At 31.5% G+C, this 72,089-nt stretch overlaps 2 protein-coding genes across 2 annotated transcripts; both read left to right on the top strand.

The window, feature by feature from the left end:
• The first annotated feature begins 11,678 nt into the window (after positions 1-11,678).
• On the top strand, positions 11,679-14,435 carry LOC139483445 (uncharacterized). Its single transcript, XM_071267470.1, has one exon. It carries the CDS (start codon positions 11,679-11,681, stop codon positions 14,433-14,435), a length of 2,757 nt encoding a protein of 918 aa, XP_071123571.1.
• Positions 14,436-65,649: 51,214 nt separating this feature from the next.
• LOC139483444 (uncharacterized) lies at positions 65,650-71,760 on the top strand. Its single transcript, XM_071267468.1, has 3 exons — positions 65,650-65,680; positions 67,361-68,610; positions 69,346-71,760. The coding sequence occupies exons 1-3, from the start codon at positions 65,650-65,652 to the stop codon at positions 71,758-71,760; spliced, it is 3,696 nt and encodes a 1,231-aa protein (XP_071123569.1).
• Positions 71,761-72,089: the final 329 nt, after the last annotated feature.

Raw genomic sequence — 72,089 nt, 5'->3', positions numbered from 1 at the left:
GTATTTATTTCAACATTTTTAAATAATACAAAAAATCACCAAGTTTTCTTTCCATAAATTAAAAGTCTAACCTATATATTGCCAATTGGTCTCCAAATTTCCAGATTTGGGCAAAGATCTAGACCAATTGTGTACTGCGATTGTACAATCTAAGATGACAGTACTAGTATACCACGAATCTACCTTAATCAATAGGAATGAAGACCTTCCCCATATATGAGAAATTCAAATTAATTATAACAAACTGTATGGGTAGAATCGATCTACTTATCAACGAGATGATCTAATGATCCTTTAACCACTATATTCTTGCTTCTTTCAATTACCATGATCTACTTGTCACAATAATTGTTAATTTTCTAATTTCTCAATTAATTATCAATCAATTAAGAAGAAGCCATTTGTTGTTTTGTAATATTATAAATTAAAACAGTATACAGCTACCACAGACATATAGGATATTGATATATTGTGACGTGGTGGTTTTTCTTCGAAAGGTAGACAAAATCAGAATGAATAAATACGAGGCGGCCATAATTAAAAAATAACAATGTCTTATCATGTAAATCATAGTTAATCTTGGAAAACAGGACTTATTTATTAGATGTAATTGGTTTTCAATGACCGCGAGTACTTATGCGGTACTTTGTGACTTTATTCTACATTTGCCTGTCTAAAGTCAGGATCTTGTGATCATGTGGTTATTGTTTGTTTCTTCCTGTCGTACTTGTTTTTCTTTTATTGTTTAGTCAAAAATCAAGACTTTGGTTTTCATTTTGAATTGTTTTTCCTTTTGTGAAGCCAGAAACATTTGTAGCTGATTATACGTCATTGGATTAACCTATCGATGCTTTCTACTACAGCATGTTGTCACTGGTGGATTGCTGTCTCATTTGCAGACATAAAATATACACATTATATGTATGTTGTCGGAAAATATTATATTTTTGTATGAGCTTTAGAAACAGGACGAAAAGCGAGTACAAATAAATTTTATATTTTCCGACAATGTACATATATTGTGTTTATTCTGAAATTACTCACAACACTTGGAAAATTAGTTATTAAAATCTATATTATTGTCTCTAATTTTTCAAAGAAATCGACATAGTTAAAACGTGAATCGCGAAGAGAACCCCAAAATGAACTGGTTCGGAAACAGACATATTAATATAACCGCTTGCTCAACATGGAAGTGGGATAACAGGAGACTTTATTTGTACAAGTACAAGTACAAATAAAGCAAACACTTATTTGTATACTTGTTATTTGTACAATAGTTGACTAATTGCAGGATAAATCTACTTATTTTTCATCAGCTGTTTTGTATAAGGCTGCCGCAATCAATAACTTCAAGGGACTTTGGTCATGTATCTTCCAAAGAATTCGAAATTCAATATTTATATATCCTCACCCGTCACATTCCTGTTTGAAATTAATAATCAAAAAGAAAAACGTCGTCGTGTGTTGTCCTTTGTGATGTCTTAATGTGTTTTATTACTTAAAACAAGTCTGGTTGAACTTTAAATTTTTTGTTTAGATTTTTTTTCAACTTTAGGATATTGGGACCTTGACATTTTGTTCAGACCCCTTTATATTGCTGACAATTGTATGCATGTTGCCTTCCATAGTTGTTGTAAATAATTGTGCTGTTTTAGTGGCTGTCCCCTTGACGGTACGAATCTTTGCATATTATTTTTGCATGTTTGAGATATAAGTGTAACCTTAACATTAAGTACATAGTGGTGATGGTAATAGTCGAAGATTTTGTGAATTTTATATTCATTTTGTAGCAAAAGAATCATTAAAATAAACAAAAAAAGACGATAGTATTTATAAACAAGCATACAATTTAAATCTTTAACATTTCGATTCTTATCATTAGTACAGGTACACGATAACGAACAATGTATAAATTAAACTTCTGTTATACGAAATAAAAGAGTTCACGTTATGCAAAAAACACAATGACGTTATATTTCAATTGCAGGATATTATAAAAGAAAACGAGGTGCTAAAGGACGGAATTGAATCACTTAAAGATTCAAATGCGGAAATGAAAAATAATATAGAAAGGTTGAGTGAATTACACAGAGGTAAAACATAATGTTATTTGTTCACTCAGTTGTTCAATTCAAAATTTGAAAGACAGTCATTTATTTCATATTCATATATTGAAAGAACGTGGTCGATATTTGTTTTGATGGCATGTATACGTAAGATTTATCTGAATTTTTCTTGCATTTATATAATACAAGGATGCATATATATTAAACACACATTTCTGGTATGCTATCGGATGAGAAGGCTATTCAATTCAAATACGACAGATACAGTATAAAAGTATGCAATCAAATGTGTGACATTAAATTGATGTTGGTCACATTTGAATCAATATATCATTATTTTTTACACATGCCATGACTGACAGAAGTCGTGTTGTCAAATGTTTATTCTTCTGTGTAGTTATTTTTTGACTGTTTTCCTTTTCTATTCATTGTGTTTTCTTTTAAGCTATGATATTATTTATATTTCTTTGACTAATTAGTAATTGGTTGCGCCTTTAATCTTCTGTTCATCTTTTCCTGGACTCTTATTTGTTTAGAACTAATTATTAATTTCCCTGAAAACAGGGGAAAATGCGTCCTCCTCGAAATTTGCTACACGAGTTCTATAAGGTGTCCAACCACCAATTAAATATCCCTATCTGTTCAACCAAATTTTGCAATTTTCACAGCTTTCTAAATATTTTACCTTAAGTGTAATTTCACAGAACCCAGGTATCTCCTGAATTGTACATGTATCTGCTTTCTGCATGCCAATTTTCAACATACCTTTAAAGTCTCCTGAGAAAAAACTGACATTCAAAGTGAGGTACTAAAAAAATAACCCCTGGTTTTCTGGAAATCTTAAATTAGTATACTATGGAGCGCATTAATCCTCAATTTTTAATGCAAACTCATAGACAAGTAAATGTTGGTTCAAAATTGTCTATTTGTGTAGGGCTTCTTTTACAAACGTTCTAAATTGGAGGGAGTAATTGGTGGTCTGACACAGAAAGAGACTAAAAAGTTGATCATAAATCTTTTGTTTTGCTTTATTCTTAATCCTTAGTCGATTTGTAGTTAAAAACAGTCTATCTGAGCATAATGCGACTTATATTACAATTTTCACAGCTCAATTTAAACTAACTGTAATGTATGACTTTGATAGAAAAAACTTGAAAATTTTATTTTGGACTACAGTAACATACACTTTCAATATCCAGATCAGTTTTTGTTGATGTTTCCTTGTTGGTTCTACTACTTTAAAGACTTTTCACTATTTTTACGATGAGTCTAGTAAAAAATTCAAGGTATTAAAGAGTCAGGGAAAATTAACCCCCTTTTTTCACCTGGTGTCAGTAATGGGACTGTTCAAAAGTATGGTCATGGTCATTTAACTGTTTTTATTTACTATCAGTCAATAAAATTTAAGATATAAAACTTTCATTTGAGAGTGTGAATGGGATATTTGTGAGTTAATGCAGTGCTTACATCAGGCTATTTTATCTGCCAAATACATGGTATGACGCAATGATATAAGGGAAAAATCAAATAATTTCAGTAAATCATCTTGACCACAATTTTTTCAGGGTAGTAAACAACCTATGTTTTGATGTTTAACACCACAGAAACAACTAACTGTCCATTCATAACAATTTAGGACATTTTTTTATATGAAAGCATATTGTCAGGGTGGGAAAAGCTAAAAATAGCTCAAATTCATGTTTAAGGCTCTAAATTTTCAAAATCTGACTTTTTTGCCAAAAAAAGATTGAAATGTGGTTACTTTCATTTAAATTGATCAGTTAGAACCAAAAAAAATCAATCATTTTCTGATTTTGGGGTTTCATCGCATTTCACTTTATATATAAAGGTGTCAGACCACCAGTTAAATATCCCTATCTGGTCAACCAAATTTTTGCAATTTTCACAGCTTTCTAAATATTTTACCTTAAGAATAACTTCGAAGAAACCAGGTATATCCTGAATTGTTCATGTATCAGCTTTCTGCATGCCAATTTTCAACATATCTTTAAAGCCATCTTAGAAAAAACTGACATTCAAAGAGAGGTACTCTAAAAATAACCCTGGTTTTCTGGAAATCTTAATTTAGTATACTATGGAGCGCATTAATCCTCAATTTTAAATGCAAACTCATAGACAAGTAAATTTTGGCTCCAAATGGTCTAAATATATTTTCTCTTTCAGCAAAAGTTTCATTTCTGCAAATTTGTTGGTTAGTTTAAGTAAACAAGGACATCAAAAGCACTATTTTGTGTCAGAGTAGTACTACTTTTACTTTCTAAATTGGAGGGAGTAATTGGTGGTCTGACACCTTTAAAGTGCACGAAATATCATACCCTGATAAGACGTGAGGTCTAATTAACCGATCCGACAGTAACCGGATATAACCCCATTTAATAAACAGACACATAAACTCGAAAGGTTTTTATCTATATAACTTAGTTTTATTGATAAAACGAAATTAACCACCCTTGAACCAGTATAGGACCGGATAACATATTTATGAATAAATCAGAGTACTTGGACATCACAATTAACAATTAAGAAAGAATTGATAATTGTTTAAAAAGGAGGCTGTTTGATTTTTTTTTCCATTAATTTCTATTAGAATGAATTGAGTTGGTGTTTTAAAAATGATATGGAGTACAAATCATGGCGACAACAATATACACATAAAATCAATAGTGTTACAATCTCTTTAAACAAAATAATCATATTGTGGCTTCGTCAGATATATATTTGCAACACAGCAAAATGCAAAATTAATCATATCATTGTTCTTTGGTCCTTGATGGATAGTTACTGCATTGGTGAGTTTACCACATCTTGTATTTCCATCGTATCAATGCTCTTGTTTTCTTTTTCAGAAGGGTCAAAGAGACAAAGACTCATCGGTATGTTTATCATATTCTTTCTTATAATTATTCCCCTTACAAACTATTTTGATCCTAAAATGTACATAATTTGTTTCTTTCTATCAAATAAATTTTGCAATTTTCACAGCTTTCTAAATATTTTACCTTAAGTGTAATTTCACAGAACCCAGGTATCTCCTGAATTGTACATGTATCTGCTTTCTGCATGCCAATTTTCAACATACCTTTAAAGTCTCCTGAGAAAAAACTGACATTCAAAGTGAGGTACTAAAAAAATAACCCCTGGTTTTCTGGAAATCTTAAATTAGTATACTATGGAGCGCATTAATCCTCAATTTTTAATGCAAACTCATAGACAAGTAAATGTTGGTTCAAAATTGTCTATTTGTGTAGGGCTTCTTTTACAAACGTTCTAAATTGGAGGGAGTAATTGGTGGTCTGACACAGAAAGAGACTAAAAAGTTGATCATAAATCTTTTGTTTTGCTTTATTCTTAATCCTTAGTCGATTTGTAGTTAAAAACAGTCTATCTGAGCATAATGCGACTTATATTACAATTTTCACAGCTCAATTTAAACTAACTGTAATGTATGACTTTGATAGAAAAAACTTGAAAATTTTATTTTGGACTACAGTAACATACACTTTCAATATCCAGATCAGTTTTTGTTGATGTTTCCTTGTTGGTTCTACTACTTTAAAGACTTTTCACTATTTTTACGATGAGTCTAGTAAAAAATTCAAGGTATTAAAGAGTCAGGGAAAATTAACCCCCTTTTTTCACCTGGTGTCAGTAATGGGACTGTTCAAAAGTATGGTCATGGTCATTTAACTGTTTTTATTTACTATCAGTCAATAAAATTTAAGATATAAAACTTTCATTTGAGAGTGTGAATGGGATATTTGTGAGTTAATGCAGTGCTTACATCAGGCTATTTTATCTGCCAAATACATGGTATGACGCAATGATATAAGGGAAAAATCAAATAATTTCAGTAAATCATCTTGACCACAATTTTTTCAGGGTAGTAAACAACCTATGTTTTGATGTTTAACACCACAGAAACAACTAACTGTCCATTCATAACAATTTAGGACATTTTTTTATATGAAAGCATATTGTCAGGGTGGGAAAAGCTAAAAATAGCTCAAATTCATGTTTAAGGCTCTAAATTTTCAAAATCTGACTTTTTTGCCAAAAAAAGATTGAAATGTGGTTACTTTCATTTAAATTGATCAGTTAGAACCAAAAAAAATCAATCATTTTCTGATTTTGGGGTTTCATCGCATTTCACTTTATATATAAAGGTGTCAGACCACCAGTTAAATATCCCTATCTGGTCAACCAAATTTTTGCAATTTTCACAGCTTTCTAAATATTTTACCTTAAGAATAACTTCGAAGAAACCAGGTATATCCTGAATTGTTCATGTATCAGCTTTCTGCATGCCAATTTTCAACATATCTTTAAAGCCATCTTAGAAAAAACTGACATTCAAAGAGAGGTACTCTAAAAATAACCCTGGTTTTCTGGAAATCTTAATTTAGTATACTATGGAGCGCATTAATCCTCAATTTTAAATGCAAACTCATAGACAAGTAAATTTTGGCTCCAAATGGTCTAAATATATTTTCTCTTTCAGCAAAAGTTTCATTTCTGCAAATTTGTTGGTTAGTTTAAGTAAACAAGGACATCAAAAGCACTATTTTGTGTCAGAGTAGTACTACTTTTACTTTCTAAATTGGAGGGAGTAATTGGTGGTCTGACACCTTTAAAGTGCACGAAATATCATACCCTGATAAGACGTGAGGTCTAATTAACCGATCCGACAGTAACCGGATATAACCCCATTTAATAAACAGACACATAAACTCGAAAGGTTTTTATCTATATAACTTAGTTTTATTGATAAAACGAAATTAACCACCCTTGAACCAGTATAGGACCGGATAACATATTTATGAATAAATCAGAGTACTTGGACATCACAATTAACAATTAAGAAAGAATTGATAATTGTTTAAAAAGGAGGCTGTTTGATTTTTTTTTCCATTAATTTCTATTAGAATGAATTGAGTTGGTGTTTTAAAAATGATATGGAGTACAAATCATGGCGACAACAATATACACATAAAATCAATAGTGTTACAATCTCTTTAAACAAAATAATCATATTGTGGCTTCGTCAGATATATATTTGCAACACAGCAAAATGCAAAATTAATCATATCATTGTTCTTTGGTCCTTGATGGATAGTTACTGCATTGGTGAGTTTACCACATCTTGTATTTCCATCGTATCAATGCTCTTGTTTTCTTTTTCAGAAGGGTCAAAGAGACAAAGACTCATCGGTATGTTTATCATATTCTTTCTTATAATTATTCCCCTTACAAACTATTTTGATCCTAAAATGTACATAATTTGTTTCTTTCTATCAAATATATTTTAGAGATACTATAGTTATTGCTCGTTTTTAATATTTAAAATATGTTTTAACATATTTCAAAGAAGTGATAGCGATCAAATTTTGCGAGAGCACTTTGAGTCAAATTAAAAAAAATTAATCATTAAAATTATTCATAATATAAATCAACAGTAACACAAATATCAGTTTTTGACTTCAAACTATATGATTTAATGCGTTTGACATTATAAAAGTTACATTGTTATTGATAAATAGGATGGCAGTTTATGACATGGTGTCAATATCATTATTTTTTTATCAGATTTATATCGAATATTTCATACGATTTTTAATTGTTTGAACGTGTAATGGACTAAGTAAATACAAAAGTAGAAAAAAAACACAACATATATTATTCTTTTTTTTTTTTGAATTTCCAATGGTGAGAGTGTTTTATTGTTCTTATCGAAAGCAAAAATTCAAACACCGGAGTGTGGATAAAAACAAAAAGCCCCAAAAGTAAATTACAAACCCGGACAAGGAATTAGAGCTATGCCTGATGGTGATGCATACCCATCTTTCAAGAAGTTAACTCACAACTATCCTACTACCTGTCGATACTTTTATTTTTGGCATTGCACACGTCATGTCTTCTTTGATTGTCAATAACGTTAAAATACTAAAACCCATGGATGTGTTTTAGTTGATTTTAGTCCTGATGCATGATCTTTTTATCAATAAATGTTTTTGGCTGTTAACTATCTTTCAGTATCTTCGAGTACTCTCAAATCGTACTTTTTTGTTTATTTGAACTGTTGGTACTATTTGTAATGATTTTTATTATTCAATGTTTACTTATTCAGCGTTATATCTGGTCTATATACCAGCTTTGATAAGTGTTTAGTAGTAATATAAATTTTCCCTTCTCCGTACTGTGAACATCAACATAATTTATTTCGTAAAAATATTTCCTTTCTCAATTTAAACTGTATACCTATCAGCAAAATTATTTTCATTTTCCACACTGAGTGTATATTATTGTAAATCGTGGTTGTCCAAGGTTATTGTAGTTTTTTCTGAAATTATTTAATATTTCACAGCGGTATCATACTGGTACTTTAATTATTTATCCCTTCTTTTATTGTTTTTGTAATTACATTGTATCATAGATCAAGCTTAATCGTGAAGGGTATTTTTACTTGTATTAATGTGGCTTTTGATCGAGTTAAACCATTTCAACTGATATTTCATAGTGTATCCTTCTATGTTGTGACATTACACTATTGTTTCAGATAAGGGTGAAGGATTGGTATCATTGAAATGTTTATAACCGATGCAATTTTTTGTACCTGTTCTAAGTAAGGAATCTAATGATCAGTAGTTGTCATTTGTAGATGTGGTTCAAAAGTGTTTCCCGTTTCTTGGTTTTTTTATATAGATGACACCGTAGGTTTTTCCGTTTGAAATGTTTTACACTAGTAATTTTGATGCTCGTTGAAGCTTGCTGATCGATGTGAGCCAAGGCTCCGTGTTGAAGATCTTTTTTATGGTTCACTTTTTATTAATTATTTTGACTTGGATGGAGAGTTGTCTCATTCGCATTCATACAACAGCTCCTTATACATGTTATATCTACTTAATTATTTTTTGCTGATACTTTTTTTATTGTTTCTTTTATTCAACTAGAACACACCCGCGAAATCGCGGGGAACTGTTGTAGGATGATTTTTTATAAAAGATATTATGTATGGAGAATTTCATAAAAGGTATCAAAAGCCCTCTCCCTTTTTCCAAAGTCCGATATTTGTTTCCTTTCTTTTAAATTCAATTATTTTCGTGTTTCTAGCCCCTCCTGTGCTACAATGCATCTTTTGGTGAAAATGAAATTAAATTAAAATTTGCACCGCTTCAAACATGACATAAATATAATCGTTATATATAGACCATTATTTGTCTAATAAAATATGCTTCCAGGACAAACAATCAGTGCTGTTTCTTTTGAGAGCCTTATTAACATACCAATGGTAGGATATGAATCTTGTATAAATGACTAAGACCGACTGAGGCTAATTTGAGGGGTGGTTGGAGGGGCCTTGATCCCGAAATTCTGGGCTTAAAAACATGAAATCCCGAGATGCAGAATTTAAAGAAATTCATATCCCGAAATCCCGAAATAAAAAAAATACTCCAATAATAACTGAATCTGAATAATCATAAGAATGGATGACAAATGCGACTATGCATGTTACCTATAGAACACAGAGGTATGATGATTAATTCATCGTGGAAGGAAGAGAAGCGACACACAAAATTAGGTCTTCTCGTTTAAAAGTATAGATATTCCAATATCCACAATATCCACACATACAATTTTATATGAATCAAAAGATTTCTTATCAGATTTGTCCCGTTTACAATCTTTTTTTACAATATGATGAAAGTGAGTCTATAATAACATGACGAGACATTTATTTTAAGGTGAAACACAAGCAGAAATTGATAACCATAGAAAAGACCAGACATATACAGAAATAAAGGCCGTTACAGCATGTGTTCAGATGCTTGATAACAGTAAAGTGTTGATATTAAGTGGTAGAGAGGGAAGTGGTAAAAGTAGAAATAGCTTAGAAATACTAAGACGAATGAAGGAAAAACATCCAGAAATTGACGTTATCAAACTCAAAAGATTGACTCAGTTCTCAGATATTATAAAAGAAGATGCACTGACAGTTGTTCTGTTTGAAGATGTTTTTGGAAGAATAACAAAACAGTTTTGTGAGAATACTGATGAACCAATACTTGATAGTTTATACTCTAACATTAATTTAGGCAACGTTAAGTTTATTTTTGTAATGCGTAACACTGTAAAACAAGAATGTCAAAAACTTTTGTCATCACATGAAATGTTCTGTAATAACATTTCTTACCTTGATCTTAATTCTAAAGAATTCGAACTATCATTAATGGAGAAAGAAAGACTTATTATTAAATACTGTACAAAAAATGAGATAAATATCATTAAAAAAAATGTCCCTCTTATTGTTATGCTTATGGCGTGACTATTGACACAATAAAGGTGTCTTTAATCGATAAGTCGGGTGTACCGTGTAGTCTTTCAGCAGATAATAAATTTAAAGTTTTCAACTCTTTGGCGGTAGAAGACATTATAACAAGCGATCCATATCAAGGATTTCCGAAGAGCTGTCGGCTTTTTACACAGAACAAAAAAATCACAATATTAGGTGCTTCTTTCTTTAAACTTCCTCCGAAAAGTCTTTTACAAGAAATTGAGAACATGAGAATGGAAGGAATGGACAATGATGTAAAGGGACTAAAATATGTCATTTTAGTTTATTTACTTTTAAATCAAGCTACAACATCCATCAATATTGATGTTGAGGCCCACAAAAAACTATTCAATGAATGTTATAATAAACATTTCGAGCTAAAGTTACATGATATTAGGTATTTGTATGATGAATTGACATGTAGATACCTGATCAGACGCGAACAGAAGATATGTTTTCAACATTTAGCATTACAAGAGAGTGTTCTCATTTCCTACTGTAAGATAAACACAAAAGCCATTATACCGCTGCTTAGTATTGACCACCTGGTAGATTTAGTTCGATTACAAAATCATGTGGAACAGGAGGACGAGATTGTTATAAAGATATTAAAACCATATTATCCTGAACTTGCCGCAAAGATCATTTCAATAATGAATTGTGAGCGGTATGAAAAGTGCGAACTAGATAAATTTGTCGAATCAAAAATATTTACAGATAGCGATTTAGACCTTATTTGTGAATTGATTGGATGTATAAGCAATATAATTGATTCTTCATCGCTGTTGTCTGCCTTGAGCTTAGAATCATACACCCGTCATTATTTTCCATTATATTTACTCAGAAACATAGAAAAAGGTTATGACAAGTGGTTAACCGTTATTCATACAACAGATCAAATGTTGATATCACTTACCATTAGAGACAAACATATTAGCCTCGGCGTAAACCCTGATATTTCTCTGGTTTATGCACTTGAATCAAAATGTAGAGACATCATTGAATGGTTGCTAAAAAATATTGACCTTTCATTGCTCGATTTTACAAATTGCTTCTCTCACGTAATGCCGAATACAATTTTGGAATATATAAAGTTGATATTACAGAATGTAAAGCATGACAAGATTGATATGACGCAGTTTTTCATTAATGTATGCATCAACTGTAACAATCAATACGAACTGTTAATAGATTGGATGGTTGATAACGTGGATACTTCTTTAATATGTTTTGATATATGTATAGATCAAATGCTCAAAATGAGTTCGAAAATTTTCATTGATTTGATATTGTATATACTAAAGAAAGTTAAATTGTTAGATATCAATAAGGTAGTTAACAAGTCTATTCGATATGGACCAAGTGACGTAATTCTAAAGGTGCTGCAGCAGGTTAATCCTGAATTATTTGAGAAAGAAGAAATAGTTATAACTATGATTCCTGATATGGATGATGATGAGTATTGTTGGGCTGAAATTATAGAACTGATTTTACCTTGGATGAAGTACAGCGACTTTAACAGATTTGTTGAAAAGGCAGATGATTACGGATGGTATAGTGTTTTAGAATTGTTAATCAAACATGTCAGCGACTTATCAATTAATATAGTGCAGTTGATAGAGAAGATTTTTAAGCGGTGGGATGATGATGATGATGATGATGATGAGGAGGAGGATGAGGAACGGGAAATTGAGTATGAACATATTGAACATGTTTTTCGACTTTTGCTGAAACACCATATCGACAGTATCGGCGTTGCAGAAATAATAATTGAGAAAGCATGTGACGTTGGATCCCATCGTGTAGTAGAGGAACTACTAATGGACAAGATTGACAATATATCGTATTATCTTAATAGAACATTAAATAAATGTTTGTCTCGACGGTGTGATGAACTATCTGTAAGTAATGACGGAGGCTACGGAAAACTACTTATGTTATTTTTACAAAGGGTAAACACCAAATTCATTGATTTACGTAGTTTAATGAATGATGTATGTAATATTGGTCATTCATCGGCTGTTTTGTGGTTACTTAGAAATTATTATTCGCTTTGTTTCGATATGAAAAATGTAATGAACAAAGCCTCCTATCATGGCGATCTTGAACTTGTCGAATATCTTCAACAAAAATACAAAGCAGGAGATTTTGATTATAAAACTGCAATGATAAAGGCTTGTCGAAATTCGCAGGAGAACACGTTAGATGTTTGTAAATGGTTATGGGCAAACATTGACTGCAGTGTGTTTGATATGAAGGCAGCACTGACTAATGCAAGTAGATGTGACAATAATGAAGTTGTGGAATGGATCCTTGACGATGTTGACATGGGATTATATGACATAGAAGCGGCGGTATATACTGCTTGTGAAAATGGTGAAGATGATACTGTAAAGCTGTTGTTGAATAAATCTAGTATAAACATGATTGATTTTGAACATGCCATTACTCTAGCGTGCAAGAATGAAAACAGTGGTTTACAAATTACAAAACTATTATACGAACGTGCTGATAAATCAAAAATTGATATAAATACTGTACTAGCAGACGCATGCAAATGCTTCAGAAGTGATATTTTTGAATGGATTATTCAAACGTGTGATCAAAATATAACTGTTACTGAAACAAAGGACGCAAAACAGAAATTCATTAAAAGCCTTGACAAAAATCTAGTCGACATGGACCAGGCAGTCACCTGTATACTTGGTATGGATACGCCTGAGCAGAAAAAAGACCAAGCAAATGAAATTAAAATACAGCTTTTAATGCTGATCCTCAACAAATCCGATCAAAATACAATTCATGTTTACAAACTTTTAACAGAAGCCTGTAAAAATGATTGGGTAGAAATTTTTCAAAGGATACTTGGAAGAGTAGACAATGCTTGTCTTAATATTGGTGAAATCATAAATGTCGCTTGTCAAAATGGATCTTTTCATATCACAAAGTGGTCATTAGAAAAAATTGATATGCAGCTTGTAGATGCTGATAATGTTTTGGTTCAATCGTCCGGGTTTGGGTGGCTTGAATGTTTGGTTTTAATTTGGAAACACTGTAACAAATACAAATTGCAAACAGCAATGACTGAAGCTTGTACTTACGGTCACCTTCATATAGCTAAGTGGCTTCTACAAAAAGTTCATTATAAACTTTTTAATATTCCAATGCTTTTACAGGAGTCAGGTCGGAATGGATGGATTAACATTTTTCGCTCGCTTCTTCAAAATGTTAAATTTGATAAATCTGACATACATAATGCAACAAGTCAAGCACTGGAAAATGGTCAACTGAAGATTGCTGACCTAGCATTATCCAAAGTTGGCAAAGCAGGTTTTGATTTTTCTTCGCTTTCGGAGAAAGCATATACCAGTGCAAATAAAGAAGGTGTAGTAAAATTTGTATTGTTCAATTGTGATCCCAGCATCATAGATATAGCCACAATAATGACAAACGCATGTTTATTTGGCTGGAAAGACATAGCTACTTTCATCATAGATAAGAATTTAACTAGTGTTTGTAAGCTATCACTTGCATTCAACACGGCTTGTGAAAATGGAGAACTAGAAATCGCGCAACTTTTGTTAGATAAAGTTGAACCTTATATTCTCACCTCTGTTGACAAAGCAATGTGTTCTGTTGCTGTTAAAGGGTGGGACGAAATAGCTGTATTGCTATTAGAAAAAGTCGAACACTCACGGTTAGATATTGGAAACGCCCTTATTGAAGCTTGTCGCCATGGAGAAATAGATGTTGTTCAAGCAATACTGCAGAAGGTAGACAATGCCATGCTAGACGTCGAAACCGCTCTAAATAAAGCATGTGAAAGCCATATGCATGAAAAACTTGTCTTGTTGATGTTAGAAAATATCGACCAAGTAGATTTGAAAACTGTAAAAAAACAGGCAGTTCGACATAAATGGTGGAAGGTTCAATTTGCATTGACTAAGGTAGACATTAAAGATCTGAATCAAGTCGTACAAGAGACTGAAACTGATAACATCATAATCTTGGAATAGTGTAGTAAAATGAATCAAATAAACTGAACTTGACATAATAGACGGCAGGAAGCTTGATCGACAATTTACCGAAGCAAAATTATAGCGAACAAACTTTCGACAGAGTATTCGCCGTTTATTTTTATCAGTAAAGGCCTTTCTCAAACGCCATGATGTATTTTTAAACTTCAAAATTTGTTCTTTTCGTTAACCATCTCTTAACATTCCATACATTATTTATTTTATTTTTGTATTTATATCTATATATTCAATTATTTAATTATTTATTTATCTATATATTTGTATTATATCACCAATGGTTTATAGATATTCACTGCTATCAAATATGAAAAAAATTAATTTAAATGTGCTTCACAGAATTTGTTTTCTTAGTTAATACATGTTATAGGTATACAGTATTTATTACAAGGTTATCCTAATGGTTAATGTAACTTATTTAGTGAAAGAAGATTGAGTTTAGTTATGACATGAGACATACATGTATCTTTTAACGTGCGGAATTAGTCAGCTTATCTTGTATATTATTATTAATGTCGACAGGTGTTGAAAACAAATAATTGATTCTAAGGACAAAATTAAAGTACAACAAATGCCACAAAAGCTTAGCATTAATGTGAAACCACAGAAACTTGTTTGTTAGGAGTCGCATTAAATCGTCTGTAAATGGGATGATTTTTCGAGGAATTTACCCAGAAAATTAGTATATTAAAACTATGTCTCAGCATGTCGTTTCATATACAAAGCAATGTTTAAAATCACATCAACAAATCTTGATATGCATGTAATATCTGTCACATGACATATATATCCTGCAACCTTTTGCTTAAGTACTTTAACAGACATGCACAAATTGATTTTAATCAAAACTACATTTTTGGAAAATATGAGACAAAATATTTTGTTGAAAAGTCCCAATTTCATGAATCGGGAAAAATAAAAGATTTTCATGTCCATAAAATATGAGTGAATAGCCGTGTGTTTGTTATTCATGCTCTCGTGATATGAAGTTGCACATGACGGCTGGGGATTCCAAGATTTCAAATTTTCTTAAAGACGGCACAGCCGGGGCGGGTACGGTCGCCCGTCGAACTGTAGGTCCCCGCTATCTCTTAACACTTCATACATACTTTGTTTTGTATTTATAAATATATAATTTTAATTTATTATTCATTTATCTATATATATTTTTTTATCTATTATCACTAGTTCTGTGACTGGTTTGGTTAAAGTCACTGCTATAGAATAGATGAAAAATAAAAGAAATGATATTTAAACTTGCTACACAGATTTGTTTTGTTTTTAGTAAATACATGTTATAGTTATACAGTATTTATAACATAGATTATCCTAATGGAAAATGTAACCTATTTAGTGAAAGCTGACAAAATATTGTGTTATATAATAACATTAGAAATACATGTACAAATACATTAAACGGTGATAAAAGCACCGTTTAATCAACGTGTGGAATCATTCAGTGTATTCTATATACTGTTAGTAGTGTCAACAGGAGTTGAAAACACACTTCTTCTTAGCACGTTAAATACTCCGTCTTAGCACATTTAAACACTTCGTCTTAGCACGTTTAAACACTCCGCCCAAGAACGTTTAAACACTCCATCTATCACGTTTTTTAAATCACTTCGTCTGAGCACGATTAAACACTCCGTCCAAGCACGTTAAAGCCCTCTGTCTCAGCTTGTCGTTTCATATACAAAGCAAGGTTTGAAATCACATAAACAAGTCGTAATACGTATGTAATATCTGTCACACCTTTTGAAAAAGTACTTAAAAAAAAATGCGCAAACTTATTTCAATACATGTACATTTTTAGCAAATAATTGGTTAAAGGGAAAATTCGCGATTTTTTACTTATGGTTTAAATATGTTCATTATGACATAATATATATATTCACAAAGTTTTATCGCTATATGTGCAGCAATAAAGGAGAAATATTAACAACTTCCTGTAGGTCGTGACGAGTTCTCCTGGTTTTTGCATGTCGGGATTTAAAATACACTCATTCAAAGTCTTGGTTTTAATGATATTTTAACGTAATCGTAAGCGCGCCGATGACTTATGCTTCATCTAATAACCAGCCGATAATAAGAAGATAAAACACACAGACGTGCAACTGTACATATTCATGAGATAAATTCTCTATGTTAAACGTATATATCCGAATTAATTTTTTAGACAACACAAAAAGTTATAAATTTATTTTTAATTAATGCATTTTCGGACTGATAAGGTGAACAAATTAAAATACAATAATCTGTAGTAAAGACAATATGTTGGTGTACTCTTATTGACCTTTAACTGTCTCTGCTATGACTAGGTTTATACGATGTGTGTATTCACGGTTTTGTGGCAATGCTTGTAGATGGCTTGTTGAAAGGTAAATTGTTATTTGCACTTCGGTATTTAACCACGCCTCTAGGGCACACCTTGCCAGGTGTGAATGTCTATTTGGATCAGTGGGTTATAAAACAAGGGAGCATTTAATACACATATTTAAAATACATATTCAAGTTGGTGACAAATGAAAATAGATCGCCGTGGAATTATTTAATTATATTTGGTGCTATTATTTATTTGAATTCAAATAAATTAATTTACTAAGAAATAAACAATTTTCGGTTAAACACGGGAAACTTAATTCATGTGTCAGAATGAAATGATATACACCTCTTGTCTTTGATTTATGTCTCATAAAAAAGGGGAACTTAGAAATTAAAAATAGCTTTACCAAAGCATTTTGGTTGTCTTTATCAGGCAAAAAAATGTACGAGAACACTTACATTTAGACTTTTGAAACCCATGTATTAATTAATATCTGAAACTATCCGAAGATAACTCTACCGAAGCGGAATATAATATGTACGAATAAAGAAAAAATACTTTTGTTTTAAATCTTTGCACATTAATGATTAATTATTGTTATCTATTGTTCATTTAATTACTTAGTTAGTACCTAAAATATGTCTATCGCTTGGCATTAAATCTCGGTGTGGTAGGAAACGATTATTACATATAGATTATATTATTTGGATGCGGATTTTAGCTAGCCTATAAAACACATTAATTAGTTAACATATATTCGAGACCAAAGGACATTAACTTTGATAATTCAATTAACTTATTCACATATTTTTCTCTTATGATTTGTGCGTGCTTGTTTCTATAGGACAGTGTACATGTATATATGGTCCAAAAAATATAATCATAACTAAAAATGTCTTGTTCGGAGAATGATAGTACCAATAGTGGTTTCAATCCGTCAAGAGAGGCAGCTTTTGACGAGTATGGTCAATTTGGGTACGCACTAGAGCCAGAGTATACTGAAGAAGAGCTCCATGAAATGGAAGCTGCAGAAAGTTCCCGAAATCAAGATATCCTTAGCAACCCTAGCCAGTTTAACACATATTGTTGTTCGTGTACTAAATGCATAGTTATGCCGTTATTGACGGAATGTCTTTGTTGCCACGAATTTACTCTCTTTGATTGTAATATTGAATTGGGTGAATGCATTATTGTAAAATTGTTAAACGATGATGACTGATGTAACCATATTTTGACTATTATATTTATTGTGTCTGTTTATTTAACGCATCAATGTAAAAATATCGGAAATTGATGAGACTGTCATTAAAGTGAGAGGGTTAGCGCTATAGAACCAGGTTTAATCCACCATTTTCTACATTTGAAAATGCCTGTACCAAGTCAGGAATATGACAGTTCTTGTCCATTCGTTTTTGATGCGTTTTTGTTATTTGATTTTGCCATGTGATTATGGACTTTCCCAATTGATCTTCCTCTAAGTTCAGTATTTTTGTGATTTTACTTTTTAGTGACAATTATATCGATTTCAGAACTGTTTGTCTGAACCCGGTTGTTCTTGAAACCAGCTATATTCAATTCAAAATATGTTATTGTTCAAGTATCAAATGTACATTTAAAAAAAGGGATTGGACAAAAGGCAGCTATATAAGTGTTTTGAGGTACAAGCGCCATAGAGGGAGAGCTCCAGACGTACTAACTCACAGCCAAAGCCGACTAATGGCTTATCGTCAGTTTGTTTGTTGGGTCAGAAAAGGGCAACCACTTGGCAAGAGAAACAGAGTGACTATTCCAGCTTGTGTTGTTAACATTATTAGGGAAGCATTTCCGTCACAAGATGGTGTTTATGAAGGCTTCAAAGAATGTGAAAGTGACACGTCAGACTCGGAATAGTTGTAAAATAGACATATGCTAGATTTGAGGCTCAAAATATTCTATTGGTTATGTATAGATAAAATATATATGTCTGCTTTAATTCTTTCATTTTCACATTTAGTTGAATTATACAATATACTTTTACTATTGTTCACTGTTGAAGGCCATACCGTGACTTATATAGCTGCTTAAGTCCTCTTCATTTGGGTACGTGTCTCCCAAGAAAACAAACCACAACTTCTCATTCAAGTTAATCAAATGACTCATCTGTTTGCGAAAGTTTGGTATGCAAAAGTACAAAGTTATAAATGGGTGTATTGCAATATCGAAGTGATAATCTATTTGTCAGATCTCTTATATCTTTTGACGAAATCAAACCATCATGGTATATTCTGCTTTTGTGTAGACCGAAGTGTACTAAATGATATTCATATTATACATGTTAAATGAATCAACAAATAATAAACCTATCTTTTTATTGTTTTCCGCCCATGTCTGCTCATCGCCGTAATAAAGTTTCTCGCACGAAAAAATGGTATTAATTTCAGAGTCAAAATGTAAAGAACTTATTTTCCATTATTTCTGGTATTGTACGAAAGAGAATTGACCTAACAAAAGAATTTCTATCTTAGGCTGTTAGTAACACATGTAGAGCAGTGGGTCGTTGTTGGACATATAAATCTTAGAAAGTGTATCATCTGTTATATTTGCAGGTCACTGAAAGGGGAAGTCCCATACGGAAGTAGGTGTTGAGGTTTTTTAACTGATTTGTATAGTTCGTTCAGATGTTGTACTGTGACACCACTGTCCTAGGTTATGGGAGGGTTGGGATCCCACTAACATGTTTAACACGCCACATTATCTATGTATGTGCTTGTTCCAAGTCAGTGGTCTGTAATTCAGTGGTTGTCGTTTGTTAATATGTTACCTATTTGTTTTTCGTTCATTTTCTCTTAGCTGTTTTTTTTTATTTTTTCGTTTGAATTGTTTTACATTTTCAATTAGCTGACTTTACGGTAGGGGCTTTGCTTGTATTGGATGGTCGTACGGTGCAATTGTATAGTTTAGTCCATCCAAAGCGATCTTTATTTAACTATTTAGGACTTAATGTTCTCATCAAAATATTTTAAATCTCACAACGCATGAATACTTCAGCTATTTGAAAAAAAAGATATTTTAAAAAATTGAAAGGAAATTTAAGGATCTTCTTGGAATGGAATCGAAAAATTACGTATAGATATTCTTTTCAAGTGTGAAAAACGTCAACCAAATTTTCTCATAATCGGGAACGTCCTTATTAAAATAGTGTGCGTCACACAACGTATAATACTTTAGCTATTTGACCAACGATGTTTAAAAACAAAAGATAACGAATTTAATGTCATCTTTCCCTATTTTTGAATGTAATGATAAGTCTGTTCAACTGGCAAGAATACTCCTAAAGCGGACAAGCAGTTTATTCTTTAAATTGCTGTCATTGAATATCAAGAAAGAAAATAAATCTCGAAATTGATTTGAAACTGTAATACTCAATAGTTTTCCTAAAAAGTATTCACATCCCTTGGGGATTATTAGTGTACGTCCAGTTGCATATATATTACATGAATGTTGGAACAATTGTGATACTGACGAATTTCTTCCTTTATTCGAGAACAATCTAATTGATATATAAATCTGTGATTTTACTATGTTCATAACTTTGATGAACAAAAGCAAGTTATATATCGACCTGTATGTAAATCAAATTTCTCTTCTTCTTCTTCTTCTTCTTCTTCTTCTTCTTCTTCTTCTTCTTCTTCTTCTTCTTCTTCTTCTTCTTCTTCTTCTTCTTCTTCTTCTTCTTCTTCTTCTTCTTTTGGTATACAATAGTCTATCGAATTCGTTGATTACATACTGTTGGCATACGTGGACTAGTCTATTTACAAAACTTTTACCCCAATTTTCACAAAATGTATGTTTCTTTCTTATGTTCAATGTATATGTTCCAGACCATATGAGTATTTGGACCGTACGCGTACGGTCCGGACCGTATACGTATACTCGTACGGTCCGACCATACGCGTACGGTCGGACCGTATGAGTATACGCGTACGGTCCAGCTGATCATACGTTTTGGGATCATATGGGTTAAATTTAAACAAACTGAAACATTTATCAAAATCTTTATTTTTAGTTATACAAATTGTTATTATTACAAAATAGATGGCCGATGATAAAGTGAATAAGCGAACAATTGAAATTAAATATTTGCTTAATTGTATATCCGTGAATTCTATTGTGTTACTCTGGCCGAAGGTGACACTTGCTTCTAATAAGAACGTCGTATTTTTTACATTTACATGTTTTGTTAATGCATGTTCCTTTGCGTATGTCTTTCTTTTGTAAAGTTCATAAATATTCTAAAACAATTGTCCTCCCACATTATGTTTACTTCCGATAACTTCAATTTCAATGAGCATACTGAGCTGCAATTAATGAATTACCGGCCTGCAAAATACAGGAGATTAACAGATTAAATAAGCGTGATCTTTTTAAATAGTTAAAATATTAAGTTTTTATGTCAAATGCTGTTGAACTTTTTATATTAATTGGAGATATAAGTCATGTTGATCTGTTATATACATTTGTATCTAATAAGCTTGACCAACTTCTTAATATCAGTCAGACCGTACGCGTACGGTCCGACCGTATGCGTATTTTGAAAAAGTACGCATACGGTCCAGACCGTACGCGTACGGTCCAAATACTCATACGGTCTGGAACATATACATGTATATATTTTAAATTGCGCTATAGTTCCGTAACTTTCTATCCAGGCGTATAAACGAATCGTCGACAAATGCGTACATTTTTTAAATCAATATTTCCGGTATGTTCCAATCTGTCCTTTACTATTGACAACGAGTATATATTACATTTTCCCAAATTCACCCTTGGAAAAAATCTGTAAATAGATTTTTATTTCTTCCAATCTTTTTTTAGGGGGTATTATTTATATTTTTATAAACAATATCCTTTACACCAGAAATGTTATTTATAAACAAGCGTATGAGTTAAGTAATGACTAGTATATTATATCACTTTCGGACACCCAAGACAGAGATGTATATTATACACCTGATAGTTCAAAATAGAAAGCTATAAGTTATCGGCCGTGTACACCGACCAATACCTACAGAAGTGAAACGATGCATGAACTTGCAAGCCCGACAGGAAATCGCTTGAATACCTGGACGTGTCACCTTACACCCCTCACAATACCTTTGGGAGTAATACATTTAGCCATGCTGGTGATCAGATGAGGGAAGATCCGAATTTATTTAATTGATTGATTGATTGTTGGTTGCTTTACGCCGCATTAGCACAAAAAGGCTATACCGCGGCGATGAATTTATTTGAATAAAGTTTGTTACTTTAAAGAATTATGAACGAATTAGATTTTCGAAAACAATTTTCACGGAACACTTATTTAAGATTTTAACTTTGACTTTTTAACTAATTCCAATATTAACAGTTTAAAAATAACAGACTATGGTTATTTAAAAAAAAAATAAGAACATTTTCCGTATCAAGTTAGTTAGTCAGATAAAACAACCGTATGATTGACAAGATATCGAAACGCAATTACGACTACATCGGTTAATGTAGTTTTGGTCCTTTGTGGTTTGTAGACATATCGTGATTATTAATCGTAGAAGATGACAAAATGGCGGAACGCAGAGAATTGATACTCAAAATTTAAAATCGATGGTGATCTCTTATCTACCGGAATAAAACTTTAATATCTATAAATTTGAATATTTTTATACAGAATGGACATAATATCAATATTTGATTTTTTTGCGAAGTTTCCCTTTAAGTAATGTTAGATTGAAAAAAAATGATTTAATGAATTTGGTTTAATTGTCTTTACCGTGGTTAACAGAGGCGGTTTCGGGAGCAGACAAATATGGGAAAAGGGGACCCACTTTATGAGACTTCCCTTATGGTAAATTGTATACATTTTTCCTGTTTCATTCCTATATTACGTTGCCTAGTTTGCCCCTTTCAAAATCCAGGACCGTAACTGTGTGGTTATTTTTTAGGTTTCTATGCACTAATCCTTTTTGTGTTTTTGCATGTTTTGTCCGGAGGTTGAGTTATAATTGTATAATTTGTTTTAAAGTTTTTGAATTGTGGTATTTTTTAAATGATTTTCTTTTTATTTATTTTTAGTTGCTATAAACCCGACACACATGCATAGATATTAATTTATTTATATTTTGAGATTTGTTTCCAATGAAAGGTTGTTGTCTCTTGTTTTCATTATTTCTGATGATTAGCATTGGTTATTCCTCGTGTAAATATCTAAATATTAAGTCAGAAATAGTTTTCAATCACAGAGAGTAGTTTACGTATATCATGGCTGATCTCTTGTATTTTATAAAGAACTAAACATTATTTAATGTTCATCACAGTTATAAGTAAACTTTAAATTCCCTTCATGTAGAGATTTAGGAAGCTATGCAATTTTTGTTCAGTTGACGAAATATGACATGTCACTCATTGTATATATCATAACTGCGAAATCGAATATTTCTAAATGTTACATAAGTCCCTTCTGATTTTTCCTCTAAAAGTGTTTAAATATGATTGACCTTGATTGCATCACTGTGGTATTCATGTTCATGTCCTGCAGCTATATGCAAAATGGGAGATATCGAATTGTAAATATTTTAATAAATATTGTGAACTTTTTTAAACATACTTATAAAATTGTTATATTTATAAAATTGTTATTTTTATAATATTGTTATATCTATAATATTGTTATATTTTATCCAAGACATATGTATATGAAAGACTTAATTATATCAATACAATACGTGCTGCTAGAAATCGAAGCCAAAAAAAAAAGCAACAGATGCACTCTTTATTTGAGTCGTACTTATTTTTGATTTGTTAATGGGGAGGGCACACATTTTGCATTTAAGTTCTTGTTTATGGGATGTTAAGAGCATTTTTTTTAGATAACAACATTATATAAGAAAGCATATTCCATTCCCGATATTATCATATGTATTTCTGTTATTTAAATGTAATGTATGTCTCTTCTTTCTGTTCCTCTGAAAGTGTTTATATATGATCGACATTGAATACATCTGGTGTTATGTATGTTTATGTACTTCAGCAATATTCAAAATGTGAGATATCTAAATGTACATATTTTCAATAAACCTTGTGACATTTTTTTAATTTGGTTCTGATATTGTATTGTTATACCAGTGTTCCCTATTACGGAGTGGTTTTAACATAAACATGTAAATTATTTAATGAGCTAGTCTCAACCAAGTAATGTGTTGGTAGAAAATCAAATAAGGCTGTTGGCGTTCTTTTTGTGATGTTTCACATCTTGTCATATTGAGCGGAAAGCAGGTATATATGTGATATGGGGTTTCTTTTACTGACTGTTTTATGCTGTACGGCGAATTGTTACTACTCACATGTTTTGTCATTGGCAATCAGTAATATGAAACACAGGACATGCTGACGCCAAACTAAAATTTAATATAACCATACAATGAGATAATATATAGGACACAACATGTTCCTTAAATATACAACAAATATATGTTTGAAGGACTAGTTTTGCTGTTGATAGCTATTCATGATTGTTATTGCGATGAAAATTTAATTTGATTAAAACCATGAGATGAAAAAAGACAATTAAAAGTGTACTTGTAATTAGCCCAACTGTAAAACGCCTGGTTTATGTTTACTTTTAATTGAATGACTGCAAAATTAAAAAGTATTGTGTTTATACAAATTACAAATAAGGTAATTAACATTTAATACTTTCATTTCACGAAATCGTACATGAAGTATTATAAAAGGAAATATAGGGTAAACACCAATAAGACGATCATTACGAAAAAAATAACGAGAACAGACCTTGATAGCAATATACCGTCGGTTTAGAGCAAGAGACAGGTGCCTATGAATTAGTTATGGTATAAATCATTGTATTCAGTAAACATTGGTTACAACAAAAGATTATCAAAGATCTCCCACAAACCTTTAACGACGACAAATACTAAAATGACATAAGAAATCAACATTCAAACGACGACAAATACTACAATGACATTAGAAATCTACAGAGACAAAATTATCTTCTCGAGTGGGCACATTAAAATATGACGGATTAAAACTCCTCCGTCGCCTTCCCCGAAGGAATACAACCAAGGTTTGAGTATGCTACATAGAATAATCAAATATCCCTAATTCCACGAACGAAACAAAGTGGAACATACCGATGAAATATTTAAAACATATATGTCAAAGAAAAACTAACTACGCCATTGCAAATTACAAAACAAGAAGACGAAAAAGAAAAATAACACCACAAATTACATCATAGAAAACTAAAGCCTAAGCATCACGAACCTGACGAAAAACCAGCGGTAAACTAAGTTGCTCTAAAAGGGTAATCATAAACATTTTGAAACATACCCCCGGAGTGTCATCATGCAAGCGTAAATCGGGTGACAAGTCTCATTGGTGACGTCAATATCAAGGATGAAAGGACTGGAGAGTATTTAGAGCAATTGAAACATTATGTGGGCATCTGTGGTACATATATTCAATAACGATCAACAAATTAGTAATGGTGTTCGTAAACATTCTAATGGATGACCCTCAATCTTACAAATTGAAAACGTCTGTTAAATAGCTTTCTTTTAGCTGTGATGTTGTGAAGTTTTGTTTCCAACCTATACATATTGTCAACTTCGAAATGGAAGACAAAACATTAAGGAGACTTAACTGCGGGATCATAAAATAGAAGTTTAATTGGTTTAATGTATGAAAGCAGAAGATAATGTGTGATTGCCAATAAGACAAGTTTTTAAAAGAGACCAACTAACACAGAAATTAGGTCACCGTACGGTCGTCAACAAGATGCAAAGCCCATACCGTAGAGTCAACTGTAAAGGTTCCGAAATGACAAATGTTAGATAACTCAAAAGAGGGAACTTAATGCCTAATTAGTTTGATGTTCACAAATATGAACGAAAAACAAATATGTAACACTACAACAAAACAACAAGCACTAAATAACATGCTCCTGACTTGGGGCAGGCACACACATGCAGAATGTGGATGGGTTAAACATATTAGTGACATCCAAACCATATCCTTACAGATGGGTGCGGTCCTAATAAAATTAACGGTACCAATTTCCTTGAAAAAGTTAACTTGGAGCAAACTTGTTGACTGCTTTCTACGTTAACTTGAGAATTATTAAGCAGACAAGCAAGTTAACTTCGTCGTTAGTGGACCATACCTACGGTCTGTATTTTTAGGGACTGCTGCAGACCTATCGACAGGTCTGCTCCAGACCAGACCTGTGGACAAGTCTGCTTTTGACCAGTCCTGAGGACAGGTCTGCCCCAGACCAGACCTGTGGACAAGTCTGCTTTTGACCAGTCCTGCACCTGTGGACAGGTCTGCTTCTGACCAGACTTGTGGACAAGTCTGCTTTTGACCAGACCTGATGACAGGTCTGTTAATGACAGATTATCGTGTTTAAAAGTTTTCATATCAGACTTGAGCTTTAATTAAAATATGTTTAGGCAGCAACCATTTGATTTTCTGGGGGCTATGCATTAATTGTTTTCGAACATTATTGCTTACATTTGGGGTCTTAATAAAATGTGAACAGGAGCGACAGGAGAAGACATAAAGGCGCCAGGTTATCTCCATCGCAAAATTAAAAAAAACTTAGCATGAGGTATCAAAACTACTGAAATTTTGTTACGTATCAATATTTTGAATAAAAGGAGGACATGCTAGCACCATACATTTATGCGACCAAAAATTTGTTGTTATTGTATTGCAATATTTTTGTCCATTGTATTGTACATTGAATCCTGACACAAAAAAATATGGCTGATTTACTATGCGGGTATACATGGTATATAGATTACAAATTAAAGTGCACATATGGTCAGTTTTGGTGGAAGCGGTCAAATAATTTTGTTGTTCAAGTCGGCATGAGGTATCAAAACTATTGAAATTTTGTTACGTATCAATATTTTGAACAAAAGAAGGATATGCTGGCACCCTAAATGCATGCGAACAAAACTTTGTTGTTATTGAATTGCAATATTGCTGTTCATTGTATTTATACATTGAAGTCTGACATAAAAAATATGGCTGGTTTACTATGCAGGTATATTGATTTACAAATTAAAGTGCACATATGGTCAGTTTTGTGTGGAAGTGGTCAAATAATTTTGTTGTACAAGTCAGCATGAGGTATCAAAACTACTGAAATTTTGTTACGTATCAATATATTGAATAAAAGGAGGACATTTTAGCACCCTAAATTTATGCGAACAAACATTTGTTGTTATTTTATTGCAATATTGCTGTCCATTGTATTTCACATTGAATCCTAACACAAAAAATATGGCTGATTTACTATACGGCTATACATGGTATATAGATTTACAAATTAAAGTGCACATATGGTCAGTTATGGTCAATGCGGTCAAATTATTTTGTTGTACAAGTCAGCATGAGGTATCAAACTATTGAAATTCTGTTACGTATCAATATTTTGAATAAAAGGAGGACATGCTGGCACCCTAAATTGATGCGAACAAAAGCGAGAAGAAGTTCAACTGGACACTTTGTCAGAATGGGTCAAAACAATCAGGTCTCTGATAAAACGTCGCATTCATAAGTTGAAAAACTGTGTGAATGATCGACCTAAGTCCATTTTCAGTGACAAAGAGGCTATAAAATGTCTATCATCTCTTCAAGATACATTGTAAGTATGTTGTTGTTCCTGCGGACAAAGCTTCAAATAATATTGTCTTTATATGTAAATCGTATTACTACGAGTGTCTTATAAAAGAATTAGGAATACATGAGCACTCAGGTAATCCCACATACAAAAAAATATCATTTGACAAGGATGCGATTTTAGCGAATCATAAGTCCTTCATGGCTTCTTTGAACATTGCATTGAACAATAAATTGAAGGACTTACATTGTTTGTATTGGATACCTAAACTTCACAAAATTCCGTACAAACAACGGTACATTGCCGGCTCTTCTGCTTGTTCTACTTAAGAATTGTCTATTAGATTGACTAAAATTATGTCCGCAGTTAAAGAGGGTCTTCAGATATACTGTGAAACTGTTTACTCACGTAGTGGTATTAACCATATGTGGATTCTTAAAAACTCTAAAGAACTTCTGGATAATTTTAAATCTCGGTCTTTTTCTGAAATAAGTTCTATTAAAACTTTTGATTTTTCTACCTTGTATACAACCATTCCCCATGTGAAATTGAAAAACCGTCTAAAAGAAATAATCCACAATGCTTTTCATCATAAAAATGGTAGCATACACTATAAATTTGTCACTTTTGGATACCATAAGGCATATTTTGTTAATAAGGAACAAAGGGTAAAACATACTACACAGAGGAACAAGTGATCAGTATGATGGGACATATTGACAACATATTTGTTGAATTTGGAGGTAGACTTTTTAAACAAATTGTCGGCATTCCCATGGGAACGAACTCTGCGCCTTTCCTTGCTGACCTCTTCTTATTTTCATATGAATCAGAATTCCTTCAGACACTTGTCAAAAACAAGAAGATCAAAGAAGCCAGGTTGTTTAATTTCACTTTCAGATATATTGATGATATTCTTTCCATTAACAATCCGAACTTTTCTGACTGGGTTCCATTAATATACATGTACCCACCAGAACTAGAAATAAAAGAGACCACAGACACGGCTTCCTCTGCCTCCTTTTTAGACTTATACCTCGAATTTGACATACAGAGTCATCTCAGTACCAGAATCTATGACAAACGATACGATTTTAATTTTGAAATTATCAATTTCCCCCACCTTAGTAGTAATATACCAACTTCACCTGCATATGGAATATACATTTCCCAACTTATTAGGTATTCAAGAGCTTGCAGCTCCTATTCAGACTTTATAAAACGTCACCAGTGTCTGAGCAGAAAGTTGATGAACCAGGGGTATGTCAAAGAACGTCTCGTCCTTTTTCTAAAAAGGTTCATCGGAAGATACCCAGAACTTGTTGATAAATATTCCGTATCAATTTCACCAATAATACAAGATGGTCTTGAAGTATAGATTTTGCGTACTGACGTTGGTTATCATCTTAATAATGTGTTATATTCCCCATTTCCATTCTCAATTTAATAGTATTCTTTTATTTGTCTCTATTTATATTACTTGTACTGTTAAGTCAGTTTTTTTTTATATTCTGTTGAAGTGACTCTGTGGTTGTGTAAAACATCATACTTTGATCGACAAAATTATTTCATTTATAAATATTACTTTTACTTATGGATCTTGACATACTATGAATGACAAAACTATTTTATTCAATAATACTACTTTTTCCGTTAAGTCTGTTTTTTATGATATCTATTTGACGTGAAACTGTACTTATGTATCCCGTCATACTTTGAACCACACAATTATTTTATTTATTATTATTACTTTTACTGTTAAATCGGTTTTTTTGTTATATCTACTTTATGTGACTCTGCATTTATGTATGCCGTCATACTTTGAACGACAATATTATTTTAATGTCTATAGCTACCTGTGCGAATTTCAAACGCGCAATTTTACACCAGTACTGAAAACTTTCTATCCTTTACGGGTAGACTTTACATACATAAATTAAGTCGAATAAGAAAAACAAAATGAGTATGTTAAATTTGATGTATGCCTTTTGTGCTTCTTCGTTACATTTGTTGTTTTTATAGTGATATTAAGATGATAACATAATATTGACTGCTGTACCCCTATTTTTGACATTTTTACTCTTTGAGTATGTTTGTTTTGTTCATGCATCGTTGACAATGTAATGGAATTTGATGCGACTGTCATACAAGTGAGAGGTTTAGCTAGCTATAAAACCAGATTCAATCCACCATTTTCTACAGTAGAGAATGCCTGTACCAAGTCAGGAATATGACAGTTGTTATCCATTCGTTTGATGTGTTTAGACGTTTGATTTTGCCTTTTGATTTTTGATTTTCCTTTTTGAATTTTCCTCGGAGTTCAGTATTTTTGTGTTTTTACTTTTTACCACTTATAAAGGTTTTCTGTCAAACTATGTCAGAAAAGTGCATTCTCGTTGTGTTATAATGATCTATAAATATGAAAATAAAAAGATTTTGTATAACTGCAAATGAGACAAAATGACATAGAAGTGTATATAAGTTTGTTTAAGTTCGAAAGATCCTGTGTAAATCAAATAAAAATGACGATATCGTTTTCTCAAATTACCAACAATTCTACGTAGTTTGGTCTTTGAGAAGGTGTGTTTATTGGATGTCTTAATGGTACTATCCTTCCAAAATACATGCATATGCATCACTGTAACGATTTTTTTTCAATAGATTGCTATTTACTATGATAGCTTTCTGGGAAACTGCCACAGATGGGTTGCGTTTACAAGAAGATTTTGTGGTACAAAAGAAAAGAAGGTCTCATAGCTTTCGTTAGAAAGCTAAAATCAAAATTTAAGATATGATATAGAAAATATAATCAAAATTATTCGAGCAAGTTTGAACACTGTCTGTTAAGCGATTTCGGACAAAGGTCTGTCGAGAACTATTGCTAAAGATTCGTGTAACCGCAGCTAGACAAAAGTGAGAAAAAACACCTAGTGGCAAAAAAAAACAGGAACAAACAATTAAAGGTCTACAAAACTCTAATCAGAAGACTGGAGATAAGCTGTCAGCACAATCCCATGAAAACATGCTCCAAAAATCTGTCGTGTTGTTCATGACAAATTGTGGCCATCAACAGATTGTGGTAATGTTTGAAAGATTGAAGTAGCAACCATCTTATAAAAAGGACCATGTAGACGAACAAGTAGATTCATAAAATAGTAAAAAAACTTTTATTTTGTTCATTGAAATTAAAAAGCGGCCAGGTCTAATATGAAAAAAGAAGATGTGGTATGATTGTCAATGAGACAACTATCCACAAGAGACCAACATAACAAAACAATTAACAGCTAAAGGTCATCGCAAGACCTTCAACAACGAACTAAGAGTGTTTATGTATATAACATACAAGTAGTATTTCATTTGCTTTTAATCTACTTATAACAAAATCAAAATTTATACCAATAACAACAATATACAATGATCTTATTACAGTGTTGAATCAGTAACCTTTTAGTTTATTAGCTTATTAAAAGGATCGGCAAATTTACCAGGATCGTTTCTAAATTTTTGGGCAGGGTAAGATTGGTTTATTTTTATAAATCATATTTATAACCGGTTAGCTTTTTGAGTATTCTGTATTCAGTCGTTCAAACGGTTAACCGTTGACAACATTATTAAATATTATAACAATCATATGTTTTTAACTTCCAATCTACGAATCGGCAACACTTTTTATATACCAAAAGTTGCTTAAGTTGAACTGTGCGCTTTTGCTGACAAATATTAAATGTTAAAATTTTCAGCTTGAATAGTTCCTGAGACAATTGTAACAAAACTTTTATACACTGTCGTTATGTGTAAGAATAAGAATTAATTACACTGAAGGTTGTTGCCACCAAACTAGCATCCCCAGTTTTACAAAGAGGGACACGAACACTTAAATGGGTATCTATCTATACCCAATAAGTATATTTCATGTTTATGCATACGGTTCTTATATTTGGTCTACAAGCAGCTTCATTTTTTTTACTAGTTAACCTGGTGATAAGTTACTACAAGCTTGGAAATGTATCAATGAGAGGAAGACAAAGACTGAAACAGTTCAGCAAGTAACATGGAAATGTTTTATATCCTCGTAAGTAAATAGAATCTCGTTAGCCAAAACTAAACAGGTCATTGGAGGTCTTAACACCCAATATCACTAACTATAGATAAACAATTTTACATTAAAAGGTCTGTTTAAAGTCAGTACTATGACAGTTGTTATCCATTCATTTAGTTAGTTTGAAATTTTTATTTTGACCTAATACTGACTTTCCTCGGATTTTTTTTTATATTTCACTTTTTTCTACATTAAAACAAAAATGAGTAGGGTTTTGTCGGGATCCCACTTTTGTTTTTATAATATCAACCTTTTAATCTGTTAAACACCTTATTCCAAATAGGAGCACACAAGATTTCAACAGCTCAACAACTTTTTTTGGATTTTAAAACATATATTGTGTTAAGCTTTGCATGACTATAAAATTGTTTCACTAGTTGAAATATACTCCTGAAAATAAATTATCTTGTGGAGAGTTGTCTCATTGGCAATCATATCAAATCTTCTTTGTTATATATATCAAAGTCAATTACAGATTTGTCATCACATGCACTCATAAGTTGTATTTTGTGTCAAGCAAAAAGGTAAAATAACAACAACAAAAAAGAACTCCGGGGAAAATTCAAATGTGTATAAAGTTGCGACCATATTCTTTCATAAGGTGCTTACACAATGGACACAAACGTTTTATTTTTATCGACAATATAGGTAATTCGTTTGGCAACATTACACCATGGTACACTTAACTAAGCCTGACTGTTTTTTTTGCGGATGTTCCTTATGTCAAACTATATTGTTGACACCATCCATACCTAAAATAGCAAGGTGTTATTGACCTTTGTATTAGTGCCATTTTATTTTTCGGTGTTTAAATCATTGTTTGTTTTTATAATCATTAAGTTTAACTCAATGATGACAGCTGTATCCCAATTTATGACTTTTTTACGTTTGAATATCCTTTTTGTATGCTTAACCTCTATTGTACGCAACCCTTTAGTTTTTCTTTTGTGTACAGTTGCTTGTCTTTCGGTCCTTTTCAAATATTGTCATGGCGTTGTCAGTTTTGTTTTACTAAAGACTTTGAATGTGTCTTTGGAATCTTCCCCCTACCCCTTTTATGCTTTATCTAGATGTGAGATTATGTAAATATCGTTCTGTTCATTGATATCAATAAAGATTGATGAATTAGATTAAAAGAGGGACGAAAGATACCAAAGGGACAGTCAAACTCATAAATCTAAAACAAACTGACAACGCCATGGCTAAAAATGAAAAAGACAAACAGAAAAACAATAGTACACACGACACGACATAGAAAACTAAAGAATAAACAACACGAACCCCACCAAAAACTAGGGGTGATCTCAGGTGCTCCGGAAGGGTAAGCAGATCCTGCTCTACATGTGGCACCTGTCGTGTTGCTTATGTGATTACAAATCCGATAAATAGTCTAATTCGGTAGGTCATATTCATGAAAGGGAAGGGGATTGTAGTTACGACGTAAGTAACATATCCGATATCATTTGTGAAACGGTTATTCCATAACGGTCAACCAACTCGTGATGGCGTCCGTAAAATTTACGAAGGGATGATTTCAACTTCACCATTTGGAACTCTTGGTTTAATAGCTACCTTGTGAGCAGCAAACCTCTATCAAGAAAATCAAGATAGGAAATGCAAGCACGGGAATATCGTATCAATTGGGAGATATATACCCCGTATGCAGGTGCTGCTGGAATGTTGCTACTTAGAAATGGAAAGTTCACAATTGGAAAGCTGAAATCATCTCTTTTGTCGTAAAGTTTTGTTTTCAACCGACCCTCATTGTCAATTTCTAGATGTAAGTCAAGATATGAAGCCGACTTAACTGTATCTGTAGTATCTTTTATCTCTAGTTCGATTGGATAGATGCGTTCCACATAGTCACCAAATTTTGAATTGTTTAGTGAAAGAACATCATCTATATAGCGGAAAGTAAATTATCTAACACAATGTTCCAATTGAAAAGTTAAATAATGTGTTTATATTTAATATATATATTTAATGCGTTTCCCTCGGTTTTAGTTTGTTACCCCGATTTTGTTTTTTGTCCCTGGATTTATGTGTTTTGAACAGCGGTATACTACTGTTGCCTTTATTTTCCACTAGATTGCACCGTCAACCAATATATTCACAGTATATCTACCTTTCGCGAAAATGCATTTATACACAAAATCGGCTGCTCCATGTTATGCCCACCCTTAAACGACCTACTTTCTTTTTTGTTACAAAAACGATGAAACTAATTTGGATAAAAATATTACAAAATAATAAATAAGTTGAGACTTAATTTTTGATTCTGTTATATTTATATATATGTACAAATCGTGTGTTGCATGTGAAAGAAACAACATAGTCAGCTTGAAATGAGTAACAACAATAATTTATATTGCAACTAGTTGTGTTTATTCTCTAAATATCATGAATACTAGTATAGTAACACCTATATTTTGTGCAATGTAATTTCATCACTATTAAGGATAAAGATTAGTTTGCAAAATTTGTTACAATTTGAATAGCTACCAATGCATTGATTTAAGTTGCAGTATCAAAAATCTTTTAGGTCAATGTCTTAAAAAATTAACTTTTTTGTATTTGGCACAAAACTTGGGAATGGGTCTGTAAAACCAGGGTCGTATCCAGTCATTTTCAAAAAGAGGTTCTCAACCCAGAATAAAAGGGAAGTTCCATTGGTATGTCCCCTTTCAAATGCATTAGTTGTAAAAAGGAGGATCCCCAGGAACCCTCCTGTATCTGGTACTGAAAACTTTCTAAGTGTCACAGTCTCATATAAAAAAACAAATTGACCTAATATTGTTTTCGAACGTATTGTAAAACATGAAAAGAATTTATAATATGAAAAAAAGGAAATGTGGTATGATTGCCAATGAGACAACTCTCCACAAGATACCAAAATGAAACAGAAATTAACAATTATAGGTCACCGTATGACCTTCAATAATAAGCAAAGGCCATACCGCATAGTATGCCCTTAAAGGCCACGAAATGACAATGTAAAACAATTCAAACCAGAATTCATATACTATTTTACTATATAAGTTGACTGACTAAAATTAATAAAATTAATAACAAATATCATTAAAGATAAATATCTTTTATATTTAATATTTTACTCAATTATTTTGTTGCAGCACAACACATACTCGGCGAACTTTTCAACAAAGTGTGACATACTCTGTTCAAATAATAAACATTATGAAACTAGACAATCGAACGAAATAAAAATCAAATGAATGTACGCACTCTAACAATATTGACGAAACAAAATTTAAAATTCTGTATTTGAATACGGGGGATAAAAACAGAACAGGTAAACAGTATCATGTGTATATGGCTTTCACGGTTGACGACAAAAGTACCGTAATTGTCATTTAACCCCACCACATTATTTATGTATGTGTCTGTCCCAAGTCAGGAGCCTTTTATTCAGTGGTTGTCGTGTGTTAATGTGTTACATAATTGTTTTTCGTTCATTGTTTTTTTTTACATAAATAAGGCCGTTAGTTTTCTCGTTTGAATTGTTTTACATTGTCTTACCGGGGCCTTTTCTAGCTGACTATGCGGTATGGGCTTTGCTCATTGTTGAAGGCCGTACGGTTACCTATAGTTGTTAATGTCTGTGTCATTTTGGTCTTTTGTGAATAATTGTCTCATTGGCAATCATACCACATCTTCTTTTTTATATATTATATTAGAATTGTAATAAGTCATGACAGCCGTAGATTTCATTTTCTTTAACTGTTAGTTGGACATATGTATCCTTATTTTAACCACCCCCCCCCCAACCCCCGCCCCCAGACCCCACCCACCTCGCTTTCGCTTGGGATAAAATGATCAAATAAAATATCCAACCTATGATACAATGAAACAAATCTAAGGCTGCCATAAATTATCTCTTAATTATCAGTGCAATTATCAATGTCAACATTCACACGATCAATGAGGAAAGTAACGTATCATTTTAACTCTGAACAATGTCATTTAAACTTTAACTACATAAAAACCAAATAAAAATAAATGTACAATACTGTTTATAAATATGAATGTTTGTTATAAGGCTGTTAAAATAAAATACTTAAAGGGACGATATTTTAAATGTTATGAAAACGGTATACGAATGTAACAAGTTTCAGTTATAAATTCAACTAAGCATGATAATAGTTGCAAGAATTGAGTGGTTACAGATAGCTTCAATTACTTTAAAACGTAAACGATGAAAACATTATCAACAAGAGGAAATGTCTTCATTTGTTATCACAGTCCTAAAATATTCATAAAGGAATTTAAGAGACTTAGTCATTTAATATTCCTGTTTAGGATTTTCGTAATTGTTCTATGTGCATACGTTTTCTGACTGCCTTATAAAATAAAAATTCCTTAAAATTGCTTAATAATGTTATAAAGAATCTATTTTTTTCATGAAGATAGCATTAGAAATAAAGGGCATATGTCGAAAACAAATAACAGAAACAAAACTAATTTCATTCGGTGTACTTTAAGTAGCATTTCAAATGTTTTATTTGAAGAAGCAAAATAAACTGACATATCTTTGGTTTTTTTTCTAAGGGTTGATTTTTTTATTGGCAATTATATAACATTTCCCTATTTTTATACTCCTACTTAAACTAGTACATGTACATCATATATGAAGCAATACAAACATGTAATAAGTTTTTCAAAATTCAAAACTGTTGAATAGCTATATTATCAAAAGGGACAAAAAATGGCCAAATCCATCGAATCCCAAATATATGTATCACAAAGCACAATCAATCGCTGCTTCAAATGTGACACTCTTTCGTGTTCACAGTGAAAAAAGAAGAATCAAAAGAGAGGTTTTGAAAATGGAAACACTTTACCACTTCTTGTTACTTTTTTTCATCAAATATGTATGTTGACAAAAACAAAAGGTTTTCCAGAGAATATTTAAATAATGCGTTACAAAATTATGTCATGAGAATATTTTGTCCTAAATTATTTTGAGTCAGGATAAAGCTTGATGAAGTTTTATAATACTAGTGTTTGGAATTAAGATTAAGCTTATCATTCTAAAATATTTGTTGTTGATAGAACATTCTTTTCTTTAATATTTAATGTTCAGATAAATATTAATTTAAATAATTCTTTTACCGTGTAAATAAGGTTGTTAACCATACATATAATGTCGTATTTAGAATGTGAATAACGATCTTTCTTCGGATATCCATCAGGGTTTTATTAAAACTGCAACCTGGAGACCCTTTGGATTATAAAACAATAATCTTAGGGTTAATTGATTTGTACAATGACGGGGATTTTTTTTACGGTGGCGCATGATATTTGAGCGATGGCGGACTGCCATCCTAAAACAGGTCATGGAGATCCCTGATTGATGTTCCTTTAAGGGTTGATTGGGCGTATTTGAAAAGAAAATGCAACTTGTTTGTGCTCTTTCAGGTCAAACACAGTTTGCTGATTGTTACGTATATGGTCATCCGTCGGATATAAACTCAAAAGTTTTGATGGGAACAGAAACCATGGTGTTCATACAAAATAAAATCTTCGAAAAAGGACAAGGAATATCAGATAGTACAACACACAATACACTACCAACCAAAACCTATAATATAACGAACATACAACCATTGATTATCAAACAACAACCAACACATTGGTGCTATTATTATACCATTGACACATGAGACGCCCTTCTATTTTAGGCTAACGAGACCACAATTTGTGGTATAGATAGTTCCCTAAAGTCACAAATTGTAATGTTCAAATTCAATACATTTCAACTTTTGTATAGGCGTGTATTCAAACTTTGGCAAAACCAGAAAATCAAATATCCATGAAGTAACAAGTTTTCTTCAATGAACCAAAATTAAAATGTATTCCAAAAAAAACGGTTCCACATGTACAATATTTCAAACCTTGTGCAAGTGGTTTCTTTTGTTATGTTACTAAAAAAAGATGTGAAAATTTAAAAACTGTAAATTGAAAAATTAATGCTATACTTTGATCAATGCAAATAATGCAACTTGGTGAGTAGTGCAATAATACGAACTGATGAAAACTGCATCATTGATCTGTATGCAAATATTTTTTTTTGTCCATTCTTTAGAAATCGCAATAATAAAAGCACACAATAAATTCTGAGCTAACAGTACCATATGTTATTCATGATTTGATTAATATTTTCAGATTAAAGATAAACATGGAATAACTCTTATATTTGCAGCAATATGGGAAGGTCATACAAAAAGTGTTAATTTTTTTTTTATAAAAGGTATGTTAGATGACATAAGAGTTTTAGAAAATCGTTAAACAATGTACATTTAAAGGGAATAAAGGATAAATATCGAGCAAAGTCTGACATATCACTGCAAGTGTATTTTGAACCTTATCACAAGTTTCAGTTCATCAATTACACATGAGCTGCCTCAGATAGCGAAACCTTTTGCAAGTGAACATATAGATGTACATGTATAAGACTTTGATAAAATTTGAAACAGTCAATTACAAAAAAGTCTTCTATGAGGTCTATTTCTATTTGACGCAGCTCACATGCATGCGACACAAGAAAAACCCCTGCAGATACAAGTAGTCTAAGGTACACCATTTTCTCGACAATGTTTATCAGTTTTAAATATCTTCATCATATTTTTAACTGAATTTCTATAACTGTTAATAAAAGTTTACATTTACTAGGATAACTAATTTGAAATTGGTTAAACAATCAATTGGTTGACAGACAAGAAACTTGCAATGTAATACAGAATCTCCGATGCATGGACCTCAAAGCATATGATTATAAACTAATGTTTAAACAGGGCGCTTTTAATTACTTTTTAAGGTTGGTATTAAAAGATATACCGTTCTGAAAAAAAAATGTGGTAAGAAATTCAGAGAGGAGGAGCTTTAGTTTTAAAATATTTGGGATCGAGATAAAGTTTTATGAAGTCTTAGAACATGTAGAATATTTGGTGTTAATGGTTATCAAACGTACGTACCAGGGTTATAATTTGATACACCAGACACGCTTTTCCTCTACAAAACACTTATCAGTGACGCTCAGATTAAAATAGTTAGAAAGCCAAACAAGTATACTAAGTTGAAAAGCATTTATGATCTGAAATTTAAAAAAAGTTGTGCAGAATATGGGTGAGGTAATATATGCCTGGGATTAGGAAACTCTTAGTTAAGATTGCGTTTCTAATTTTATAATATTTGTTGTCAATATATATACAGTTGTGTATATATGTCTCTGACAATAACAACGTCCACACATGTAGGCGTATGAAAAATAAAAAAGTAGTTTCGGTAAAAGTGGGCGTGTCGCCATAAAAATTGACAATAATACTTTTAAGCAATCAGAAGACAGTAAATACACCAAATTTATTTATTACCTAATAAAGAGTATTTTACTGTTTTATTTATATTTGTTTATTGTTTGCTATTTCTCTACCATTTTTTGTTCAATGGTCTATTGCAATGGAAATTATCGTTCTATTGCACCTGTGTGAAGTCTATTGCACTGATCTGTTTTGACCTCTTCTTCTGAAATCTGATTAGTTGAAATGAACATGTAATCATGTAGTCCAATCAAATTGGGTCTTTTAAACGTTCTTGTGTTTATTGTTTTGATCGTCTGCAATCAACTTCCGCGATGGAGCGGTTTGCAAATGTTGATGATGGAGACTTAAATGATTTACTTGAGAAATTACTCTGATTTCATGTTCATTTTATTGAATTTCTAAAGCATTGGTTGTACATGTATGCTCCTTACACATTATAATTAATACAGTTGTTACTTTCATGCGTTTTATTTCTAAGAATTTGTTAGAACTGACTCAGTATGTATTAGGTAATAAAACAGTTTATTGAATGTGTAACAGTGCAATAGATCAAAATACATTTCCCTCGGTCTGTAGATCAGCTCATTGTTCTATTGCCCTCAGCCGTTGGCTTCGAGCAATAAAACAATGAGCTGATCTTCATACCTCGGGAAATATATTTTGTTCTATTTTCATAGTGACATATTAAATAACTGTATACTATTCATCCTGACACGCATGAGTTTAAATGTCGTTGTCAGTATCATGTTCAATATTTTTAAAAATTTGACAGTTGTCTCCCTTTGATTGCTTTGATTATCTTATTTTTGTTATATAAAAATGAACATTAACTTGTAAATGAATAACTTATTGCAATATTTCATGCAATTATGAATTTATTTAAATCTTTCAGATGAAAAATTTTCTTGTATGTTATTTTAATTTTGAACAAAATAGTCATGATAGTTGTAACCTTAGAATCGACATTAGATCATGTAGATAAAACAACAATAAAGTCTATAATTCAGATATAGCTCCAATGTACATATATACACATGTACATGTAGATTGAGTCTATATTGCGCAATTTGTGTTTGATATTTTTTTTTTTATGAAAAACAGTTTAAGTATGTGTATACATCCATTTTGATAATAAATTAAAGTTTAATAAAATCATTTATATATACCAATCTAATTAAAAAATAGATTTTTTTGTTTCATAGTTTTTATACGCCCGTCGTCTTTTAGACGGGACGTATTATGGTATACCGTTGTCCGTCCGTCCGTCGTCCACACTTCGGACAATAACTCAAAAACTCTTTCACTAATTTCCATGAAACTTAAGTGAATTGTTTATATCTATTGACGTAAGATCCCTTTCGTTTTTTTTTAATTTCAGATTTTAAGTTTTGGATTTATGGGGCTTTATTCATAAAAAAAGGGGGATTTTCAACACTTCGGACAATAACTCAAAAAGGCTTTCACCAATGTCCATGAAACTTTGGTGAATTGTTTATATCTATTGATGTAAGCTCCCTTTCAATTTTTATAAATTTCAGATTTTAAGTTTTGGATTGATGTGGCTTTATTCATAAAAAAGGGGGATTTTCAACACTTCGGACAATAACTCAAAAAGGCTTTCACCAATGTCCATGAAACTTTGGTGAATTGTTTATATCTATTGATGTAAGCTCCCTTTCAATTTTTATAAATTTCAGATTTTAAGTTTTGTATTTATGGGGCTTTATTCATAAAAAAAGGGGGATTTTCAACACTTCGGACAATAACTCAAAAAGGCTTTCACCAATGTCCATGAAACTTTGGTGAATTGTTTATATCTATTGATGTAAGCTCCCTTTCAATTTTTATAAATTTCAGATTTTAAGTTTTGTATTTATGGGGCTTTATTCATAAAAAAGGGGGATTTTCAACACTTCGGACAATAACTCAAAAAGGCTTTCACAAATGTCCATGAAACTGTGGTGAATTGTTTATATCTATTGATGTAAGCTCCCTTTCAATTTTTATAAATTTCAGATTTTACATTTCCGTGTTATGAATTTTTATGCTTAAAAAAGGGGGATAATTTTTGGGACAATAACTAACACTTTCACAAAATTTTATGCAACTTTGATAAATTGTTTATATCTATTGACATAAGCTCCCTTTCCATTTTTATAAATTTTAGATTTTACGTTTTCTTAAGTAATGAATTTTTATACTTAAAAAAGGGGGATTTTATGAAACTTTGGTGAATATATTAATGTAACATCCCTTTTAATTTGTATATATATTTCTAGTTGATCATATAAATTCATTTAAAGCATAAAAGACAAGTTAAAAGAGCAACGGGCGTATCATGCGCTAAAGCGCAGCCCTTTATTTGTTATATCATGAATATCTGAAGGTTATTTTTTGGATTTTTTTCTCTTGCATTTTACAGTTAAATTCTGGGTAAATTTTATTTAAGATTTTTTTTCAACATAGTTTAAAAGTACTGCATATTGGGTCAAGGGTGATGGATACACGATTCATGTTTTTGTTTGTGCTTGTTAAATATAATAGAGGCACTGGAAAGGGTTATGTGTTGTCTAGATCACAATCACACTAATCGAAAATCAGAATGATTGTAAAAGTTTTGAATGTTGAATATTATTTGACTTTCTAATATAGAACAAAAAAGTTATATTTTACAGACAAATTGTAGGCTGTTATTGAAAAATGGAAAGTTTCATTCTCATTTTGGACATTAAAAAAAAATTCACAGTGACTCTTTAATTTAAAGAAAACATTTCTTTGTTCAGGAGATGAAATTCCCCCTGACTGAAAAAGTTGTGCCCTTTTCCAACCTTAGTCACAGTTTGTAAAAAAACGTCATTCTTTCCCTTTTTTGTGATGGATATATGTTTCCCACAAAAAGTTGTTTTGCTATACAAAAACAAAAGAATCTAAACTGAAAAAAAAATAATCCTTTCCAGGGTCTCTAGTTTTTGTTGCATATGTACTTGTCAGGTACAAAATTGTTATTGAATCACTAACCTTATATGCTTCACAAATGTCAGTATTTATAATAAATTTTATAAAATATTATTTTCCTGAAGTTTTATTGTCCAATATAGATACCGGCATCCGCCCGTCTGTCCAACTGTCCATCTTTCTAGAAATAAGTGCAGAAAGAATATTTCTAAAAGAGTTATGTCCTTTGGGAAAATTAATAATAAAGGAAATTGCTTGGCATTTGCTTTAGAGAGCCAGGAAGAAGTTGTTTTCTTTTTTTGTTTTTGCATTCGAATATATAAAATATGTGTAATGTAGGGAAAATTAGAACTCTGTTCTGTTGTAGAAATTAGCATTTTGTATAAATAAAATGAAGGCCAATTGTCATGGAGCTCCTTTTTGAGATATTTGATTTATAAAGTATGGTGAGAAAAGGCTGACTTGGACTTTTACCTAAACTTTGCATTCAATTTGGTAATATTTTGAGTCTTAAACTAAAAGAAAGAAAATCAAGAGTCTGTTTAAATTTTGTCAAATGACCTTTTATGAGCTATTCAGTCTTGTGTTAAAAGATAAATGGGTATTATGGGGCAAAATATTTCATCTTGTATCGTATGAAAAAACACCAAGGAGTCCGAACATTTGTCACTTATTCCAAAACCTCACCTAAGAACATCCTTAAAGCGAATTATTATTTAATTTATTCAATTTCATAAATGATCGAACCAAAAAGAAATTTTATCTTATTTTTATATATCTCCTAGCTAATTCCACTTTAAACGGTATCTTATAAAGTACAAAAAAAAACAACAATAACATATGGTTTACAACGATAGCCTTTTGTTTGTTCGTTTACATGTATAAAGAATACACTACATATTCATTATTATTACTAGCTGATCTGACATAAGGATGGTTTGAGTTTTTTTAAGCACACTGAATCTTTTGTCTGTTTAGCCTATGTTGCCTGTTGTTTCAAGAGTTCTTTACCGAAAACGCAAACTATTCATCAATTTTTGGTAAAGAGTTAGTTTTACTTCACACCTTTTTGTCATGCTTGAAGATACTTATTTGACATTTAGTATATAGTTTTGTCACAAATAGTAAGGGGTCATCTATAATTGTCAACCATTTTCCAAAGTGTACAAAACATACACTTTTCCAGACCCCCCACCCTCCCTCAACAAGTGTACATCAACCATTTTTTAATATAGAAATTTGCATTGAAAATAAACTAAAACATATCTGACTGTTTTATTTGATGACATCTATCTGTGATGCTTGTGTTTTGTCAGAATAAAGAGTACAAAGATTAGTGGTTCCCCTATCACACACTGGTAATGGTAACTCCAATGAAAAAGGGCACCTAGAGCATGCAAAAGATTAACAAAAGGGCACATAGATTATGCTAAGAATCAAAGAAAGGGAAATGCATGGATATATTGCATTGGTAAATTATGGACTGACAGTTGTTGAAGGAACCAGAGCTCAGGACAGTAATCAATAAAAGTGTAATGTTTTGAAACATTTTAAGTTTTTAAATCCCCCCCCCCTGTATTTCTATTTAGTAAGTCTTGTATTATTTCAATTTTAGTTTTTTGTGTACAATTTGGAAATTAGTATGGCGTTCATTATCACTGAACTAGTATATATTTGTTTAGGGGCCAGCTGAAGGATGCCTCCGGGTGCGGGAATTTCGGTTATTGATGTGTAGACCGAGACTTTTACTCACAAACTTTACATAAAAGTCCTTCGGACTTTTATTCAGGTTGTGAGTTAATCGCCCCGGTTTACACATCGATAACCTCTAGATAAAATGTGTTCAATCCTATAATATAAAAACCGTAAAGACTGAGTGCCCCGGTTTACACATCGATAACCTCTAGAAAAAATGTGATTAATCCTATAATATAAAAACCATAAAGACTGAGAAATACGAACCTCACAAAAACAGGAAGTGATCGCAAGGATATTATGACCTGAATAGCATGTTGAATTCTATGACAACTTCATATACATATTTACAATATTAAGTCAATGTCAGGAAAATATAAAATTCTGTGGAAGAGGCTGAGAAACTGGGGAAGGGCAAGGTTCTACCTTGCCCTTCCCCACTTTTGCGCCGAGTACAAAAATATTTTTCTGACATTGACCTAATATGGTTTTTAAACTGCAACTTAAATTTATAAATTGATAGCTTTTTAAACCGTAACACAAATGTCAAACTTATTTTCATCCCTTTTTTTCCCTGATTGTGGAGAAAGAGTTTAATGATGAAATTGACATTTTACAAAATGTATATTTGTTACTTTTTTTAGGAAATAAACACAACTAGTTGCAGTATAAATTGCTTTATTATTAAAAACAATTCTGTCGTACTTTATACTCGCTATATATTTTTTGGTTATCTTACAAAATTACTCTTTTTCTGGCGCCCACCGGAAGCGTTGAATGTAGATGTAGATGCAACTTTTATTTATTATTCATCATATTTGGGACTCTTAGTTACAAAATTTGACAGCAATTCTTTTAACAATTTACCTAATATTGATTAACAATTAAACGTTATGCTTTTCTCAATTTCCCAATGGCCAATTCTATTTACTTTTACCAGTAATTTCATACATTTAAATAAATGTTTAGTATGATTATAAAACACCAGATAGATTTTAAAAAAAAATCGATCTGAAAAGTAGGACAATGTAAAAAAAAAAAAAAACCTGTAAAACCAGGTATAAAAAACAATTACAAGAATATATATTTAGAAATAAACAGGGCTTGAAGTACATCGCTGGGTCTCAAAGCGTTATATGTGCCAGTTAGTATTAAGTTGGAGAAAAAAGACCTTTGGGAATATAGATCAAAATTTAACATTCACAAAAAAGGAAAGAAAAGAAACCAGGTAAGCCATTCTTAGATTTTTGATACTCGATCAATTCACCAGTTCTTAAACCTGTTGGGATTGATATAAATATGCGAGTGAAAAAAGAAGACAATTTAAAGGTGGGATATACAAACAAATGTACTGCCGTTTTCCAATTACCAATAAAACTGGTATGCCAACAATATGACATTCCTTATATACAACTTCAAATTTCCGTGACCAAAGTTGAATGCAACTGAATTTGAAGAGGCGAATCACCCCTTTATGGTTGTAACGATACAATCTTAAAAGTTTTTTAAGTTTATTTATATGTTTGTTTACCTGTGGACACAATTCGGAGTGGATAGTATGATGATATTTCCACATTTGATTAGGGATACATTTTGAATTTTATCAGTATTTGAGATGATATAAATAATAACTAAGGTTTAAATCCCTATACATGTATCTGACAACCTTTAGTCCAGGACTATAATATTTAATTCATTTGTGCACGATCTATGTTTCGCGATTTCTGATAGAATGTTATATGTATCTTGTTCTCATATATAGGGTTCATTACTAACAATTACCGTAAATTTTTAATAGCAGAAATAAAAAAATCAATCGGCACATAAGACCCATATTTAGTAAACAACCATTTATTTGTCATTCCTACAATGATTATGTTTCTATTCAATGTGTACTATACTGCATTTAGTTGTTTTCCGGTTTTTCAAAATAAAGCACTCTTGTATGGTCAATATTTATTAGATATCAACATTCGCTATATAAATACCTTATGTTGACCGTTATCATGAAAATAACGTCAAATGATTCAATATGTTTAACTGAAATTTCATATTTGCATTCTCATTCTCTAACATAGCGTGTATTCTGTTACATTTGTAAACCCTTATTACCAAAATATGAGAATGTAATGTTAGACTGTTATGCTACCCCTGCAATATTTTGACTTTGTATGTTGTTTTGCATACATGTCACTTCTAATATATCGTATTTTAAAAAATCAATTTCCCCACAACAGTCTAGTTTATATACAAACACAAACTTAGGTAAATTTTAAATGGATTCGACATACCATGTTAGAAGGAAAACCCTAACAACATCAATAATTTTTATTCAAAACAAAGTATTTAGCTAAACGCATTGACTATTGCAACTTCATGTTTTTATTTGAAGTCTTCGTTTAAAGAAAGGGATTCAAGACTTCTTTACAATTATATACATGTGTATATTATGAAACTGTTTTTTTACAGTAGTGATTATTTCCTAAGGGTTGTTAAATATTTCGCGGTGGTGTCTTGCCATGGCTTTGTTAGGACTTGTTTGTTTGTTTTTTGGCCTTGAATGTTTGTCCCTAATAATTTTATTAACTGTGAGTTTGCATTCGGGTGTCGCAGGTCGGATTTGTTCGTTCATAGTGTGCTAATTTGCGTTTTTTGATTGAGTTAAAACTTTCAATTAATATTTTATCGTGTGTTTTTCTATGTTGTGATGTTATACTATTGTTTCAATTAAGGGAGAAGGTTTGGTACAAGTAAAACGTTTTATCCCGTTGCAAATGTTTGCACCTGTTCTTAGTCAGAAATCTGATATACAGTAGTTGTCGTTTGTTTATGTTTTTTATACGTGTTTCTCGTTTCTCATTTTTTTTTATATAGATAAGACCGTTGGTTTGTCCGTTTAAATGGATTTACACTAGTAATTTTGTGGCCCTTAATAGCTTGGTGTTCGATGTGAGCCAAGGCTCCGTGTTGAAGACCGTCCATTGACCTTTACTGGTTTACTCTTTATAAATTGTTATTTTGGATGGACAGTTGTCTCATTGGCACTCATACCACATCTTCCTATATATCTATGTGGAGCAAGATCTACTTACCCTTCCCGATTATTTCAGATCAATCCAAATTTTTGTGGGGATCATGTTGCTTAGTCTTTAGTTTTCTATGTTGTGTCTTGTGTACTCTTATTTGTCTGTTAGTCTATTTCATTTTTAGCCAAGGCATTGTCAATTTATTTTCGATCAATGATAGTCCCTCTGGTATCTTTCGTCCCTTTTTATGATATGTTTAAAAGTATTAACGAATTTTATAAAAAAAAAGTTGTGTATTATTATCCCACATAGCATTACTTCATTAATGAATGTTTTTATCTCGAAAGTGCATTAACAGTTAAAAAAATCAGTAAGTGTCTAAAAAATGATAATCCCTAAAATTGAACTTCAAAATTAAAGTTTGTAGTTATAGTCAAAATTTCAAAAAGTTCAATGATATTTTATTTTTATCATGCCTGTAATACACGTATGCATATCCTATCTATCTATATAAATGTATATTGAAAGTTTAAACCTAAAACATACCATCAAACTTTATTACCAGATCCAATGTCATTTTTTTATACTTCCGCATTTGTGAAGAATGTTCAAAATCTAAATAACAAATATTATAACATAAAATGACAATGTTTAATTTGTCATAAATTGAACACATTAGTGATCATTAGTGCCAAATAATTAAAAGAGTACACATCGATATGTTGTGTACAAGATGTAAGTTTGTACAAATTATAATTTGTACAGGGTTTTTGTACAGGTTATAAGTTTTTTTACACCTACCTTTTTTGCAACAGGTGATACAGGTTAATCTTATAAAATATACCAGTGTAATGTTTTAAATTCAAAAAAATATACTTCAACCTAACATTTAGTGATATTCTCCTTGTCTTCAAACTGCAAATGAGGATACATGAATGGTTTAAATTCTTATTTTATTATTTTCCATATATCATATTCATATCCATACAAAATCTTTGTGTGGTCTTATAATGTTTTTGTATCAATGCTCAGTATTAGACTGTATCATGAAGTTGTGAAAATATGACAGAAATATGCGAAGCAAAAGACTGTGTGCTTGCATCATCCATTTTTGTTCAGCAGGTCATAAAACACTGATAACTTGTACAAAAAATCTGTACAAATTATAATTTGTACAACATTACAACTTGTACACAACAGATACATGTACACTAAACATTGCAAAATGTTTAAATTCGTTAATATTTATGGACTAAATAGATATTCCTAATTATACTTATTACAACGTTTCCGTACATTTTTTGTGTGAGATAAATAAACTCATCAATGATAGTTCGAACCGTCATTTTGTATCATTAGTACACCTTCATTTTCTTTGAAACGAGAAAGTACTGCACGTCATTTGAACATCAGTTGATATCATATCACATATTGAAGACGAAAAGCGCGTCTGGCGTACTAAATTATAATCCTAGTACCTTCGATAACTATTCACATGTTTCATGTACATGTGTAATTATAGTTGTTATTCACAATGGCCACTTATATTCTAAATTTGATGATCTGTAATTACATTAAACATTAAATATTTATATCATTTATTGCAATTTCACTTGTCATTGAAAAATATCAGGTAGATTCAAAAATCAAATCATTACGAAAGACTATGTTTATGGAAATCCATTTATAAAAGTAACAATTACGACTGTAAACCATATGGTATATTTTGAACTTGAGCGTTTACCATTGTATGTGAATAGATATGTAAGAATGGTACGTTACTGGTTGACTCTATTAGAATCTAATAATTATATATTGAATAGTATTTATGAAGATATGTACGAATCTAGTTTTGTTAAACCGAATGATAAACTCAACTGGAGTTGTAAACTAAGAGACATACTAAACAGGTATGGATTTAATGTTAGCACAAAGTGTTGGAAATAGTCCATTATTTTTGCATGAATTTCAAAAAGAATTGTTGATAATTATATAGCTGAAGGCTTGTCATGTTTTGAAAATACTTCAAAATGTAATTTATATCAATATATACATGATGGACATACTTTGCAATTTTATTTGATTCGACTATTGAACAATTTATACCAGTCATATGTAACTAAATATAGAATCAATTCACATTAACTTAATGTAGAAACTGGAAAATACTTTAATATTTCCAGAAAGGAGCGTGTTTGTAATATATGTAATAAAAAAGCAATCAAAGACGAATATCATTTTATATTAGAGTGTGATAAATATGTAAATGTCAGAAGTAAATGTATTAAGAGATATTATTATAGAAACCCATCTACCTTCAAATTAGTTCAATTACTATCTGTAAGAAATGTTAAAGAATTACAAAATCTAGGTAAATACCTGTATGAGGCAGAGAAAATTCGTAACGCTTGATTTTTTTGTTATGTACCTTTATTACCGATGTAAATTGTATGCCAAACTCCGCTATATATTAATGCTGTTTATGTAAACTGTATAATTTGTGTATTTATTTAGTCCTATGAGTTGTATATTTGCTTACGGAATAAAGAAGTACTATTACAAGGATGTACTTGTAGAGATAATTTGTAGGCAATTAAGTCAAAAAAAATATAGATACCAAAGTAATACTTAATCAACGAAATCAAGATTAGATAGACTGTAAACGTACTGACTGAAAAAGTATGAGATTTTTAAAGTTAGAAAAATGGAGTTAAATCTTTCAAACAAATGATAGATTGATATTGAAAATGTTAACTTCCATTACAATATAAGAAACTTTGTTAAAATGGGATTATTCGTAGTTCTTGAACACAAGGTCTCAAAAATAATATAGGTTTCAGTAAGACTTCACGTTTTCAACATTGTGCAACTTCAGAAAAAGTAGGTCAAATTTATTTTTTTAAAGAAATCTGATTCAATGAAGGTTTTATTTTTGTATTTTTTTTTTATTAAAAAAATGACATACTACATGTATAAACATATTTTATTAAAGAAATCGTTATACATATAGCTACAAGGGTAAAGACATAAATACGAAATATACAACAGATTCAATTGTTGGGATAAGGAAACAAGTGCAATGCTCTTATATAAATCAGTCTCCCTAAATAAATAAACATGCTGAAAGTAAACGAATATGTATGTAAAAAATACTGTCAATGATTACAAAAACATAAAGAAATGAAAATGCATAAGAAAAAAAGTTAGAGTGTTATTGAAGAACTAATATTTCTTTATGTAGGGGAGGAATTAATAAATAGAATTATTTGATTGTGAATGTAAATCGATTGCTACTTATGATAAAGTTATGCACAGCTACTTTGAGTCTATCGGAGCCAAAAAGTAAGATATTAGTGGAAATTCTGATTGGAATATTTGTGTTGTGAATGTGTTTTACATTGAATAATTTGCATTTTAATACAAAGTATTCCGTTGTTTCCGGGTCTCCACAAACACACTTCGGGGATTGTACCAAGTTTCTATCATATAGGTGTTTGTTGAGGCCACTACAGTTCATCCTTACTCTCGCATGATATATTTGACCAGACCTTGAATCACAATAATAAATAACAGGCTTAATTTCATGGTTTCTTTGAAAATGATTTTTGAAGGCGAGAAGAGACGGACTTTTTTGTAGTTCAATAGTCTGTGAGTTCAGGACTTTACTGTTGATGAGAGGATGAAATTAGAGTATAATGTGTTCTTTCCTGCAATAGGTTGAAAAATGACTTGTTTAATATTTTCTCTCTCTAATCCCTCTTAGTAGCACCTCCTAGCATCAATATCAATTTAGTACGAGGGTCTCTAAACATATTCTAGTATGTATATTACGCGAACGAGTTTATTCAAATTTCAGTAATTGTAATTTGGTAGATTTATTAGAAAACATACAAGAACGGTATTCTTAAAAAAATTACTACAGACCTATACTATTGAGTGCATCTCTCATAATGTGTATGAAACTAAGAAATGTTGCTTGCATTTAACATCTGTTGTTGGTGTCTTTAATGTATGTTGCCCAGTATGTGTAAACTCTTTCAGATATCCTTTCTTTGAAACATAAGACTTTATGTTTCAAAACATCAATCATGTTAATATGATTTCGAAAAATGCTGCAGAAATTAACATAGAAGTTTTTGCGATCCTTTGGTTATATTCTTTGCAGAATAACTGGACATAAGAAGATGTCGTAAGAGTGTCAATAAGACATTCTAGTCACAATTTGTAAAAGTAAAACATTATAGGTCAAAGTACGGTCGTCAACACGAAGCCTTATCGCACAATATTGGAATGAAAGTGTTTCACTGCATTGAATCTGAATGTCAACTTCACATCTGATGAGTTACGCCCTTTTTATTGATTTTTTAATAACATGCTTAAACCTACTGCAATATAAAGGTGCCTGTTTTAAACCAGGAGCCTGTAGTTCTTTGGTTGTCGTTGGTTCATGTCTGCTATATTTTTTGGTAAATGTTTTAGTATTCTCAATCTAATTGTTTCATTTTTTTTTATGTCGGGACCTTTATTAGCAGACTATACATGTACGTATACGGTATAGGGGTTTTCTCATTTTTGAAGACCGTACGATTACTATACATCTAATTAATCTAGACTTTTGTGGATAGTTGTCTTATTGATATTCATACATCTCCTGTTTTTATATTAAGTTTATTTTGTGATTTCCAGATGTGCAAAGATATAATTCGATTGTTGAGCCACAATCATATGTATTTTCCATGAAATGTGATTTATTACAAAAGTACTACTTGTCAAGGTCAATATAGTGGATCTGGAACTGTTTACTATTCACATGGACCTGAATAACCTTCAGTCTAGCCCACTCGTGTTAAAGTATATAGTAAGATGTATATACATGGACAAAACAATTTTGTAGACCCCATGCCCGACAAGAGTAAATAAAACAGTCATTCCAATTCTCTTCATCCGGCAGTAATGACTACACCAAAGATTAGCGTATGTTATGCTGCGAGAGATTCATCAATGTACAGACAATGAAGACGTTAAATCCTCTGCCTCGTTTTAAGAAATTTGAGATCTCTGGATTTTACAGAACACTTGCTACAACATCTTAATGGATCTGTAGGTGACCTGTTGCAATAATACTTCCCCAACCATTTCAGATACCTTCATTTCCATCGAATGTCCACATTTCACACCCTTATTCTAGTTGATCTACTTTACAAATAGGCACTATTTTATCGTTTCTCAACCTGAATTTCCACGAAATAAATTTAACAAACCAATAATTAATGGAAATTGTTTACCTTTTTTTCAATCGGTGTCCAGTGGTTAAAAGAATAAAAAAAAAACAATCATACAGGTACCCGGCCACGTCCAATTGTTTTTTTGTCCATCTGATGAGTGCCTGTCCCAAGTCAGGAGCCTGTAATTCAGTGGTTGTCGTTTGTTTATGTATTACATATTTGTTTTCCGTTCATTTAAATATATAAATAAGGCCGTTAGTTTTCTCGTTTGAATTGTTTTACATTGTCATATCGGGGCCTTTTATAGCTGACTATGCGATATGGGCTTTGCTCATTGTTGAAGGCCGTACGGTGTATTATGGTTGTTTATTTCTGTGTTATTTTGATCTCTTGTGGACAGTTGTCTCATTAGCAATCATACCACATCTTCTTTTTTTTTTAAATAGTTAAGAAGTTTAAGTAAGCAACTCGATCAGTGTAAATAAACCAAAAAAAAGTGATACCTAAGTGATATCTTGTATGCAGTATATATGTTGTATTAGCATTTTCACTTTTTTTGTCAATTCAAACTATTTTGTTAATGTTTGCTGATTTTACTTGTTTCATTGTCATAGTGTTCAGAGAATTATACTGAATTACAATAACACTGTCACACTGAGGAATCAATTCTTTATCGTTTTGGTAAGGTTTAACTAGTGGGGGAAGCTGGAATTCCAAGATAGAACCACCGAGCTTCGGTTGAAAAACTGACATTCCTTGCAAATTAAGAATGGAATCGAGTGTTCCTGCACATGCGGGATTAGAACACAAAAGTCAATAATTTTGTTTTCTCATCAATATATCAAACTATAACACTTTTTGTCAAGCTATGATACTTCTTGTCAAGCTATGAATATTCTTGTCAAGCTATGATACTTCTTGTCAAGAAGTATCATAGTTCTTGTGAAGCTATGAATATTCTTGTCAAGCTATGATACTTCTTGTCAAGCTATGATACTTCCTGTCAAGCTATGAATCTTCTTGTCAAGCTATGATACTTTTGTTAAGCTATGATACTTTTTGTCAAGCTATGAATTTTCTTGTCAAGCTATGATATTTCTTGTCAAGCTATGATATTTCTTGTCAAGCTATGATACTTCTTGTCAAGCTATGAATCTTCTTGTCAAGCTATGATACTTCTTGTCAAGTTATGATACTTTTGTTAAGCTATGATACTCTGTCAAGCTATGAATCTTCTTGTCAAGCTATGATACTTTTGTTAAGCTATGATACTTCTTGTCAAGCTATGAATCTTCTTGTCAAGCTATGATACTTCTTGTCAAGCTATGAATCTTCTTGTCAAGCTATGATACTTTTGTCAAGCTACGATATGATGTCAAGCTATGAATCTTCTTGTCAAGCTTTTATTCTTCTTGTCAAGCTGTGAATTTTCTTGTCAAGCTATGATACTTTTTGTAAAGCTATGAATCTTCTTGTCAGGTGAAAATTAAAAACATAAAATTGCACACGACACTATGGAAATGAATATTTTGTCCCACAAAATGCCTGAATTTTATGAACAAAGTGAACCATTTATATAACGTGTACGCATTTTGGTAATCACGAATATCGTGCTTAAACAGCTGTACTTAAGTTACCCACATCCCAAGATGGCGACTCTAAACTCGTTGATATTTATTTTATACAAAATCTACCTTTTGCGACGTTTTTCATGCAAAATGTAACTATAAATAGGATTCTTAAATAAAAAAAATCACTAACAATTACCATAAGTTTGTAATTTAGAGTTCACTAAAGCGCAAAGGTAACTTTCATAAAAGCATAATAACATATTTGAAATCCAAAGCTTATATAAGAGACGAAGAGCTATAATCCAAAAAAGTCCAAAAGGTATAGCCATATCCGTGAAAGGAATCAGAGCTTTGCATAAGGGAGATACATTCCTTAATTTATAATAATTGCTAATTTTTTGTAACAGCAAATTTTAATAACACAAAAAATCCGTATTTTCATGCCAGTACGGAAGTAAATAAGGCGTCCGTAACTTTTTGATCGAAACTAAGCAGACTGTCCGTAACTTTATTTTCAGATGTTGGTAACTTTTGATTTAAAATTTGAAGAGTTATAATTTCAACAACTAAAGGATAATTAACATCATAAAATTTGTAACCTACACGACGTTTATACTGCTCATTCACCACTAAATGTGATTCAATTAACGCATTATATTTACACAACGGAAGTTTTATGTGGGATGTGTTAGACGTGGTCCTAGTTAAGGTTTGAACTTTTATTAACTATGTACGTCTCATCGACGTTTTTTTTTTTGCGTCGGACCATAGTTTTGTCATACTCTTTATATTTTTGAGTTTAATTATTTGAATGCAGTTTACTTTGACCTCTGTTTAATTTTTATGTGTATTTTGATGAATTCTCTATGACGCGGCTCGGTATTTATACATCCCATCATGCAGTTAGATATAGTATTATGGTTTTTGAATATGTATTCTAGTATGTTTTATTTTTTTTCTCTTTGTATGTTATCAGCGATTGTTATTCTATCAAATCACCCTGTTGTCTTAGTTATTTATATTTTCATATACTATTTCTAATTGTTACACTATGTTGACTGCTCTATTACTTTTATTTTCACTGACTTTTACCTATTGTCTCTTTTAGTTTTGTTCAATTTAAATGTTTAATGCAACTTGCATACAAGTAAAATATGCAGCTATCTGTAAAACTATGTTTATCCATTTTTACAAAATGTCTTTTCTTCAAGTTTTCTCATTTACTGCAAATCTTTAAAGTTCGAGCATCGAATGAAACAGGCCACTAAATTCTAATCGAATCGTAATGTAATTGGACTTAAAAGTTAAGTGATTTTTTTTTAAATGAATGGCTTTTGAATATACTCGTTTTTAGTTGAACCTGTGATAACTGTCATATAATTTTTCATACAATATAACAATATAACAATATGCGTCAAAATAACCAAGAGAAAAGAGACTCATGACATATACAGTAGCAAACGTTTGGGTACCCAGATCACCCAGACGTAGCAGCGTGTCGCAATATCGCAATATCGTGCACAACTTCCCAGAGTGCTCAGATTGCCAACCCCCTTTTATTTTACTGTCAATGCTGATTGAATTTTTTTGTGGGGATGAGAGAAAAGTTTTGTAACTTTAAAAGACGGAAAGAAGTTTGTGCACTGAAGTCTCGTATAGTCTATCCACTTCCTTGGCAATTCGGGTTCCCTAGACATAAAAATAACAATTACAAGGATATATTTTTAGAGATATATAATCAATAGAAGTTGCGGCTTAACGTAAAAAAAGTAACAGGTAAGGGTTTCTTTCTTCATACATATACAGTTATTTGACTTCGTTATTAAGGTAGCACTACAGTCTAACGATGATTTTTTGAAGATATTTTTTTTATCACATAATTTTGAAGTAAGAATTATTCTGCACAGTTTGTAAAAATCCCAAAGTCATTATCACATCACAACAGGGAGTAAATTGATAATGAACTTATGTAAATAAAAGCACATGGTAATTAATCTTAATATATAGACATTTGGGAGGGGCTAATATGTCAATCATCTGCTGTATATGATACCAGTGTCCAGCTGTTAATCCCTGACCACAAGATAAATATTGTAGTCTTATCTTATTGTTTTGCAACTAAAATAATTTATATAACATGGAAGTGAACAAAGAGAAAGAAAAAATCTAAAAGGAAAAAATCTACAAAAAATGAAATAAAATTAATATGGTAAAGAGTGGGAAAGTATTTTTGAAAGCCTCTGCCTGTCTGTATAAATATCTTCTCTTTGGTCGTATTCATTTAAATACATTTTTATGCATTTTAACTAATTTTCAGTTTATGTGTAATTTGTCAGTTCCATTAAATTAAAAAAAAAAACATGTGGAAAGTGGATTTTCAAGAAGAGTGTGGTCTAACTCTTGATCTTTTTATGAACATGTTTTTTGATGCACACTTTTAATGCTCTAGCTTATTTCAGACAGTTTATTTCTTTTTTTTAAATTCAAATGAAAGTTATTCGCTATATATAGAGAATAATGATGTTAAACATTGATTATATGCAGCTGGTCAATCTTGTTATTCTCTTATCTTAGACTGTCTGGAAAGAGGCGGAGCTTTGTCTATATTTAATTACTACATCACAGATGTTGGTCAAATCTGTGACGTCAAACTCCCGCCAAATGCCAAGTTAGTGTTGGACAGTTCACATATAATGCAAAATTTACAGCATTAAAGCATCAAAGACACAAAGTGTGTGGTTCTATTGATATAGTAATGGTATCAGAACACTCCTGGGGTGTTCCCAGTGGAATTTTTGTATTTATATTGTCTTTATAGGGGTTCTAAGGGGAAAATTCAGTTTTTAGGTCATTTCTCAGAACAATTTTTCATGAGAATTGTAAGGAAAAAATGAAAATAGAAACTTAATGATTACCACCTTTGGCCTGACTTTGATATATATGATTAAAGGGTGTATTTTCTACAATACCGTGTCCCAGTTTTTGGATAATTTGTTTCTAAATGAATTTATAGGTCTTCAAAGATGAAAGGTGAAATGAGGTTTGGAACCCAGCAGTTAAATCAATATATCTTCTTACTGGAGGAATATATCAAAAATCTAAGACACGGTTTTGTTGATTGTATATGGTTGATTAAAGGATGAAAACAAATTTTTACTACCATTTGACATGAATGTGCCATTTTCATCCAAGTTGGAAGACCACTTTTTGGGCAATTAATGAGCTATATTTTGAAATTAATCAAACAAAAAATAAATTCATATATAGATTAAGAAAGAGTTATATTTCAGCTTTAAAATGAGTTAAAGATTTTAAAAATCCATTGAGTAGTTTTGTAGAAATTAATCTTTAAAGACTGTTGATTGGAGTCAAAAAAATTTGACTGTAGTGCTACCTTAAGACTCTTTTGTTGAATATTATATTAGGGGAAACCCTCCTTTAAAATTAGCAATTATATTTTTTTAGAAACGAACAGTTCACAGAAGACAAGACAGAACGGAAAATAAAGTATGTCCTGAGTATTGACTGTCCAAAATTTCGAAACATTTACCAAATAAAATGTAATGCCAATCTAATAATACTCCCTTCTATGTTCCATTTCAACTTATCAAGGCATATTTCGTTCTGTAATTGGTTATCTAATATGTTCAAATTAGTAAGTTTATGCATTGCCAGTGAAAAACATTCAAATATAAAGAGGAGATTAGAAACAAATGTACTGTCGTTATTTACGGTGTCTTCCAATTTATCAAACTTATTAAAATAAGGTATTCTCATTTAGCCAACTTTTTATTTTTGTAAATTATTGGATTGTTTGTTTAGTAATAATAAGGTATCTTTCTTAAATTTGACAGTAAATTTGTTCCTGTATGTTTTTATATTTAATATTTAAAAAATATATATAATAGGCGACAGTAAACTTGCTACAATTTATTTTCAAATAAAATTAAGTATGATTTAAATAATAAATAATGCATTTAGTTACTATTTTTAAAAAAATGCATGATGCGTATATCTACTGAAAATTTCTTTACTGCCATTGCAGAGTGTGGTAAAGGGTTATTTTCGTGCAACGTTTTCGATCTTTTTATTACCCGTATTTTCGTGTTTTGCCGTTTTATTTCTCGTTTTCTCGTGTTTGACTTGATTTGTGTGCGTCGTGTTTCCCCCTTATTTAGTCAGAAGAACAGAAAAAATGAGTGAAGAGGATCTATTACACACAAAAAACTCAATCTTATTGACAGATCTTTTCATGAATTAAAGTGCAACTATTTTTCTATCCAATTCACATTTTAATTAACGGTTAAAACATTACATTAACTAAATGTCAGTTGCACCTTTTAACATGCTAAATAATAGGCAGCAGTCCTTTTGCGCTAATTACTGTTTTTCAGGGGTAACATTTGCGTCAAATTTTGTTTTCCAAATGTATCATTTGCGCCATTAATCGGAACTCATTTGCGACAAATTACCTGTACACATATCTTTCATAAATTATTAATATTTATTCGTATTTTTGGCTTACAAAGTATCATACGATCGGAGACATTTCACCGTGAAGAAGAGCATCTGGAGAGAAATGACTTGAAATGTAGTAGACCGTCCATGTACAGAGAGAGAAGAAAACTTATTGCTTTGCTGAATATTTAATCAAAGATTTGCCAAAACAAAAAACAAATATTTAAGCTTTTGCTGATTACGTTTTAGCCACACACGTTGATGGCAGTGTTTTGCTCCCATCATCCGTATTGGCTGAAACTCTATCTACTGCAAGAAGTAATGGAGCAGAAGCATTCCACGGAGAATTATTATAAATAAACTCATCATAGATACCAGGATTAAATTTTGTATATACGCCAGACGCGCGTTTCGTCTACAAAAGACTCATCAGTGACGCTCGAATAAAAAAAAGTTAAAAAGGCCAAATAAAGTACTATTTTATGTGTTTCATCCTTCAATATTTGTCTTTATGGACAATAAAGTGAGGTTACAAGCTACTACATACTTCAAATTAGGAAGTACCCTTGCAGAAGCAGTAAGAAGAAAGAATGTTTCAGAAAAGGACACATTTGCCGTGTAAACTGCCGGTTCCAAGTCCGAATAAAGGTGGAGGGAAGTCATTTTTCTTCTAATTGGCTCGATCGTATTTTTTAGTTTTGGCGCAAATGATAGCATATAATTTAAAAACAGGTGGCGCAAACGTAGCATTGGAGAAAAAAAAGTTGTGGCGCAAAAAGACGTATTTTTGATGCAAACGAATCTCTCCCAAATAATACTACAGAAAAATTAATCCGGGTATAAATATTAGTCTAATTTTTCACCAGTCATTTAACCCAAACTCTAATTGAAAAACCCTTTGTTCTTGATTACCTTTGATCTCATCTACCTAACATTTTTTTTACCTGAACTACCTATAATTTTAAAAAAGTTTGATAAATGAGAAAGGTTCATTGAAACGTATGCAAACCATTTCGTTCCTTGTATATATCTACACCTTTCCGTGACCAAAGCTTTTTTTTATTGAATTCCTTCAATTTTCTCAATTCAATTTTCCAATACTAGTACCATAAATGATCTTTGAAATTTCAGATCTCTGTTAACTAAAAAATAAGTATTTTAAGATATGTCTTATGAAGCTTTGTTGAAGTAGGCATGGACAAAAATTGTATGTCAAATTTTAACCGACAACGTCGGGAAACACGTTATCCCATAACCATTTGCGTAAATATATTTTTAAAAAATTATGAAAATTGTCATTGAAATAAGAGTATGATACATCTTGATCTGTTTATATTTGAAATCCTTTATAATAAAGAAATAGATTGATACATTATCATTTTTAAAACGTTCTGAAAAGTACATTCCTGTATACAAATGTGTATACTTTCGTAACTATTTAAACCATTTGAACTTTTAAATATCTGCAAGAATGTCAAAGATGTTTTTTTTCTAAATCTGCGTTCCCTCTAAAACCTTGTGATTATAATTAATTGCAGTCAATCATACCAAATTTATATAATATATCTTCAATTAGTGAAATAAGATATTTACATATCAACTGGGATTTTCAACGACAAATAAAACAATATAATACAAATTGGTCATATTTGCTTTCAGACATGTTATCTTCATTAAAAGAGCAGGAAAACTTTTTAAGGAACGCAATTTTGACAGTTGATCACTCGAAAGAGGTTTTGCAGTGTTTTCTAGAACAACATCTGGAAAACAACCATCAAACATTTGAGGACTTTCTGAATCAGAACCAACATGATATCTACCATCTATATTATGATGCAAAATGCTGCCGGTGTGGACCGGGATCACCGCAGAAGAAGAAAAGAATTTTATTTGTGTCTCAAATGGAACTTCTGTTTGATAAAAACAGACAATTACCAATTCATAAAGCAACAAGACGCAGTGACTTTTGTTGTTGTTATGCAAAACTAAGTGTCACTACAGCAGTATTAGATTTAACGTTAGCACGATGTCTTCTTATGAATTGTTGCATTGACATGTTTTGGTACAGTTGTTTGGCATTCAAAGGCGTGACGCTTGAACAGTTCCTAAACTCAAACAAACATATGCTGTATCATCTATGGAAGAACAATATCAAATGTTGTAAGTGTCAACCTGACTTCATATTCCCATGCAATGCTCCTATAATCATTAATAGCGAATGGAAGAAAATGTTCAGCTCCACATTGCCGCCATGCGAAAATGACAGAAAAAGACCGGTAAATGGAGCCATAAGTATTTGTGCATTTTCAGCTACACCAAATATAACTGTTCAACAAATACATTTAGAACTTCAAGGTATAATTATCAAGTACTGCTGCTCCACACGTAAATCGGTAGAACAAATAGTTGAACTTAGAAATTTAACATTTGGTCACGTGAAAAAAGCCAGTATGTCATGTACTGAATTCAACACATTTATGAGTGAAGCTGAAGATGCGATACTTGATCTAGCGACTGTGTGTGGAAAGAAAGATTATTACAAACAGAGGCTTCTAGATCTTCGTGATAAGCCATTAGATAGCAGGATGTTTCGTCAATATGAAAAGGTTCTTTTACGAACGATTAGCAACTATGAGGTATAGTAAAATACGTGTCTTATGTTATCGGTTTAAACTGTATGAATGCAGATCAAGAGGATTCCCTATGCCATATATGAAAAATTTAAATTAATTATAACAAATGTATCATTGAATCAATCGGTTACATTTTATATAAGGCTGCTGCAACCAATAACCTCAATGCCTTTGGTCATATATCTTCGCTAGCCAAGGGTTACGATCCACTCCCGTTCTCTTCACTTACATTTGTGATATCAATGTTGCGACATATATCGGAAAATTAGTGTCACGCCCATTCTGAATACATTATTCTTGACCAATGGTAGCACTTGGACTCTTTAATTAGGATGTAAAAAGACGGTAGCGTCTAGATTCTACACATTTGGTAAAGCCGGAAACGAAAATATACGTCAACATTCATGCATTTGCACATGAAACATACACATGAACTTCTATTTGTTTGATTAAAAAAATTCAAATTGTCACTATAAAATATAGTCGTATATGTTTAGTGATGTAAAGACTTGCACAATACACACGTGGCAATTGTTTACAAACATTTTCTTCATCTACACGACGCTTTATATCCTTACCCGTCATATTCCTGTTTGAAATTGATAATCAAGGTACAATTCTAAATGAGAAACGTCGTTATGTGTTGTCCCTAGACATGTCTGAAAGTGTTTCGTTACATTTGTACTTAAACATAAATTGGTATTGATTTATTATAACTTTTAATTTGTCGTTGTGATTTTTATCTTTTTATGAATTTTGAACAGCGGTATACTACTGTTGCCTAAATAGATGTATATGTAAAGGTTCAAGCACTAAAATATATGACAAGAGTATCTAACACAGAAATTAATCCGTTGTTATATGATGCATATTGCACAGCTAAACTGTTGGATGAAACAGGAACCTATTCTTGGTATACCTTTGTAAAAAATATAACTCATAAAAATAATTTAAATGTATCTGATATACAAAATATAAAATGAGTAAACACATGAAAGAGATTATGCAAGAAAACTATAAAAAAAAACTGTTCTTTAAAAAAATAAATTCTTTAACAGAAAATAATAAATTCTTTAACAGAAAATAATAAATTCTTTAACAGAAAATAATAAATTCTTTAACAGAAAATAATAAATTATTTATCTATAATAAAATTCAAAAAGAAATATGAAACTGAGCCTTATTTAATTAAAGAGAATAACTTTGAAATAAGGAAAATATACATTAAATTAAGGGTAAGTGACCATATTTGGAAATTGGATGCAAAAAAAGAAAAAGGAAGAACGTTTATGTCAACATTGCTGTCTAAATAAAATAGATGACGAAGAACATTTTTTATTTACATGTACAAAAAATAAAGATTTGAGATTTGAATTTTTGCAGAAAGTTTGAAATATTTATTCCGATATAGATAATATGGATAATTTGGATAAATTGGTTTTATGTCTTTCGTGTCCGTCAATTATGCAGTATGCTGCTCCATTTGTTAAAAGGTCATGGTCACTGAGGAGGGTGGACTCAACAACTGCATGATAGATACATATTTATATATAATGGTTTGTTCTTTTGTTGTTGTTTTTCTATTATGTATTGTAAAATTATCATGTTGATTTATGTATGCCTTCAACCCATATGGGTAAAAATGTGCATTTATTCAATAACGGAAACTGTTGCCTTAATTATTCGACTTTAGGATATTAGGACCTATACATTTTGTTAAGACTCCTTTCTATTGCTGACAACTATATGCATGTGAACTTCAATAGGTTTGGTAGTTGTGTTGTTTTAGTTGCTGTCTTCTTGGCTGTAAGGAATCAAAATCTACCAATACTCGGACTATTCCAATTTTGAAGCTTTAATTTGCGTATCCAAAAATATAAATGTTACCCAAAAATTTTGTACAAAAAAGTGATCATAAGATCCTAATATTTTGTGAATTCTATGTTGAGTCTGTAGTAAAAGAATCATTAAAGTAAACAAAAACAAAAATACGACAATAATACTTATTGTTATATTATTATTATATGAATACGCATGCCATTTAAGTCTTGAACATTTACATACTTGCAGGATATCATTGAAGATAAGGAGGTGCTAAAGGACGTAATTGATTCATTGAAAGAAACAATAGAAAAAATGGAGACATCACAAAGAGGTGAAGAGTATAATTTGTAGTCATGCCAGTGTAAAGTAAAATTTAAAAAAGAATACAAATGTATGGCCATTTTTACTGATCTATGACCAATCGTTCCTTTCTTTTTTGTATAAATGATCAGAATTCAAATCGAAAAAAATAAGTTTAATACAAGATATTTCCATACCATCCTATCATAGATTCTTAACCTGTCATAGATCTGGAATCGACACAGGATTTGAGTCCTACAAATATGTATTCAACATATATATATAGTACTGGTATGCTATCAGAAGAAAGGGTTATGCAATGAAACTGATCTAAATACGACATATATGCAAGTAAGCATTCAAACATGTGAAATTTAATGTTTGTCATATTTTGATCAATATATCAATATTTTCTTACACTTGGCACGTAAATGTAGACATATATAAGACTGACAAAAGCACAAGAATTTAACGTAGTTTAATCTTTAGTTTTCTATTGTAGTATTTTGTTGACTATTTAATTTTCTTTCTATTCATTGTTTTTTTTTCTACTAAGCTAATTTAGCGTTTTAATTTCTTTGGCTATTTTCTTTTTACTGATTTTGTATATTTTGTTTTCTGCTTTCTCATAGCTTCAATTTGCTACAAAGTGTTAGGAATATCATACACTGACAACACGTTATAGGTTAAATTAACCAATTGGTCGGTAACCGGATATAATCCTGTTTGATAGACAGATACAAAGTAATGAATTGTTTTATCTATATAACTTAGTTTTCTAAACGCTATTTATATAGGAGCGCATAAAAACGACATTTCATAAAGATATTTACAAATATTTCAGAGTTATATGACATCACAGTTAATGTGACAGAATAGAGAGTTTTTGAAAAAACGCGGTCGTTTAAGATTTTTTTTAATGTCTTTTTGAATGAATTATGATTAAGATTATCATTAGTGCATTAAAAAGAAGTGGACAGCAACATAAAAATCAATTATATTTGACAACCGCTTTTCAGAAAAAAAATCTTATTGGGGTGTAGATGCTATATCTGATATATTTGTAAAGCAGCAAAACTTACCGCTTTAAAATTAATGAATCATACACAAACCTAGAAAAAAATATCTGACGGACCAAATATTAATTTCGGAGTAAGAACACATTTTACATTATTTCTACGGGAAAGCCATTCATTAACCCAATCATCTCAAGACATAAAAGTAATTTTCACATCACTGTCCTTTGATCCTCTGGTGGACCGTTTACTGCATTGTTAAGTATACCACATCTTCCATATTAGCAATGATCGTGTTTTCTTTTTCAGAAGGGTCAAAGAGGCAACAACTCATTGGTATGTAAATCTTTTTCGTTGTTTATAATTGTCCAGTGACAAACTATTTTTAGCTTGAAGAAAAGGCTTAGTTCGTTTGACCCAATATATCTAGAGATATTATGATAATTGCCTATTCATAATATTAAATAAGATATTTCTTAAATTGAAAATTAAAAAACGATCACATTTAAAAACATCAGACACCGCTTAAGGTGGTATGGGAGTCTAAAATAAAAATGATAGAATTTGTTCATACTTTGCCAAAACGTAGTATCTATTGATATATGTTGAAATATATAATAAAAATGATACGTCACCGCGCATTTTCTCAACTTACAGGACGCGACAAAATGACACATTTTGTAAGGATTATACAGGAAAAAACACCATTTTGTGGTTAGAAACTAAACAAAATGATAGAATTGTTAAATACTTAAGGAAAAGATAGCTTTCAGACAATGCTTTGAGAATTTCAAAAGAAAAGATAGGGTCACCGTGAGTTTTTTCCGGCTAAAATATAAAATAGGAAAATTCCATGTAAAATCCTTCAGAAAATGCACTATTTTAAAGTAACCTCCCCTTAAAATGGCAATTTAAAAAAAAATAAAAAACAAACAAAAATAATCAATTTTTGCAAAAATATTAATATTTATAAGTTATATTCTTATAAATCGGTTCTTTTAAATGAAAATTCATATTAAATATCTGCATTCCTACATCAATTTTTGCTATCTTGATAGAAAATATGGACCTTTGGTTCACTGTTTTTACAATCCAAGATGGAGGAAGACACCCATACCACCTTAAACGATGATTAGACCCCCTGTCTTTCAATGTCCATAACGTTCCATAAACTTTTTGACAGTGTATATACACAGATGGTATCAAAAGGAGTTTCCAGAATAATGTCATCTTTGATATCTACGGGGGTTTAGAGTGTAACTTTTCAGCTAAAGATTGTCAAAATTTCCGGACAAATGGCACGGGACAATAGTGTGACCCCCTTATCTCTCAATCTTTCTAATATTTTGCAGACAGCTAGTTAATATGTAATAAAAATGTGACTTAAAGGAATTTGGACTAACTTTCTGTCATCTATGTTTACGGAGGGCACCAAGTACCAGTTGGATATTCAACATATAAAGTGTTAACTTACCCGAGACTGCTGAAATGATGATGAGACCCCCCTATTCTTTCAATGTTCATAAAATTTAATAAAACTTTAAACAGTGTGTATATACAGAAGGCGTCAATGGGATTTCCTAGAATAATGTCTTCAGTGATATCTATGGAGGGCTTAGATTGTCAATTTTCAGCTAAAAAATGTCAAAGTTTCACGACAAAGGACATGGGGCAACGTAGAGACCCCCTGATCTGTCAATCTTTTAATATTTTGCAGACAGTTAGTTAATATGTAGATACAAACTTGACTAAAAGGAAGTTGGGTAAACTTCCTGTCATCTATGTTTACAAAGGGCACCAAGTGCCAGTTGGATATTCAATATATATAGTAAAAATCTATTAGAGACCGCTTAATTGTCAGTGAGACCCCCTACTCTTTTAATGTCCGTAAAATTCATAGAACTGGAGGGCTTAGATTAATTGTCACTTTTCAGCTTAAAAGTGTCAAAATTGCAGGAAAAAGGCAATGGTGTGACCCCCAGGATAAAGGGTACAATCTCTCAATATTTCTAATATTTTGCAGACAGTTAGTTAATATGGTTAATTATTGTATAACATTTCGCGAATCATGAGAATGAGTGAACTAGTTTTACAAGTTTGTTGGTATTTTATGATATAATTTGATCAATACCAATTACATGTTATGAATTTTCTTTTCAATGTAAACCCAACACGTCTTTAGTATTGATTAATTAACCAATAATTTAGTCTGATATAACCTCCTGTTCTATATCGTTGAAATGATATCATGCATTTTGACACCTCATACTTTTATCAAAACAATGAAAACACAATTTGGATTATCTTTATGTCATTTATGTTTACGGAGGGCACCAAGTGCCAGTTGGATATTCAAAATATATAGTGAAAACCTACCAGAGATCGTTTAAATGACGATGATATCCCCCTGTCTTTTAATATCCATCAAATTCGATAATTGTTTAGACATTGTATATATACAGATGGTATCAAAAGGATTTCCCAGAGTAATATTATCTTCTATAGTTACAGAGGTCTTGGACCGTCACTTTTCAGTTACAAATTGTCAAAATTTCAAAATAAAGGGCACGGGACAAGGTTAGACCCCCCCCTCTAATCTCTCATTCGTTCTAATATTTTGCAGACAGTTAATTAATATGTAGATACAAACTTGTCAGAAAGGAATATCGACAAACAACCTGTCTTTTATGTTTACGGAAGGCACAAAGTGCCAGTTGGATATTGACAATATATCTAAGCCTTCTATAGATAATTGCTGCTGACAAGGAAACTATTAAATCAAAGTTTTATATTTGTGAAGCTGCAGTTATCATGAGTTGGTTGACAGCTGTGGAAAATCAGTTTCTCTTTCCGAAAATGTACCATCACCAAATTTAACTAATCACTAATAATTAGAAAAAAGGCACAAAAGAATTATATAAAGGTTTTACACCGAATAACTTCTAATTGCGCAAAGAAAAGTAAATACAAATATTCTATTTTTTTTTTTTATTAAAACATACACCCAGTACAATCATACAACACTAGTTTTGGTTCTGTCTTACATCAGTTAGATCATCCTTCAATCTGTAAGATTCGGAATACTCCTAGCACAATATCCGTACTTCTACCAGTAGATTGGAATTCTTATTTGTACTGGATTCTAATTAATATACATAGAATATGACAAGTTTCGCCCATTCCAGGGAAACGCCTCGTTACCGGGAGACAAACACTAAATATGCTGTTTCATTTATGATTTTTTTTAAGATAAGTTTAATTTCTACATTAAATTAAGCTGATGCTTATTTGACGAGCATGTTAAAAAGTTATAATCTTTCGATGTCTAGGTTAACTGAATTATGTCTATAATATTATGAAAATCTGTCGTTTATATATTAACTTTCATATTGCGTTATTTCTGTTTACTCTTCTTTGTAAAACGTATTCTCTATTTGAACAATAATCCAATAGGTATACATTGAATCTCGATTTGAACTAGTTCCCGTTCTTCATTGCTAAACATTTGTTGGGTTTTCCACCCAAACAAGGTAAATTAAAAAGAAGATTCATAACATGTAATTGGCAATGATCAAAATATGTGAGCTAAAACATATAATACTAACAAGATTGTAATACCAGTATACTCATTCAAAGAATGTAATACAATAAACAATAAAGAAGTCTAATACAACCTCCTGTTCTATATCGTTGAAATCATATCGTGCATTAATACACGTCTCCCTTTTATGTACATAATGAAACATTATACTATATTAAATGCGACGTTCTTGATTTAGATCAAACTTCTGCTGAAATTGAGGCCCACGAAAAAGACGTCGCATACGTAGAGATAGAAGCACTAAGACACTGTATCAAGTTATTAGACAGCAGAAATGTTGTGGTTTTGACTGGCAGAGAAGGCAGTGGTAAAAGTAGAAATGGGTTAGAAATACTGCGACAGTTCAAGGAAAGACACAAAGACTCTGATGTGTTTAAATTAATAGGACTTCATTATGTATCGGACATTGTTAAATGTAATGTGACAAATATTGTCCTTTTTGATGATGCTTTTGGTAAAACTAGTAAACACTTTTCTTACGATGAACAGGTTCTTAATCACTTATACTCCTACACAAGTCAAAATAAGGTCAAGGTAATTTTTACAATGAGAAACTATGTGAGACATGCATGCCACAGGTTATTGTCAACTCACAAAATATTTCGTGAATTCGTTGATATCGATCTGAATTCCGAGAAATTTCAGTTGACTGCAAAAGAAAAAGAAGAAATGCTTACAAATTATTGTGCCATTAACAAAATTTGGATATTTGAGGAGAAGACGAACAAGGACAATACAACTCAGTCAATGGCAAATGGAGCTGAAAGGGAGGACAACGAGGGTAGGCGGTCATTACTAGATCAAGCTGGTGTTATTCTTAAAAGAACAATAATGAATGAAATCATAGAAACTGATCCTCTTGTTGGTTTTCCGGAATGTTGTAGATTATTTACTACGAAAAGCAACAGAACTCATTTAGATTCTTCTTGCTTTAAATGGCCTTCGACTGTTTTGATTAATGATATTGAAAAATTAAGAATTGAAGGAATAGATAATCACATGAATGGACTAAAGTATGTAACATTCGTTTATATACTCACACAGGGAAAGGGTTACAACTCGAAAGATATTCGTGGTTTAGCCAGAAAAGACATTAATGTAGAAACTTTCAAAAAATTGCATAAAGTATTTTACAACAAGAATCATACAGTCCATACATCTGATATAGAATATGTGTGTAACAAATCGATAGATCTCCATCTAGTTAGCAAAGATGGAACATTCTGGTTTCAGCACAAAGCCATACAAGACAGTGTCCTAATTTCTTGTAGCAAAATCTGTCCGAGTGTTATCATACCACTGCTTAGTTTTAACCATATGATAGACATGGTTCGCCCACACAATTACACGGAACAGAAAGACGAGACTGTTATAAAAATATCAAAGCCCTATTATTATGAACTTGCCAAAAAGATTATTTCATTATTAGTTAGCGTGCTCTCTGAACAAAACAAAATTTTTAGATTGATAGAATCAAAATTAATTACTGAAAACGATGTGGACCTTTCGTATCAATTGATTCTTTGTAGTCACAATCGACGTTCTACCTTATCATCGCGATCATTGTGGTTAGGAAATGGCATGACATACATCACTGATTATTTTCCACTATATTTACTTAGTAACATAGGAAAACTAGATGACAATTTGTTAAACGTGAATCATATCAAAAATGGTCAAATGTTAATTTCAGCTACTTTTGGGGATACACATGTAACCTTCTCCGTAAATCCTGAGCATTCTATAAACTGGGCATTCCTATCAAAAAATAAAGACATCGTTAAATGGTTGTTTAAAAATACCGACCATACATTGCTTTGCATTTCGTCTATCTTTCAAAAATCGCAATTCAGTAACGAAGTGGTACAGTTCACATTAGAAAATGTAAATCATGATATTATTGACATGACAGTGATATTTATTGACTTAATTTACGGCAAATGGTTTTACAATGGAAGATATTCATTAGAATGGATTCTTGATAATATCGATAATTCGTTAATAGATTTTAATATCTGTTTTGAAAACCTTTTCGAAAACGATAATGAAATCTTCAGTGTTATTATACTAAAGAAAGTTAACCACAAATTTTTTGACGTCAATAAATTAGTAATTATGTCTTGTAAACATGGAATGTGTGACTCACTTGAAATTTTGCTGCAGAATGTTGATCCGCAATTTTTTGAGAAAGAGGATTTAATCAAAATAGCGATTGATCGGTTCATCCTTTTCGAGATGGAAGATGACTTTGACAATTCAATGGGTTATGGCAAAATTGTAGAAATTTTGTTACAAAAACCTGTAATAAAATGTTGGAACAAAAACACACTTATTGATGTGGCAAATAGAGGGAGATGGTATAACGTTTTGGAATTGTTATTTATACAAGACATAGACAAATCAATCAATAAAGAAAAAATTGTTGAAGATATATATGAAGATTGGAGTAATGAGAACTTTCAATATGAGGAAAATGTTTACGAATTTGCACATTTTACGAAAACTGTTCAACTTATAATGAAATACTATTCAGACCATATCGTTATCAACAAGATATTGAAGATAGCAGTTGAGTTTGGAATCCATAATTGTTTCGAAGAACTATTGTTGGACAAAGTTGATAATATATCATATTATCTTAATATTACGTTGGATAAATTGCAGTCTGAACAGCTCTATCAAGGATTTATAAGCTTTGACGAAGGCCATGGAAAGATACTTCTGTTACTTTTACAAAGGATAAACAGTAAATGTATGAATTTAAACAGAGTTATGAATGAGTTATGCCATATTGGTCATTCATCAGCCGTACTGTTGTTACTAGAAAAGAGTCCTTACCATCGCTTCAATATGAAAAACGTCATGAACAAAGCATGCTATCATGGTGATATCAAACTTGTCGATTATCTTTTTCGGAAATACAGTGCAGACGATTGTGATTTCAAAACTGCAATGAATGAGGCTTGTCGAAACAAGGCGGGAGATGTTTGTAAATGGTTATGGGCAAACATTAAGCGTAGTATGTTCGATATGCAGGCAGCCCTAAATAATGCAAGTAAATATGGCAGTACTGAAAATGTGAAATGGATCCTTACAGATGTTGACACGGAATTATATGATATTGAAGCTGCAGTGGTATATGCTTCTGAACATGGAACCACATATACATTACAGTTGTTATTAAAGCAGTCTGATTTACACATGCTTAATAGTCAATCTGCATTAACTCGATCGTGCCGGAATTGTCGCAGTTGTTTAGACAGTGCAAAACTGTTATACAGACGTGCGAATGTATCAAATTTAGATATGAATGCTATATTATCAGAAGCATGTAAATACTTTAGGACTGATTTTATACAATGGATAATTGAAACGTGTAATAAAAATATTACTGTTTTTAAAACAAATGACGGACACAAGCATTTCATTAAAAGTCTTGACAAACACTGTGTCGACGTGGACCAGGCGGTCACCTGTATACTTGATATGAAAGACCCTGCGCAGAAAAAAGACCATTTAAATAAAACTAAAAATCAACTTTTAATGGTGATTCTCGAACAATCCGATCCAAGTATAATATATATATACACACTCTTAGCAGAAACATGCAAAAATGACTGGGTAGAAATTTTCCAATGGATACTTGAAAAGGTAGACCATGCTCATCTAAATATTGGTGAAATCATAAATGTCGCTTGTCGATTTGGAGCTTTTAACATCATAAAGTGGTCATTAGAAAATATTGATATGCAGCTTGTAGATGTTGATAACGTTATGGTTGAATCATGTGGCTTTGGATGGATTGATTGTTTGGTTTTACTTTTGAAACACTGTAACCAATACAAATTACAAGAAGCAATGACTGAAGCTTGTTCTTACGGTCGCCTTCATATAGCTGAGTGGCTCTTACAAAACGTTCATTCTCAATTTTTTAATATTCCGATGCTTTTACAGGAGGCAGGTCGGAATGGATGGATAAACATTTTTGGCTGGATTCTTCAAAAATTTCATTTATATAAATCGGATATGCATATTGCAACAAGTCAAGCCCTAGAAAATGGTCATCTGGAGATAGCTGAGCTGGTTATATCCACAGTTGGCAAAGACTGTTTTAGTTTTTCCTCGTTGTCAGAGAACACATATATGGGTGCAAATAAAGAAGGTGTGGTTAACTTTTTGTTGCACAATACTGATCACAGGGACATAGATATAGCCAAAATTATGACAAAGGCATGTTTATTTGGCTGGAAAGATACAGCTTCTTTTATTTTAGATAATGGTTTAACCAGTCTTTGTGATCTATCACTTGCATTTAATACAGCTTGTGACAATGGGGAACTAGAAATCGCGGAACTTTTGTTACATCAAGTTGATCCTCATATTCTCACCACAGTTGACAAAGCAATGCACTCTGTTGCTGTTAAAGGATGGGATGAAATAGCTTTATTGCTAATAGACAATGTCGAACACACACGATTAGATATCGGAAACGCCTTTATTGAAGCGTGTCGCCATGGCGAAATAGATGGTCCGAGAACACAATTAATTCGTAGTGCATTTCTTTTAGAACATAAATGAAAATAAAAAAAATCCCACCTGCGCTTTCTCAAAGAAACTTTTACAGTGTGTTGTACTACTTTTGGGACAAATTATATCAAATTTATAGAAAACTTCATCGCCTCTAACTCAAAATATGGCCAATTTTATGTTTAGGGCGTCTTGAAATCTTTTGACAGCTTCCGAAGTGCTCATTTTCAACCTTTTTCAGCTGGACCAAATCACTACTTTCCTTTAAAATTCTGGACCCAAATTTTTTTACAGTGTAATTTCAACCCCCTTCTTGCAATTTGAGGCAGTGAACATGGAGAAATAAATTTGGAAGGGGTATAAAAATTAATGGCAAGTAA

This window comes from Mytilus edulis, chromosome 7 (assembly GCF_963676685.1).
Source record: "Mytilus edulis chromosome 7, xbMytEdul2.2, whole genome shotgun sequence".
Taxonomy (NCBI): Eukaryota; Metazoa; Mollusca; class Bivalvia; order Mytilida; family Mytilidae; genus Mytilus; species Mytilus edulis.
Note: the sequence above shows the minus strand (reverse complement) of the source record. Positions and strands in the feature narration are given on the sequence as shown.

Bases quoted from the DNA above. Each gene is read 5' to 3' on its own strand.
- LOC139483445 (XM_071267470.1), top strand. From the start codon at position 11,679: ATGAGTTCGAAAATTTTCATTGATTTGATATTGTATATACTAAAGAAA.
- LOC139483444 (XM_071267468.1), top strand. From the start codon at position 65,650: ATGAGAATGAGTGAACTAGTTTTACAAGTTT. The intron at 65,681-67,360 runs GTTGGTATTTTA...TTCTTGATTTAG, and splicing joins TGAACTAGTTTTACAAGTTT to ATCAAACTTCTGCTGAAATT. The intron at 68,611-69,345 runs GTTAGCGTGCTC...ATTTTGCTGCAG, and splicing joins AAAAGATTATTTCATTATTA to AATGTTGATCCGCAATTTTT.